This window comes from Coenobita brevimanus, chromosome 23, assembly GCF_032717465.1.
Source record: "Coenobita brevimanus isolate Jiangsu-jjx chromosome 23, ASM3271746v2, whole genome shotgun sequence".
Lineage (NCBI taxonomy): Eukaryota > Metazoa > Arthropoda > Malacostraca > Decapoda > Coenobitidae > Coenobita > Coenobita brevimanus.
The window spans coordinates 3,260,483-3,317,500 of NC_136976.1; the positions used below are offsets into that span (position 1 = coordinate 3,260,483).

At 42.2% G+C, this 57,018-nt stretch overlaps 3 protein-coding genes across 3 annotated transcripts in view; 2 read left to right on the top strand and 1 right to left on the bottom strand.

Annotated features, from left to right (window-relative positions):
- The first annotated feature begins 1,708 nt into the window (after positions 1 to 1,708).
- Positions 1,709 to 15,062, top strand: LOC145392830 (pre-mRNA-splicing factor ISY1 homolog). The gene is made up of 6 exons (XM_080267115.1): positions 1,709 to 1,726; positions 2,430 to 2,593; positions 7,641 to 7,806; positions 8,463 to 8,650; positions 13,630 to 13,760; positions 14,911 to 15,062. Coding segments are annotated over exons 1-6 (795 nt in total). The 5' UTR covers positions 1,709 to 1,724; the 3' UTR covers positions 15,055 to 15,062.
- A 2,924-nt stretch (positions 15,063 to 17,986) lies between these two features.
- LOC145392831 (uncharacterized) lies at positions 17,987 to 38,018 on the bottom strand. Its single transcript, XM_080267116.1, has 12 exons — positions 37,961 to 38,018; positions 33,931 to 34,135; positions 33,273 to 33,365; positions 32,491 to 32,589; positions 31,992 to 32,138; positions 30,283 to 30,379; positions 29,480 to 29,641; positions 23,662 to 23,771; positions 23,237 to 23,335; positions 20,917 to 21,051; positions 20,308 to 20,415; positions 17,987 to 19,244 (listed from the first exon to the last, which is right to left on the bottom strand). The coding sequence occupies exons 2-12, from the start codon at positions 34,114 to 34,116 to the stop codon at positions 18,987 to 18,989; spliced, it is 1,494 nt and encodes a 497-aa protein (XP_080123242.1). The 5' UTR covers positions 34,117 to 34,135; positions 37,961 to 38,018; the 3' UTR covers positions 17,987 to 18,986.
- A 12,349-nt stretch (positions 38,019 to 50,367) lies between these two features.
- Positions 50,368 to 57,018, top strand: part of LOC145393071 (uncharacterized) — a 27,262-nt gene continuing 20,611 nt past the window's right edge. The window contains exon 1 of the mRNA XM_080267409.1: positions 50,368 to 50,406. Coding sequence (XP_080123535.1) covers positions 50,368 to 50,406 — 39 coding nt within the window. The remainder of the gene's footprint in view (positions 50,407 to 57,018) is intronic.

Genomic DNA, 57,018 nt, shown 5'->3' on the forward strand with positions numbered 1-57,018 from the left:
ACTGCCCTGCTCCCAACTCACACCACCCTCTCATATACCTCTCCACCCCATCCTTCCATCTCATCCTCGGCCTCCCCCTCCCTCTTCCCCCCTCCACCTCACTCACATACACTCTCTTCGTCAGTCTGATTTTAAAATGAAGATGCGAGGGGATATATGTCTGATTCAGCCATGTGTTGAAATTGTTCTGTTTATTAATGAAACCATGCCACAAAAACTTAAAGATCATTACTCAGAATGAATGGTAAATTAAGAAATAAATTCCTTTACATTGGTGGTAGGTGGTGCCGACCATCATCCACTCACTTGATGTAGTGCTGCCTACTTCTTCCTTAGCCTTTATCATTCTTTTCCTGTGCCTGCCCTCCTCTCTTCCTATATCTCCCATCTTTCCTGTCACTTCTTATTGGTCTTCTTGCCTTTACAGGTGGCTTTTCATTCAGTGACAAGCCAAATGGTTTCCTGTTAGCCAAGAAACCATTTACAACGCTGGGTGGTAACCATATAACCAACCCATACGTGCTCCCTATGTGTCAACAAGTGGGTTGGTGGAGGGTTAGAGCCCCTCCCCGTAAAACAAATAACTCAAAGGCAAATGGCCACCCCTTACGGGATTATGGCGTCTGGCAATAGAGAGATAGAGATAGGTAGAATTCTTTTACATGTACGTGGTGTAAGGGTTGTATAATATGGGAATCAAATAATGACTGCTGTTGGTTATGTGATTTTTGGTTGATTTTCAGTAGTTCGCCTCACGATTAAAAAAAAAAAAAAAAATCTGGTTGATTTTAGCATAATTTGATTGAATTTGAGTTTCACTTTTTTCGGAAATCACTCGTTTTGGAGATTAGGTCTACCCAAGGTAAAATATACCTATTTTTGGTTAGTCACTGCTCCTCTGAATTGTCTGCTTGCTTCCCTCCACCTCTGCAATGGGTGCATAGCACCCATTTAGCAACAAACTCTAATCCCTTTTCTGTCCAACTCTCATGCAAGAATTAACCGTTACTTCCAGTCCTTCATTTATGCAACAGGTCAGCTCTGGATTTGTCTCCCTCTGTCTGTATTTCCTACTTCCTATGAACTCCAGTCTTTCAAACGGAGTGTGTCCAGGCATCTCGAAATGATCAGATCTTGAATTTGGCTCTTTGTTGTATTGTTTTTGTTTTTTTTCTTGGAAGGAACATTGTGTGAGCTCAGCCTTTGGTTCCTTCTTCCTCGCATAAAAAAAAAGGTAAGGAAGCAGCCAGGTCTCCTGTGGTAGTGTGTACTGACGGTCTCTCTGACTGGCCGCATTGTTTACCAACCATCGCTTTGACTGGACGCATTGGTGTATCTCATGTCAAAACGTTAGGAAACTTAATGATTTATCCAAACCTAACCAAACCAAACCTAACCTAATCCAACCTAACTTCACTTGCATGTGACAGCCTGCCTTCAAATGTAAAAAAACGCTTGTTAGGAACTAGCAAACGTCAGGGGAGATCCGAGGTAATTAAATATAGGACTTTCACATTAAACATATATTTCCATAAACAAATTTATAGTGGAATAGATTCAAAATAACGTGGTCTACGATGTGGTTGTATCAAATTTCGTGAATCGAGTGATGTGAATTACCGAAAATTGACCTAACTTTTTATTTGTTAGTGTGAGAGTTACATTGTGCAGCCCATAATTAATACACCTACTTTTATTTTCAGGCGAGAAATGCAGAGAAAGCCATGTAAGTATGACTGCAATTTCATAAAGTTTTAATAGACCCCTGAGTAATTTTTAATGTTCAATAGACAGACCAGAAAACATAAAACAAACTGCTATGCTAAAAATTGTAACTGATAAATTAATTGCAAATAGTATAGAATGACTTTTTTTTTTTTCTCCACCCCATTTGTAACTCTGCTGCCAGTGGAATTATCTGTGGTCTTACTCAGCTAGTATTATAAGAGTGACTTAATCATGTGATACAGTGTATATATATACTCAGTTTTTGGAAAATACATGTCTGTTGGAGAGAGAGAGAGATAGAGTTCATAACAAGATGGTGGTGCAGTATAGGAAAAATAATCAGAGAGAATTTCTTTCATAAGATAGTGGTATAATACAGTAAAAAAATTAATTAGAGGGTTAGAGAGAGAGAGAGCTTTCGTAAGACAGTGGTGCAGTACCGGTATACCATAATAAAAATAATCACAGAGTTAACGTTCTCCCTACGTGTCAAGTGGGTTTGGTGGAAGATTAGTGCCCCTCCCTGTAAAACAATTAACTCTAAGCCCTTGGCCACCCCGTTTGGGATACATGGTGTCTGGCAATGAATGAAAAAATAATGAATGGTACAAAACAATAAAAAAAATTAATCAGAGAGAGAGAGAGATAATAACAGCAGCAATCCATTCTATTCACCACCAACATAAAACATACTACTGCAGGACAACTCTAGCAAGGTGGAGGGCGGCGCAGGAGGGTGGCACACAGCAGCAGAGAACCCGACGACCGTACCTAGCATCGGAGTGTGAGGATTTGAGGGAGGCGGAGAAGTGGAGGAACCAAGTTATATCGGAAATTGCACGGAAGGTTTCACAAATTCAGAATGGTATGAGGGATGATTTGTCTTTCCATTTATCCGTCTCTCTACCCATGTAAATCTTTCTGTCCATTTGTTTGCTACTATGTCGTATGTGACACCTACCAAGTATCTGTCTGTCTGTTTCTTTGTGTGTACTTCTTGAGCTTTCTGTTTACCTGTCTGCCCATATAAAAATGTCTGTTCAGTTGATTGTATGTCAGTCATCCACCAGATGTCTGTTCGTCTATTTCTTTATACGTAACTTATGTTTCTGTATATATGGTATCACTCAGTCTGCCTGACTACCTGTCTATCCACCTAAATGCCACTGCATATCTTGCCTGTCAGTGTGTATGTATGTGTTTGTGTTTATCTGTCTCAGTCTACATACCTGCTGGTGTCTGTCTAGTTGTCTTTATCTCTCTCTATATGCAGTATCTACAGTATTTATTTCAGTTCATGTATCTAGTGCTTAATGCTGTTACTGTATATTAACCTCACTGTACCCTAGGTGAAAGAATACCAACCACATATTCCATGTATATAGTGTTTAAAAAGTGGGGGGGGGGAGTCTAGCAGCCCCCCATTGTATTCATTAGAGGATGTAGGAACTCCACCTCCCAGCACTTGTGTTATATGCAACCCCATACCTCCCACAGCACAGGATGGGAGAATTAAACTGGGTGGTCATTATACAATAGTTACCATATCAAATAATGCTTCTCTGCCACTCCACTTGACAGTTTTTCATGTGTTGCAAGGATGGTTCAGTCATCATTAACAGAGTCTACCCTGTATCATTTATTCATTTCCTACGGCCAAACCCATGCCCACACCAGCAGACTGAGCCATGACCACAGCAAACAAGACACCATCAGGCGAGTTTCTAGTGGGGCACCATGTATGGAACACCCTGAACTTACTGCTTCCTTTCACCTTTGAGTCATGTACCTAATTAAATCTGGGTAACTGAATCAAGAGGAGGAGATGATTATTGTGCTGTATTGTATTACAGAATATAGTATAGTGTAGAGTGCTGGTATATCAGTGTGTAATAATAATTTTTTCAAGCTGTTTAACTCATTCAGTACAGATGTCTTATATAAATATACTCTTGTTCATCATCATCATTATCATCATCATCCGGACCTCCTTTTCCACGTTAGGGCAGGGTGAGGAGTAGCAATGTCCAGACAGCCTAAATTTGCCCAGTCCAGTGGGCCATGCTTCCATTCACTCACCATTCAAGCCCCCTGAATCCTGGCCCTATCTGATTCACCAAAAACATTCACCACGTTCTGTAGCTTCACATAAACGTATCCTATAGACTCATGTTACCACCAGATTATCAATCTATTGCCAGACGCCTAAATCCTGTAAGAGGTGGCCACAAACAAATCGCCTTCATATCGCCCCGTCCCCTGCCATTTCACTGCCCTGCTTCCAGCTCACACCTTCCTCTCTCATATACCTCTGCATTCCATCCCTCCATCTCATTGTTGGCCTTCACCTCACTCACATGCACTCACCTCATCAGTGTCTTGCTCTCCACATGGCCAAACCACCTCAATGTATCTCTTTTAATGCTTTCCATCATGTCCACATCCATACCACAATGATCCTTCACTTCTACATTTGTCAGTCTGTCTCTCCATGTAACTCCACATGCTTCTCTCAAATGACTCACTTCCACTGCTCCCACTCTTGACTTGTGTCCCTCCAACAAGGTCCAAGCTTCACTTCCATATGTTAGAGTTGGTACACTATTACAATACTATCATGCAGCAATTTTTTTTACTTCCATGCTCACTTCCCAATTTCTTATCACTGCTTTCAAAGAACCAGCAACCTCTCGTCCTTGTACCCTTCCAAGCACTTCACACTCCAAACTTCCATCCATACTCATCACACTACCAGAGTATTTAAATGCACTCGCATTTTCCATTTCCTCATCATCCAACCTCACTGTACATTCAGTGACTTCATTTCTCATGAAGACCATAACTTTACTCTTCCCTACATTCACCTTCAGATTCTGCTGCTTACACACTCTCTCAGACTAATTCACCAAGCTTTGCAGCTCCTCTTCGTCTTCACTTAACAATACAGCATCTGCAGACAACAGTACAGAGAGTTTCCAAACGCTACCCTCTCTCATTTAAGGCCGCTTCAGCATCCACAGCCCTACCTTGTATGTCTTTAATAACCCCATCCATATACAGATTGAAAAACCATGGAGACATGACACATCCCTCTTTCAATCCAGCATTCTGATAGAAATATTCACTCAGTTCACTATCCACACACATTGCAGCCTTAGCACCCTCATACATGCCCTTCACAGCATTTAACAACTTCCCATTTATGCCATATATTCTTAATATTTTCCACATTCCTTGTGTATCCACTCTATCATATGCTTTCTCCAAATGCATGAAGGCTGCATATAATTTCCTTCCCATCTCTAGAAACTTTTCCACTAACGACATTAGAATTACTATATATCTGATTACACAACCAGTTCCTTTCCTAAAACCTCCCTGTTCTTCAACTAATTTCTCTGTTATTTCCCTAACTCTGTCAGTGAGTATCCTACCATATACTTTTCCTATTACACTCAGAAGACAAATGCCTCTGTGATTACCACAACATTTTTTTTTTCCCTTTTTCCTTCCACTCACTCGATGTAGTGCTGCTCCTGGGTAACTGCCCTTTCCTCTCTTCCTTCCTTCCTCCTCTGTCTTTCTTTCCTTTTTTCATTCTTCATTCTTCTGTCTATGGGTGACTACACTGAATGACAAGCCAGATGGTTTCCTGTATACCAGGAAACCATTTACTACACTGGGTGGTAATCATATAACCAAACTATGGCACTTGGTAGTTTAGTGGGTAAGTATGGCACTCCAACTGGATTAAGCCTTTGTAGGTTTATATCCAAGGGATGGTAAGGATTTGTTGCTCATGTAATGCCACTCAGGGATGAGTGAGGCTTGTCACTGTCATCTTAAATGTCAGAACCAACTTGCCTAGCCCTGGGCTTCCGCGGCCCTCATGAGACAGCACAGAATTAGACGATGGATGGATGGAATAATTATACCTGATGTCCAGTCCTCTGGGACCTACCTTCCTCTCAGGTCAATCTGCACACCTTCCATATCCATCCTACTGTCAATCTGCACATCCTCCATATCCATCCTACTACTGTACTATCTTTCCCCCAAGCTTCAGCATTTCACCACACACCCCATCATTTCCCAGGGCTTTCCCCATTTTGACTTTCTTCATTGCTTCCACTACTACTGATCTCTTCCTCCCATCTCACCTCCCTCCTTCTCTCAGCCATTCCCCTGCCACTTAAACTCGCATTAGTTTCATTCTCTATGTTCAACAGTTCCTTAAAGTGTTCTCTACATCTACTCACTTTTTTTCCCTTTCTCCACTAGCAGTTTACCATTTTTATCTTTCACTCCCCAACTAACTTCTCTATCACCCTGTCTAACTCTACCTTTTTCCAGAACATTTTCTTACATTCCCTCCACATTACCCTCAAAGTCCTTCCAAATTCCCCATCCACTCTCTAATTACCCTCTCTTACTAATCATTTCACCTTTCTCTTCCTCTCTACATATAACTGTCTCTTCTGTCTCTCAGCTTCATCCATGTCCCTACTTCCCATCCACTCACTATATACCCTCTTCTTTTGCACCACAGTTTGTCACACTTCATTCCACCATGCTGTTCCTTGCACCCCCTTTCATCTTCTCTTCACCCCACATCACCTCACATGCAGCACAGATTTCTTTCATGAATATCTTGCACACACCTTCCACCTCACTCATCTGCTCCAAATCATATTTACCCAGTTGCTCCTCCAATTCTCTCTTATATTCTGCCTTCTTTTCATCCTCTTGCATCCTTTCTACCCTCCTTATAAGGACTATTTCCCCATATCCATTCCTCCTTCTATTTCTCCATTGCATTTGAACCTTGACTTTCACCATCACCAAATGGTCAGGAAGTCCACTCGTCCAACCTCTGTATGCTTGTGCATCCATTACATGCCTTCTCATTCTCTCATCCAGTCACATATAATCAGTCAGTGCCTTCAGTTCATTCAGTTCACCACCCACCCTTCTCATCACTCACTACCTATGCATGTGTATCATTTTGTGCCTAAAGACCAACCCCCTCCTGATACAAATGTCCATCAGAGTCCTGCCATTCTCATCCACTTCTGCAGGCACACCCCACTCACCAACTATTCCGTCCACCTTCACATTCCCATACTTTTCCATTCATATCTCCAATCAGAAACACTCTCTCATTCCTTTTAAACTTTTTCATGCATGGTTCCACATTTGCCCAGAATTCTTCTTTCATTGCGTGCACGATCTTGCACCAGCTCGTACACACGCACGCATGCACACACGCACATTTGTAATCCTACTTTCAGTCTTACCCGCACAATCCTTGAACCAACTTATTCATACCCTACTTTTTCATTTTCTCCTTCCAGCTCTTGCACACAACAATACTTACTCCTTCTTTTGTCCTCTCATTCTCACCTACTCCAGCACATATACCCAATCCATACTCCCACTCTCTCACACTTGCCCCTCCATTTAGCCTCAGTGAAACCACTTATGTCCACTTTTTCACCCTCAAGCACCTGGACAAGCTTTCTCTTTCACCTCAACATTTGCACCTCGTACATTCCACTTCACAGTCCATACCATGTCTGTTCAGTCCTTAGTCATCACCTGTTGGTCAGTCATGGTCCAAGGCTTCTTGTTTGTATTTTTAGTTACAGTAGTTGTTTTCTGGGGAGGGGCTTCACCAACCCACATGTTGACAGATAGGGAACACATGTTGGTTGGTTATAAGGTTACATCCTTATATTACAGAATGTAGTACAGTATTGTATATATATTTATATACCTGGTATATCAGTGTGTAACAGCCATTGTTTCAAGCTGCTTAACTCATTCAGGGGAGTTGTTGTATATAAATGTACTCTTGTAAACTCACGTATATGAACACAACCCACCTCACTTATCTTTTCCCCCACAATCAGCCGGTCTGGGAGAGTTTCGAATCCGTGACCTTAATGATGAGATAAACAAACTTCTGCGTGAGAAGGGCCACTGGGAGGTTCGAATAAAGGAGCTTGGAGGGCCGGATTATGTGAGAGTCGGGCCCAAGATGACAGATATGGATGGGCAGGAGGCACCGGGTAACAGGTATGGAGGATGAGGGAGAGAGAGAGAGACTACAGTTCCATAATAAATACCGTACCCTGTGCAGTTCACAAACATGAGTAATGAATAATATGTAGAGAAAAGTGGTACATTAAGAGCAAATAATAATAGTGTTGAAGTTATTGTTCATATCATTTATAAAGACTTTAACATGCTTGCATGCATCAGCCTTCGTCATTAATGGCGACTCTTCACACTGCTTGATCTCTGGCAGCCTTCCTGTTGAGTCCCTTATCCCTGAGGTCACACTCTGTGACCTTGTCCCAGGTTTTTTCAGTCTGCCTCTTGCAGCTCTACCCTTAATGTTCACACTTCTCACCATCCTCACCCAGTTGCCATCCTCATCCTCCATCCGCTTGACATGCCCAAAACACCACATCTCAATCAACCCCTCCTTATCACAACACCAATACATTCTGGTCCCATCCTTCATCTCAGCTCTTCTTGTAGTGAGGAAAAGTAAAAAATACTACTGACTGTATTAGTTCACCTTCCACAGACACTATCATCGTAAGGATTTGGTTGAGGTAAAAGAGCTGTTGCATTTGAACAGAGAGAGAGAGAGAGAGGGAGATGGTTTAGTGATTGATACAGTGTTTAAAACTGAAAATAAACTCTAATAATTTTATCATCCTCAGAGGCTACATGTACTTTGGAGCGGCTAAGGACCTGCCGGGGGTAAAGGAACTGTTTGAGCAGGAGCCGCCAGCACCGCCACGCAAAACCCGAGGGGAGTTGATGAAGGACATAGACGCAGATTACTACGGTTACCGCGATGACGACGATGGGGTTCTGGTTCCGCTGGAGAGGATAGCAGAACGGAAAGGTGAGGATGTGGAAGGTGGAAGGTGGGAGTAGAGGGAATGAAGGAATATGTGTACAGGTGAATCAGGATTATTTTACATTTAAATGTTATGGAAGGGTACAGTGGGATGGAATGAAGGCCTTCAGCAGAGTCAGAATATTATTTTATTTATTTATTTAAGGATCTTTTTCCTATTTCTGAATCTTACCCTCCCCATATTTAGTGGGAAATGAAGTGTTGATGATCAATCTATCAATCTGTCTATAGCCAGATGCCATAAGCCCATAAGAGGTGGCCATTTGCCTTTGCATAAGTTTTACATTAAGGGGCATTAACCCTCCACCAACCCACTTGATGTGTAGGGAACACATATGGGTTGGTTATATGCTTACCTCCAGCATTGTACGATATATGGTTTTGATGTGCTATATATATGTACTGCATTGGTGGACACAAGGGGTGCTGTGGTTGAACCAGTGTCGCTTACTGTAAAGTATGCTTGCACCCAGTTGGCTTGCACGGGCCTGTTACACTTGGTTCACAGACTATACACACATCCAAAGCCACTCCAACACTACAATTACACTTACAAGCACTTCTCTCCCTACATACAATCTCTACCAGACAGCCGAAGCCACTTGGTAGAGATACATTGGCTGTATCGTCCCGACTTCAGTTGGGATATATATATATATATATATATATATATATATACACCGCTTCCCGTCCGATCAGCGAAGTTAAGCAACGTTGGGTCTGGTTAGTACTTGGATGGGTGACCGCCTGGGAACACCAGATGCTGTTGGCATCCCTACGTGTCAAGTGGGGTTGGTGGAGGATTAGTGCCCCTCCCTGTAAAACAATTAACTCTAAGCCCTCGGCCACCCCATTTGGGATACATGGCGTCTGGCAATGAATGAATGAATGAATATATATATATATATATATATATATATATAATGTTGTTCTCAAGAACTGTGCCTCTGTGCTTACACCCTGCCTAGGCAAACTCTTTCGCCTTTGTCTGTCAACTTGTACCTTTCCTTCTTGCTGGAAGTTTGCTCTCATTCAGCCAATCCCAAAGAAGGGTGACCATTCCCACCCATCCAACTATCGTCCAATTGCTTTAACGTCATGTATTTCAAAAGTTTTCGAGTCAATTCTCAATAGAAAAATTTAAAGGCATCTTTCCTATCACAACCTTCTTTCCGATCGTCAGTACGGGTTCCGTCAGGGACGCTCCACTGGCAATCTTCTCACCTACCTTTCAGACTCCTGGTCATCCTCCTTTCGGGACTTTGGCGAAAGCTTTGCCATTGCACTTGACATCTCAAAGGCTTTCGATCGAGTCTGGCATAAATCTTTAATTTCCAAACTGCCCTCCTACGGTTTCTATCCTTCTATCTGTGCCTTCATCGCTAGTTTCCTATCTGATCGTTCTGTAGCCGCTGTTGTAGACGGCCATTGTTCTTCTCCTAGATCTATCAACAGTGGTGTTCCTCAGGGCTCTGTCCTATCACCAATTCTCTTCCTTTTATTCATCAATGACCGTCTATGCTGTACATGTAACCCTGTCCACTCATACGCTGATGACTCCACCCTTCACCTTTCCATTCGGATCCCGCAACGCCCATCTCAACAGTTACCTCAACAAACAAGGGATGAGGCTATGGCACACCTAATGTCTGACTTGGCTCGTATCTCTGACTGGGGTAAAAATAATATGGTTGTTTTTAATGCATCTAAGACTCAGTTCTTACACCTATCAACCCGACAAAATCTTCCACAGGTATACCCACTAATGTTTAATAATATTCAGCTTAATCCTGCATCATCCTTGAACATGCTTGGGGTTTCATTTACTCGGGACTTGTCTTGGAAAGATCATATTACGTCTCTTGTAAAATCTGCTTCCAAGAGATTGGGTGTGCTAAGCTGACTCCGTTCTTTCTTTACCCCTGCACAATTGTTGACTCAATACAGGGGTTTTGTCCGCCCCTGTGTGGAGTACAACTCTCATGTGTGGGGAGGCTCCCCACATACAGCTCTTCTCAATAGGGTGGAGTCAAAGGCTTTTCGTTTCATTAACTCTCCTCCTCTTACTGACTCCCTTCAACCTCTGTCTCTTCGCCGCATTGTTGCATCTTTATCTCTTTTCTATCGCTACTTTAATGGTCACTGCTCCTCTGAACTGTCTGCTTGCATTCCTTCACCTCTACGACAGGTGCGTAGCACCCGCCTGGCAGCAAACTCTCATCCCTTTTCTGTCCAACTCTCTAATGCAAGAGTTAACCGTTACTCCCAATCTTTCATTTATGCAACAGGTCAGCTCTTGAACTGTCTCCCTCTGTCTGTATTTCCTGCTGCCTATGATCTCCAGTCTTTCAAACGCAGTGTGTCCAGGCATCTCAAAATGATCGGATCTTGAATTTGGCTCTCTATGGTATTTTGTTTTTCTCTTGGAGGGAACTGTTACTGCGGGCTCATGGCCTTTGGTTCCTTCTTCCTCACATAAAAAAAAAAAATATATATATATATACAGTGTACAATATGCAGGAGGATGGGGTGGGATGGGATGAAGGCCTGCAGTTGAATTCCAGCATGCCTGGGATGGAATGAAGGGTTGGTGATTATTCCATCAAAGTTGGTGATAATTATTGTAGTAATGATCCTAAATTAACAACAGCTACAGCAAATTGACATAGGACCTCCCCTCCACAAGGTATTAAAAAACACAGAAATCATAGTATATCGCAATGTTTGTTCATGAAATGCCATTCATTAATATGAAATCGTGTTTCCCTTGTTTTTCAGGATGAGTTGGATGCGTTTTGGCATGGAATCACGTAGATCTCTAAAATAATCTAAGGACATTTCGTTGCACCAAACATTTGTCAGTTCAGTCTTGAGGTTGTCGAGATTGGGTGTCTTCTTCTCTGCCATGATTTTCTTCGTCTTTGCCCAGCAGTTTTCTATCGGATTTAGATCCGGACTGTTGCCAGGCCAGTTGAGGACCTCAGTCCAATTATCCTGAAGCCATTTTGTCACCTTTCTTGACTTGTGACATGGAGCTGAATCGTGCATGAAAAAGTCGCACCCATGAATAGCAAGTTTAACAAACGATCATTCAGAATTTAAATGTACTGGCCACCATTCATCATCAAGTTCTTAGGAAGAAAGTAGAGGCCTCCCTTTCCCATTTCACCTGAGAAACACCCCCATACCATTACTGATTGTGGGTGCTTAACAGTCGGCACCGTGTAAGCAGGGTCATATCGACTACGGGAGGCAGGGCGACGAATCTTGGCAGAACGCACATGGAACACTCGAAATGTGCTTTCATCGGAAAACATAACTTTTCTCCATTCCTCCGATGTACAGTGTGCATACTTCTTGGCAAACTGAATGCGCTTCTTCTTCATGCGGTTAGTGAGAAGCGGTTTCTTGGCTGCAGTGTGGCTTGGCAAACCCAGCTCCTTCTGCAAGCGGTGTTGGATAGCTCGAATTGAGACATCTTGTAACAGCTAGGGATGCATTTTCTTCAATTCTGTTGCTGTCAGTTGAGGATTGTTGATTACTTCTCTCGTCAGAAGCATATCTGTACCTCTGGAAGTCATCCTCTTCTTTCCACCGCCATGCTTATGCTCTGGTACGATATCACGTGGCAGGCCGCACACTGCAGCAATAATCTTCATGAAGGTCGACTTTGCGTGTCGAGTACATTCACAAATCGTATTGATAGGGACATTATCCTGCCTCCTTGCAATGATACGGACCCTCTCATCCCTTGAGCAGTGCTTTCCAGGCATGACAACTTGACTCTAGGAAAATAACAGGGCAAACAGTAATGCATACGAAAAAAGAGGGAGGTGCAAGCTCGGAGCAGCGGGAACATACTCCCACTCTCACTTCTGGTTAAGCACTGACGTGCTGAGTGTTTCACCACCTCCCACCAACACCAGAGGAGTTGCCAGTTACTTCTTGCCCAAAAAATTCACTTGGTAGAGGTGGAAACACAAAGCAAAAACAGACAACTCTTCCATAGCAATTTTGTGTGTAGGTCCTAAGTCAATTTGCAGTGGGTGTACTGTACATGATTCCAGTGATATAATCTTTATTTTTTTCTTGCTGTTCCAACAGTACGTATTTTATTAAGACCTAGAGATATTTGAAACTGGAGGAGCTCAGATATACAGTACTGGTAGTCTTTATTAACCCCTTCACTACGTGACAACTCTTCTTATGTGGAATAAAATAGATTGAAGGGGTTAATTGTGCTGATAGCAATGATGATGATGATAATAATAATTCATTGATTCATCATCTGATTCATTGTTACCCCATGAGGAGCATAGGAGCCCAGGACTAGGCAAGTTGGCCCTGACATTTAAGATGAGAGTGACAAGCTTCATTCATCCCTGAGTGGCAGTACATGAGCAACAGACTCCAACCACTCCTTGGATGTAAACCTGCACAGGCTTAATCCAATTGGAGCGCCTTAATTACCTACTATACCAGCAGGTGCCATAATTTGGTTATATGGTTACCACCCAGCATAGTTAATAGTTTCCTGGTGTATAGGACATAATAATCCATCCATCCATCCATCATCCAATCCTACGTCGCCCCATGAGGAGCATAGGAACCTGGGGCTAGGCAAGTTGGTCCTGTTATTTAAGATGAGAGTGACCAGCCTCACTCATCCCTAGTGGCATTATGTGAGCAATAAACCCCAACCACCCCTTGAATATTCCTGGTGTACAGGAAACCATTTGCTTGTCACTCAGTATAGAGTCACCCATAGGCAGAAGGAAGAGGAAAGAATGAAGGAAAGAAAGACAAGAGGAAGGATAGAAGAGAGGAAAGGGCAGACACCCAAAGCAGCACTATCTCGAGTGAGTGAATGGTGAGCGTCCTCACCTACCACAATAATAATAATAATAATAAATACATAATATTGTAATACAGTATTAATGAAACCCCCCTGTCCCCTTCTGCAGCAATCAAATCAGCCCTTAAAGAATTCACAAGGAAGAAACTGGCTAGCATGGCAGAGACGGAAGATGGAGAAGCAGAGATACATAGAACGGAGATAGAAGAGGAGGAGGACCTAGATAGTGAGGATGATGAGGTAGGTCATTATTAACCTTTCTTCACCTTTGACAATTAGGACAGCCCTTGTATTCTACAATATTCCAGTGGATGCCAGATGATTGTATTCAGCTGAGAGTCATAGGGGCCTGTTATTATTATCACTATTAAATGCTGATAAAACAAAGGTGATGGTATCTAGGGCTGGTGGCAGTACCTTCAAAGAAGAGGGAGAGTGGCCATGTGTGGTTTGCCACAAGGGCATGAGAAGTAATTCCATCTTGTGCAGTGTTTGTGATAAGTGAGTGCATAAGAGAGATAGTGGCATTGGAGGTAGACTGCAAGATAATGCTGATTTGATGTGTGCATTGTGTGAGGGAGAGCTTGAGGTGTTGTCAGGCATGAAAGAATTGAACGTGCTGGTGAGTCTTTCGAGTGTCTGGAAGAGTTTTATTATTTGGGAGACATGTTATTTGTTGGAGGTGGGGCTGGACCTAGTTCTGTGGTTAGAGTGAGGAGTGGTTGGAAGAAGTTCAGGGATCTGTTGCCCATCCTGACATTGAGAGGGCTCTCCCTCCGAGCTAAAGGATCTTTGTATGAGGCATGTGTTAGGAGTGAAATGCTGTATGGTAGTGAGACCTGGGGAGTAAAGGAAGAGGGTATTTGCAGGCTCATATGTACAGAAATGACAGTGATTAGGTGGATGTGTAGTGTCTCCTTGAGGGCAAGGCCTGGGAGGGTTAGGTATACAATGGAAGAGTTCAGGGTGGGATGGGACTGGAGTGTATTGGTGATGTTATAAAGGGAGGTAGATTGAGATGGTTTGGGGATGTGGAGTGGATGGGGGATGAAAGTTGGGTGCAGAAAGTGAGAAGTGTTAATATTACAGGTAGGGTTGTGAGAGGTAGACCAAAAAAAGACCTGGGATGAGACCACTGAGTGTGACCTCAGAGAAAAAGGAGTGAATAGGGAGGCTGCCGGAAATCGAGCAGCGTGGAGAGTTGCCACTAGGCAACCAAAGCCAATGCATGGAAGCATGTTTGAGTCTTTAAAAAAAAGGCAAAACAAAAAACGAAACAAACCCATTTGATCAAGAAATTTCTGTATTATATTCCAGTCAGTGCCATAAGTATATTCAGGTAAGTGAGTCATAGGAGTCTGAGGGTTAACAGTGTCTGCCTGTCACACAGATCTCCCTGGATGAAACTGATGAGCGTTCTGAGGTCCAGCGGTTCATGGCCCATGTACCAAACATCCCCACACAGGCAGACATTGAGGCGGCACTTGTGGAGAGGAAGAAGCGAGAACTGTTGGAGACTTTCCTCGGAGACTGAAACTTCACGCATACACACAAGCATCTGAGTCAAGAAGTACAATTTAGCTCACTGAGCCCGGTGATGTGTTTTTCATATTATACCTGCAGTCTCCTGATTATTTTATTCAGCCCAGGATAATTTTTTTTTTTTTTTACTGGAGGGATTTGATACCAGTATAGTCCTTATAGACCCTTCCAATATGAGGCCCTTCCTGAATTGAATAATATAATAAGGCAGTACGAGTATTATACACTAAGGAGGCCACACAGAGTCAAGTGGCTATGCACAAAAATGTTTCATTCACTTGAAAAATCATTTTAACTTGGGATCATGATCATCATATCATTCCAGCCTTCATCCCTATCAAAAACAACAAGGACAAAAGTAGAATTACCAGCAGTATACCCAGTGAAATGGGCCACAATCATTCACACATCACATAGTCCATCAAAATAATGGCTGATCCACCTCACAAGGGATTATTCCCCCAAGCTAGACCTAGATAGATCATACAGTATAGCCCTGCTAGGTTTACAGGATAGTGCCACTCCTTCCAGCAAAGGAAGCTACTTGGGCGGGGCACCAACTCTCAACCCTGCGATCTCGAGTCCAGCGGTCTACCATTGAGCCCCTGCTCCATTCCACCTCACAAACAAAATCATTTGCATTTTTTTTTTTCCTTCATTGCTCTTCGTATGGGCATGTCACATTCCACATATTTGTGGGAATAACTCTGCTTGACTTTGTTATGTGCTTCTTTGTACACAGTTTATCATTCTGAGCCATCATTTCACCTGAAACACAAAAGTACTACCTTAAAAAAAAAGACATGTCCTGTCTGGCTGTCTGGTGCTCAGTCTACCTTGGTGTGTGACAGTATCATATTATATGACTTGAGAAGCCTGTACAGTGCTGTACAGGAAAAATCATCCACTGTATTACCATCATTCTGGTTTGCCGTAAGTGCTTGGGATAGATTAAAAGCATCTACTGTACCTGCCCGAGTGCCAGAGGGTTATCTCACCCTCTTCAGGTCCACAGTGGGGCCAGAGGGACATTGGCTACAAGACTGTGACAATGTGAAGTATTGCTACCCAAGCATCCCAGGTAATGAGTTAATGTGTCTGTTGCTACTTGTGTGGATAGCTGTGGTTAGTTTGTTTTCACCTAACACAGCTGAACTACTCCCACAACTTGAATATGGTTGCATTAAATTCAGAGAACATCAGTTGTGAGGTGGGAATGAGTCCTTTTGGGTACTAGTCCAGTCAGCACCCAGTCTGATTACACTTAGCCATTAACTGAGTTGGAAGGGGTTAGGAATCTTTGTCATGTTACGACAAACACTTGCTGTAGGTACCTGGATAAAGAAGCACATAGGTAGTCATACTCAAGTTTAATTAGGTGTCTTGAAAATCAGACACTTATTGAATATAATTACTGCCACAATATTATCATAGACTCAGTGACAAGGTACAGTATAACAACATTACACCTTTCACTGTGAGGATTTGTTTATACAATGTTTTGTCAGTGCCACCATATTTCATCCATCTCTGGGGAGTCTCAGTGAAGGGGTTATGAATGCTGGGCTGAATGTTTTAATAAATAACAAATTGTGAGTCACATGTATTAATGTCCATTGTTACATACATCCCCTCTCCATTTACTACAGTACTAGGTAGTCTCTCTATTATGCAACAGGCTGTCTTATTACTAAATCATGCTTACCTTCCTGACTGCTACAAAAAACCCTAACCATCTTTCTCTAGAGTTAAAAAAAATAATAATAATAATAATAAAAATGAAGTCCATATTCTCAGTGGCCAAAAGGGCTCTCTTGTAGATCTTCTTACAACTTTACTTTTGCATCTGTTCATTAATTTCTTCATGGGGATATCAAAGATATAAAGCACATACAGGAGTATATTAAAGTATACAATGAAAAATAAATCATTAAGGAACAAGTGCTACAATGCCTCCTAAGCCAACAAGCATATGGCCCCAGAAAGCAGTCTGATTTTCATGGTCATTCTCTCATGGTCTTTGTAAACTACTTCCCCTCCTTTTCAGTAGCAGTTTATTTTTCATATTAACCCTTATCGCCTCCAACATAGTAATTTGTTGCTACTACCAGAATTTTACTCGGCCTAGGATATTGCCCTAGTAGTAAAGGGATTAATGCACACTATTTATCCTTCTATCTCTCTATCTTACAGTTCAAAAATTCTCCCAAACTTAATAAAATAACCTGCAGATAACATGCATACAAAAGATTACAAGCGAGCACGAAGCCCTCACGAGTCCCTCATCAAGTAGTGGCATATTCTCACATACGGGCAGCCCAACCTTAATGCTTTTGAGATGCTTATATCTCAGCAACCACAGGGCCGATCACTGCATGGTTTGCACCGTATGAGAGCCCCATTCTTTAAGATTTGTTTTTGACAGGTTTCATCACACCCCAGCAGTGCATGTGGCACACGACACATGCTAAGTGCAGCATGTCGAAAATCTTCAAAAGAGGGCCACAGGCCAGACAATTTGTCATAAAGGCATGAAACTTGGTAGGTAGTTTGCAGTCAATATACTCTAGGCATACTAGGGGTGTAAGGCAATATTTCAATGCTTTCGGATTTAAATGGCCTTGCTCCTACCTCATCGACAAAGGCATTTTACTGGTATCACTGTACTATAGGCGTTAACAATGTATTCCATGTTAATACTATCCTTTCATTATGAACATAACTTTGCATTATTTACAAAACAATATTAACCATCTCAAATGCCATATAAGGAGTCAATTAATTTCACTCCAAACAACCCCACCAGAACACAGCCACAAGCATCACTGAATTCAATGTATATTTCTTAAGAAGGACAATTTTTGAGAGCTTTAATCCCATGGTCCCTTTTTATTAGTTAGTTGAAAGAAAGGGAGGGGAGAAAACAGAGTGGGAATGGAGGAAAAAGAAAGGAACAAGGTAAAGCTGTGGTCCCACAGAGACATTTTGTCAAGCAAAGTTTAAAAAGAATTGTGCAAGTATTTCAATTAAGATGATTGTGTTAGACTTAACTTGCCGGATTCTGGCAAGATTGTGGGGTCAAACAATGCCAATACAGTATTTAAGTACACAATGTATATTACACACTTATATCCAAAAATATACTTTAATAACACTTCTACATACAATACACTAGCAGTTTTAAATGTACATGTTCATTATATTTTGGCTGTTGGTGTGAAAAGTTTTGTGTACAAACACATGATCTCATCACCATTCAGTCAAACCAATACCAAACTTGTCCATCTAATACCACAGCACAATGCAAAAGATGAAGGAAGAAGAGAAGCTACCCTGGCCCCGGGATACTGAGATTCCTTTACTGGAAATGAAAAAAGATGGAAAGGTACTCTGAGATCCAATATTTCCAACTTGTGCATGAAACATCCTAAGCTCAGTGGAAAAGTAGAAGTTCATCCATCTTCCATTCACTTGCACCGAGGCTTTGTCTTTTTTTTTATTGCTGGCAGATACGAGTAAGCATGTGTGCAAGAAATACAGTAGATAGAAATTTCTTGCTCAGTAGGATTTGCCTGACTAAAGCTTGCACAGAGATATCATCATGCAATCCTAACTTAAGAGAAGGAATGGAGGAGAGAGAGAAGAAAGAGGAGTGGAAGAAGGTAGGAAGGGATAAGAGAGGAGGAGGTAAAGAGGAGGGAACGGATGGGAGGGAGAGGATGAGCAAGAGAAAGATGAAGGGAGAGGAGGGAGGGAGGGAAGGAAGAAGGGAGGGAAGAAGAGATGAGAGAAGGAGGGAGTTGTGGAAGAAGTGACAGGAGAGAAAGAAGGAGGGAGGGAACAAGGAATGGGAGAAACGAGAGCAATAATACTGCAGTATGGAAAGAAGACAAACAAAATCAGTCCTCCAAGCCACTCCATCCTCTACACATCTGGTTGGGGCTCCTGTTTCGTGACGACTTGCAAAGTAACATCCTCCACGATATGATGCACAGCGGTGTCTGGAGGTCCATGTACAACATGCGTATCCACATCACCCTCGAACCCTTCGCCCTCGGTAAACGCACCCTCACCCTCAGTAAACGCTGCCCCGTCACCCTCTGTCTCAAGGCCCTCTGCAGTGACACATTCCTGGGCATCTGTGTCATCATCGCAAAGGTCCGAGTCTGCCAGAACTGCAACCTGAAGAGAGAGATTAGTTTTTTTTTTTTTTTTGTCAGAAATATTGTTATATTCGGTTATATTCGGCTTGTTTTTACCAGATGGAACTATGCCACTCCAACAACTCAAATACTAAGCAGTGCAATGTGGGAAGTGGGGTATAAATAGTAAGGCTTACTGTGGAGAATCAGAGATCATTATTATTATTATCAAACCCAACTTATCATACTCAAAAAATGGTTGGATGATCTACTTTACAGGATAGTTTTTTCATCATACTACAGGTATGTGAGTACAATCAAAGAAGTAAGTTGTCTGTCATACAATCTCACCTCTTCTATTATACAAGTTACATGGCAGCAACTCTATAAGGCAATTACCTTATAATCTAACTCATAAAGACATGCATACTGCTCCAAACTAATCACATATACTCCCTCCCTCTCTGTCTACCTCACAATTGCAAAAGTTAAAATGGTATGCTCAGTCTTTCAAGCAGCCAGTACAAATGGTCAACTATGAGGGTCTTCTGCTCTGCCTTCCCCCCCCCCTCCCCCTCCTAATTCATGATATACCAGTATTGTGAATAACACAGCCTAGGGATATCAAATATGATTTTCAAAGTACAGGTATCAATAAATCAACCGTTTTCATTTCTTTGGTACACCCACTTCCCTATCAACCTACCTTGACCTACCTACACCTATCATCATCTTCTTTCTTTACGTTCTTCTTATTTTATTTTTTTCCTTCCCACCTTCCTTGTTGCATATTACCATATTATCTTAAAAACAGCAAATTTATAAATCACTTCCCTATCTGTCTGTCTACCACCATCCATGGCCTCCTCCATGCCACCATCTTTCATGCATAGTCAGGGACAAAAGTTTGCATGATATTTCATGTCTTCTGATTCCCACATTCCTGTTGGCTTCTACTCCTACCTTGAGAAAGGCTTGGTATGTTTCTCTGCCCACAGACAAATGTCTCTGAATTACCTTGTCTGGTAGAAAAATGACAAACATACTGTAAGTGTAAAGGAGAAGCAATGGAATATTGAGCAAACTTTTGTTCCTGACTGTACCTGAGCGAGAATGTCTGCCGGGGCCGCCTCTCCATCCACCAGCCGACCATCAGCTCTCAACCGCTCTTCTGCTCGCATCTGGTACCACTCTCGGCGTATATCCTCCTCCTGGTAACACACAAATAAATATGCCTATGAGATGAAGCCAAGAATTCAGGAAGCTTGAAAGTTTATGACACTAGGAACTTACAAGGGATCAAGATGGCTGGATGAACATGGGGAGTACTGATACCCATCAAAGGACTGGTACTGTACTCCATTTTTAACTTCATGGTTGATGGACTGACTATTGGACAGGGTATATGTGCTGTGGAGAGAGAGAGAAAAAAAAGGGGGGGGGGTATTCAATCAATCATTTCCTATATTTTAACATTATATTACACTTAACTTATGCCCATACTCACATCAGCTTCAGAGATCTCCTGAAATTAATATATTTTGCATACAGTAAGTAATATGCTCTTGCCTGTCATGTATGGCTTTAATATCAACACAAATTGCAAAGATAGCACAAAAGAGAATATCAGCATGCTATATAGAAAGAAACTGGTAAGGAAGAGGTGCCAGGGAGAAACCTCAAACAAAGACAATGTGGGTCTTCACCATTACCTTATTAAAGATGTCCTCAATGTCGGGTAACAATTTCTCACAGGCAGTGGCAACCTCTGAGGGTTTGCGTGAGCTGCTTCGACCAACGGACTCCTTGTACAGTCTAACCTCACGACGCAAGTTCTTCATCTTAACCTGGAGCAACAGAGAGAAAAAATAATTGGGGTATGATAGCTACAATTGGTTAAATCGGTAGAGAGGTGGCCTGCAGTCCTACTGGACCCAGGTTCAAATCCCCCCCGGGGCAGGGAACAGTTTAAGGAACTGAATTTCACAAACTCAGACTTTACTGATCTACCAGAAACCTGTCAATATGTTGTAAATATACCCCACTAATACCAATACACCAGTCCCGTATGAGACAGTCTTAGCATGTATTCAATATGGACGGTGGGCGCTAGCACTAAGTCGTGACGTGTAGAGGTGTATGTTATGTAGGACGACTACTGCACCTTGGGTGCAGGCTGTGAAGCCTATGCCCAGAGTCGGACACATTAAAAAAAACCTAGCCTGAAACAGATGCAAGATATAGGTGCCATACTCTAACCATGTTAACTTAACCTAACTGATATAAGACACAAATATTATACAATACTCTGTCCACTTACCTTAGCCTTAAATTGAAACAAGACAGAGATGCTAGTTCATCCACGTTAACTTGGTCTAAACTGATATAAGATACAGGTACTATACTCTACGTTAACCTGGCCTGAAAATGATGCAAGATTAATGGTGCTACACTCTGTCCAAAACAAATTACTCTAAAGGCCACCTCTCCATCCTGGGTGCTGAACCACAGATTAACACTAGAATATGGTGCTAGTCCAAAGGTGTGTTATGGAAACGAAGTACAGCCATAGTACAGTATGCAATTTGCTCAGCAGGTCTGTCCCTCCAGCCGCAAAACAGGGTAGATTTTTCGACTTTCACCAAGGTAAAAATTTTTCTTCCACATTTCAAGAGACTGAATTTACACACCTGAAAATGTATGTTTCAGCCAGACTGACCAAATAGTTATCACACAATCACCTGTCAAAGATGCAAAAAAGTTACCAGTCCCCAATGGGCGAAAATAGAAAATGTACAGAAAATGCATTATTTCATCCATCCATCCATCATCCAATCCTACGTTGCCCCATGAGGAGCGTAGGAGCCCGGGGCTAGGCAGTTGGTCCTGACATTTAAGATGAGAGTGACCAACCTCACTCATCCCTGAGTGGCATTACATGAGCAATAAACCCCAACCACCCCTTGGATATAAACCTTCACCGGCTCAATCCGATTGGAGCACAATAATTACCCACTAAACCACCAGGCGCCAAAATTTGGTTATATGGTTATGCCGGGACCAACTGCCTAGCCCCGGGCTCCTACGCTCCTCATGGGGCACTGTAGGATTGGTTGATGGATGGATGGTTACCACCCAGTGTTGTAAATGGTTTCCTGGTGTATAGGAAACCATTTGGCTTGTCACTCGGTGTAGAGTCACCCACAGGCAGAAGGAAGAGGAAAGAATGAAGGAATGAAAGACAGAAGAGGGAGTGTAAAGTCACCTGTGGGCAGAAGGACGAGAAAAGAATGATGGAAAGAAAGACAGAAGATGGAAGGAAAGAAGGATGGAGGAGAGGACAGGGCAGACACCCGAGAGCAGCACTATATTGAGTGAGTGGATGGTGAGCGCCCCCACCTACCACAAAAAATGCATTATTTACGGTAAATAATTACATATACATAACTAATGTCAAGTGTTCCCTAGGCATGAAATGTCAGTCTGGCATATGCCCATACCAACAAAACAAGCCAGGCGAAAAGTGGAGGTGGAGTGTGTGTGGCTGGAGGGGGAAGGAGGATGGAGGGAGAGGGGAGGAGGGAGAGGGGAGGAGGGATAGGGGAGGTGGGAGGGGGGACAAGGGTTGGTATGCACACACCACTGTAGGGGGTATGTTGGGGTATGGTTGGTTGGGAGGGGACAATGTGGAGATGATGCAATGGGGCTGAGGGAGGTAAAGTGACAGTGGTGGTGGTGGTGGGGGGGGGGGTTCCTTCTCCCCCACCTTAGGGGGCCAATCACGCCATACCACCCCAGACACTCTAGCTCTCATTGGTCTGATCCCATATACATCACCAAAGGGGCAGAGTTACCCTTCCCCAGTTTTTTGTCTTTATCGATCGTGCGGGATAGGCTGGCATGTCAAATTACACAAAAGCACAATTGTGCAGCATAGGACTTTGGGGGTTCACACTATGATCCAAGTCATATGGAAAAGATGTACAGATGTAGCATAGTACTAGTACTGTCTTAGTCTGCCCCTGAGCTCACCTGACACTGCCGCCAACTCTTCTGTATGCCCCGGCCTTGCAATCGCCGCGCCACTCTCTTGCACAGTGCCATCGAACGAATGAAGTATGATGGTGGAACCTGCAGATATGACAATTTTATCACAAATTCTAAAAAATTATGGATGTGAACAGGTTAATAAACATTTTATTTTCATCACACAGAACTGGACCATTCCTAAACCTAAATCACTTATCCCTGGTTGCACAAAATCCAGTAAGCCTTAGTAACGAGGTGAAAATGAATCTCCATAATTGGTTCTCAAACAGACCTTCCAATCAAACGACCATGAACCTGACCCTCCAATTTGCCTCTACATGGCCAAGAACTGAGCACCAAGGGGTTGGGGTCTCTGTCAGAAGAAATGAGAGCTATAACAGAGAAAGACAGACTGAGCCAAACCCTACCTGTGTCAGAGTCTCACGCCAGACCTTGAGCAGAGCCTCAGTGTCACGTACAGACCAGATCTTACGAGAGGTGCATGTACAGATGTCCAGGTCATCATCGTGGAAGTGGCCTGAGGTGGAGCAGAGATGGTGTTAATAATATATATTCACATTACTCAAACTGAGGACAGAATACTCAGTGCACAATTAACAGGTCATCTGATTACTTAGTGTGCAAATAAGGTAATATATATATACTGTATGGGGTAAGCTGATATTGCTGACACATGGAGAAAATGTGTGTAGGCTAACTGGATGATGTGCCAGACATGAATAGGGATGGGAAAGCCTCTGTAGGCAGACCAAGGAATATAAGGGATACGGCCCATCAGTGATGGGTGAACGAATACTCTTTTGGGGCTTGGACCAACCTTTTTCCTTGACAAACCCTTCTCTGACTAACACTGTGATCATTTAAACCAAACAAATAGGAACGTTCAGAGACTCCCCCTAATTGCCAATCTTCACCTGATAATTGAAAAATAAAAACACAGTCAACTAAACTATTATTTTGTGTTCCCTTTATCACTTCATTAATAAGTATAATTTTATGAACATATTTACTCAATAAAATGAGGAAAAGAAGCTTAAAACTAATTACTCACATTCCAGTTACGTCTTTTAATATAGTTTTATTCAAATAACTCTATCAGACATGTATGTGTGAAGCTACAGAATGTGATGACAGTTTTTTGGCCAATCTGATGGAGCCAGGATTCCGTGGACTTGAATGATGAGTGAATGAAAGAGTGGCCCACTGAATTGAGCAAACTTAGGATGTCTGGACATTGCTACTCCTCACCCTGCCCTAGGGTAGGAAAGGAGGTTTGGATGATGATGATGATGATGATGATGAAGAAGAATTAGTCAAATAAAACTTTCAGACATACCCAGTGTTATGTCTATATATGAAACTAACAAGAAGTCATTTGACTGCAAAATATTTATGGGAATAAGATGAAGACTGCATGCACATGCCTGCATCAATTTTGCTGTCATCTTCCTGGAAACACTGATACCTGCGAGTTTGGTCAGGGGTATTGTCTTCGCATGATTTCACATTCATAAATTGTGCCTTTTTTATACCGTATAGTTGGTACATTCTCTTTAGCATTTGCCAGATTAAACATTAATCTCTTTAATAACTAAATGATAAGAGTTTAAAACTAAACATGCACTGAGACTTTTAATAATATGTGATGAATGCTAACGAACCATTTGTTGTTTTATGCATTCTAGTAACTGTTCTGCAGTATTTTACTTAAATCATATATAGAAATCTGGTATCATAAGCAATGACTGCAGTACAGTGCTCCCTTAACATCCAGAGGGGTTAGGTAACAGAGACACCCGCGTATGTTAAAACTCTGCGGATATCTGCTGTCCCCCATAACCCTTTAACCGCGGGGTGTCACTTCTGTGATGCTCGGACACAGTGGATCATACCGCGGGGCGTCGCTTTTGTGATTCTGTGTTATTTCGAATTTGTCTGGGCTTTTAAGTGGTGACTTGTATCATCTGTCAGTACTGCCGTGTCCAGCTATAGTCAGCACTGCTAATGTCATCTGTACTTCCATTCCATTGTTGACAATTTAGCCATTTTTCCCTGTCCTTGACTCCCCTTCCTTACCTCCCCTCCTGCCTGCCCAGCCGCGCAGCGCTAGGCAAATCCTGCCCGGATTTTTCCACTGATTTCATCCATTGAAATGTGCCCTATGCCCTATTCTTATATAAAATAATATATATAAAAAAGAAAAAAGGTAATTGATAGTGCCATACACCTGGAACTGGCTAATTATCACCTGGCAACGTGTACTCGTTCACTAATTTTCCCCGCTCACTTCCCCTTGAAATATGCTGTATGACCTATTCTCGTAATAAAAATATATACGAGAAAGGAAGGGAGAAGCCTAAGTGGAACTACCAAATTTATTATGTATTGTCTAGATTTCCTGCCAATCATTTCACAGCATATAAATTAGCAGCTGTCACCACACTGACATTCTCAACCCTTCCCCTCCCAATATACGCCACATCATTCAGTTTAATGTCGTCTTTTGAGGTGAAACCATGTCTGATTTGCGCCCGTCCACTTCCGGTGCTTCTGAGGCCAATGCAAAAGGGCCCTGTGACCTCTACCCCTACTAAAGCTCGTGTGGGAAAGAGTAAAGAATGTGTAAATAGCAAGTGAAAGCAATGAATGTAAATATAACTGTACAGTGGAAAATAGTTTTATAGGTTACTGCAAGTGACAGTCCATAACATAGTGTAAATAAAAGAAATGTAAATAACATAAATAAAATAGAAAATGTAAAAAGAAATGTAAATAATTAGTAACATAAGAATATGAGTACAAATACCTGGAGTAATGACAAAGAAAGTGAAAGCTTCGCTCTCTACGTTAGTTTACTGAACGAGAAAGTGATTGCCTAGAGAGGAGCATGTGGAGTGACATGGAGGGACAGGTTGACGAATGAAGAAGTGAAGGAACGTTGTGGGGTAGATGTGGATGTGGTTGAAAAGATTAGGAGAAATACACTGAGGTGGTTTGGACATGTGGAGAGGATGGAGAATGAAAGACTGACTAAGAGGGTGTATGTAGGTGAGGTGGAGGGAGGGAGAGGGAGGGGTAGACCGAGGATGAGGTGGAGGGATGGAGTTGAGAGGTATATGAGGGAGGGGGGGGTGAGTTGGGGGGAGGGGAGTCAAATGGTGGGTGACAGAGTGACTTGGAGGCGTTTTGTCTGCGGCCACCCTTTGCGGGATTAGGGCGTCGGGCTATAGATAGATAGAAAATAAACAACTAGTACTGAAGGAAACTTATGGATAATTACTGTACTGTATATATAAATAAGTGTATAAAGTATTAGGAATATAAAGTGTGAGTGTGTTTATGAACAATAAATGGCAGGTCCGCCTCAGAATACCAGTGGGGAACGAGCGCAGGTGGAAAGCTCGTACGTGCTCGTAATTTACATTGCTTTCAGTTTTTTTGGGGGGAATATGGATTTTAAACTACTTGAAATTCATAGAATAGTGTTTATACTGATAATATCAGGCAGTGGTAACCATATTACGGGGTATCGGGAAATATAGAGTGGAGACTTTGTTACCCAAATTCAAAAGTCTCCACAAGTCCTACGGTAGTTGATGAAGGCTCAACAAACATCCCAGGAGAAAGTTGAAGGTATGTGCCATATGCATATGTAATTATAATATTCTAAGACAACTAATAACTGATTTTTGGCAAATATTTTTAAAAAGTCAGTCGGAGCACGATTATCCCCACGGAAGGGGCATGGTGTGCTACAGACATCCCCGCGATTAAGGGGTTAAAAACATCCATGGACCCCCGTTAACAGTTTGGCTGCTGCGGCTGTGATGACAACGTACCATACTGACTATGCTCTTTGCGGAGAAATAGGAAAAAAGAAAAATTGTGCATTTTCAATTTGTATTTAACCCACTTATTGTTAATCTTGACAGCTAAAATTTTTTTCAGACAAATGTCAATCATTCTACTATCGTTTGCAACAAACTGCATGTCCGTACACACTCCAAGCATGGAGAACAATTAGAGAGAATACAAGCTGCGTTTTGACTGCTTGATGCAGGAAATATCCCAGGGAGGTGGAAATTTCCACAAAACCACAAGATTTTTTCCATACAAAATAGGATTACAGCCACGTCACCTCATCACAGTAACTGCAATAATAATACAAATGAAACACTTCTAGCCAGTCTCCTGTGATTTTTGTTACAATATTCCAGTGTTTATGTCAGACTTTAGCGAAACAGTAACGATGTGAGGAAAATCATTACAAACTTTATCAAACTTCATGAATGACTTCATTGATGCACTGTTTGCAACTGCAAAAATGTTCGCCAGCTAATGCACTGAGCATCATGACTTCTCTATCACAAAAATATCACTAAATAACTTGTATTTTATCACAGTACAGTACAATCCCAGTTAACCGGGTGGCTTGGGGAATTTACCTTCCCGGTTACAGATTTTTCCCGTATTTCTGATTTTCAAGTCAAATCTATACAAAGGCTATCACAGCAGTAAATACAGTTCAGGTACTCACCAGTCACATTAGGGGTTACAAGAGATTCCGCCTGAAAAACTGCCTTGTAAACACACACCATGGTCATAACGGACGTGCGTGCAGTGTCTAGCAATTTAATTGCACCAGTCCATTGTTTACTGAATTACTGTATTCATTATATGTACTGTACTCATAAAAATTGAAAAATAAAATAAAGAAATTAAAGCTTGAACATTTATTAGTGAACTGATGATGTGTTAAGACTGCACTGTAGAATTATCACGACACCTGTGCCCCCACGTGAGTTTGTTTACGTTTCCGACTGTTCTTCTTCTTCCCCACCTGACCTCCATCACTCCACCCCTCACCCGCCACTCAGCTGTTTTGCAGAAAATAAAATAAATGATGTACGTATGAAATGCAGGCATATTATTTATTTATTTTTCTTCCAACAAAGTAAACTTTCATTCCTATTAACATTTATATTCAGCCATTAGTGTTTTATAATGTTCGCCTTTTTCAAGTTTGTTGCATATGTCCAGCTTCTGTTTCAAGGTAAGCACGATACGCTTACGTTTAGTTTGCACTTTAGGCATTTTGGAGTGTACAACTTACCGTCTCTCAGAGGAACACAATAGCAAGAGAGCTTGTTTACTGTCTGGTGGCAAAACGCAGACTGGTGATTTTTGGAGGGTGTGGAGGATGACTGAATTCAAGTAGGAGAAAGAAGGGGAGAGGAGGGGTGGTTAAGAGGATTTGCTAGGGATTTACATTAGCCAGAAATGCCTTCACCTCGCTTTGTCTGACTTCACCCAGCCTCGCGTGACACAATCAAACAGCGGTTTGGTGGTCCATTCAAATTGGCGCACAGTTATAACTTACTGACATTTTTACCAGCCCTTGAATTTTCCCGTTGTTCTGAGTATTCCGTTTGTCTGGATACCGGATACCTGGGATTGTACTGTAATTCACAATATAAAATAACACTTTCAGCCACTCTCATATGATTTCAGTAAGATTTGGGTGCGTACTGGTTCGTATTGCTTACGAGGGGGGGGGGGCAGCAAACTGGTTTAAACTAGCTTATCAAGAGGTATGAGAGAAAGAGAGAGAGAGAGAGAGGAGGGGGGGGGCAGCAAACCAGTTTAGACCAGTTCATCAAGGGTACACAGAAGAAAAGAAATACCCCCAGCCTGTCCTAACTTTTCCCCTGATGAATTAATGGCATAAATAAATGAAGTCGCCAAAAGGAAGAGTGTTATAATTGATTCACTGGATAAAGCCCTCACTAAAACAGCCATGACCTGTGCCTGGGATAATGTTACATTTGCAGTGAACAGTGTCAGCAAAGTTCAACAATATAAAATGCTTTAGTAAATCCAGCCCCTGTACTGTATCCACCTGAGGATATTTGAAACCGTTCATCTTATATCCACCCGCGTATATTTAAAACAGTGCATGTTAAAAATGTGGATGTTAAGGGATGACTGTGCTGAGGTATTTATATACGGTATGGTACTCATCATCACTTAATGTCATGGAAGAGATTTCACAAAATACTGTATATGGCTGTGGGAGCCAGAAGTAGTTGACTGAGTTCCTAATCAAATTACCCAGCAATCACTGGCAACTCCTGAATTTAAGCACACTCCAATTAAAATGCAAGGATGAGAGTCTGCTTGTTTTCCTATCTACATCACCCAACTCGAACTACTTAAATTACTTACCAGGCGATCCAAGGCGTCTGATCTTGTTAATTGGCTCATTGCGTTCGTGTGTGCCATCTGATCCATCAGTGCGTTGTTCATAGCAGACAATGTTGTTGCTCAGATGCATCGCTCGTTTACGCAAGGCTGAACGTGCTCTGCGGCGACGACGTACTCCAGATCCTGATGTAAAGAGCCATATCAAAATTTCACTCAATTCCAGTGTATACTCTCCCTTTCACTCCCTTTTCTCTTCTTCATAATACAGACAAGTCCTCATTCACTATGTCACTATTTCATGTTCTTCTTTGCTACCAGTCCACAGGAAAAAAAGAAAGAAAGAAAAAAAAAAAGCTTATCTACCTTACACTATTGCCTATAAAACTGATTTCCCATTTACCCTCAGTTTACATTACCATTTGTAAAAATATATATATATATATATATATATATATATATATATATATATATATATATATATATATATACATATATATATATATATACAGTATATATATATATACTGTATATATATATATATATATATATATATATATATATATATATATATATATATATATATATATATATATATATATACAGTATATATATATATATATACATATACAGTATATATATATATATATACATATATATATATATATACATATATATATATATATATATATATATATATATACATATACAGTATATATATATATATATATATATATATATATATATATATATATATATATATATATATATATATATATATATATATATATATGAAAACCAATAAAACAGGTGCATTAATGACTTACCAGGTGGAGGTGGAGGCTGAGAGCGTGGAAGGATTACTGGTTTGCGTTCCACCACCTCCCATTTCTCACGGTTATCATCAGAATCACCAAGATCTACCTGTGGAACCATCAAACTATGTGAGATTATGCACAATACAGTAATCCCTCGATTATCCGACGTAACAGACCCAAAGGCATGTGCGGGTAATGGCTCCATCCGGATAATGGACTTCTCCCCTGGTCCCCCTTCGTAAATAACTTAAATTGAAAGCCTGTGTAAAATGCCACTACAGGACACTGTACAACACTTGTTCCTGTTGTTTAACACTACTGTATCAGGTCAAGCAGACCTATAAACCACAGCCAAGCACTTACCATGGTCAAGCAGATCCATCAACCATAGACAAGTGTTCACCACTGTAGAGCCATAACCTGCAGTGACACACACACACACACAAAGCTACACAAGAAAAATGCAGTAGGCACACAAAACATAATGGTAAAATGGAATAAAATCACAGCAAAGTAGAATAAAAATCATGGTGCAGTAGAGTAAGCTGGAATAAAATCAGTGTCAACACTCATGATTTGACCATCTTGCATCAATCTTACCCAGGATCTGCCGCTTCTCCAGAGTCAGCACTACTCTCTTCCTTTTCCCTGGTGAAAGGGTCATCATCACACACCCTAGGAGAGGCATGCAAGGAATAGCGAGACCTGAAGCAGGTAGGGAACAACCACAAAAGCCACCATGTACGCTACCATAACAACTATCCAAGAGAAGCTGTTAACTACACTGTCGCTGCACAGGAACTAAGAACAACCGAAGCGGTCTCTAACAGATGCTGGGTGAACTACCCAGCCAGACAGGGCAGTGCCACGGGGCTATTCCCGTCCAGCCGGGCGTGAAAATGTTTGGGAGGCCATAATTTCCACCTAGACACGTGCATTTTGTCCAGATAAAATGGAATAATGTACGAATAATGGTTTTGAACAGCCAGATCACAGCATCCGGGTAATGGATTGTCTGGGTAATGGACGTCTGGATAACAGAGGGATTACTGTATTCGCACGGGTTTGGAAGACTCGTTAGTGCCTCTTCCTTTGTGATGTATTTTTGCACATTACAATACTTATATACAGTACTGGTAGCTATTCAAATATGGGCATGCAACAATCGACACATGCAACATACACTAGAATATTCTGCACATGCCAAAATGAAATACAGTAGTTCAGAAGAGGTGCAAACCTAACCTAACATCCACTCTCTTCACAAAACCATACTATCTAAGCACACTCTGACTCTTGGTCCACAGTCTTGCTTTTTCAACATCTTTCACAAATCACACTATTCTCCGCACTCCACACAAATTCATCAACAGCCCACTTCCACTGCTGTTATAGTAATCATGACTTTTTTTATTTCATGCCATCTGTATGTTAATGTTGGCACTAAAACTCCACCACAAAGGCTCTCACTGTCACCACAATCGCGCCTTGTTTCATACCAAGGACTTCAAAGCATCAGCCACTTTTCTTGCCTGTGCTAGTCTACTTCTGCTTAATTTGCATATTTCCCTTCAATGAACTCATGTACCTGAACTCCATCACTTCTAGTCTCTCTCCGTTCACCATCACATCACACTGTCATCATCTTTCTCCAAAACAAGTAATCTCTCTCACCACAACCATCACTTTGCAACCATTATTATTTACAAGGGCATCACCTGCTGAGTGTATCGGTGATCCTTAACCCGTCGACCTTTCACAGTGGTGGTTGGTGCAGCAGTGTCCCCAGCTGGGCCAGAACCACTACCCCCTCCACCACCACCTCCCACACCACCCTTCTCGTTCTCCAACTCAGGCGCCAGGTCCTGTCCAGTTAAAGAATACATCATTGTCACCATTCTCATCATTATCACCATCCACCTTTTTTTTTTTTTTTTTTTGCTTACATTAAAGGCTGGGGTAAGGTAAGACCCCAACAAAGAAAGACAGTGCAAAAGGGGGAAGAGGGATTACTGTATTGGCTTTATTTTCTTTTTCCATATCATCACATATTTTGGAAAGGAATTTACTCTGGTGCTAAGTACTTTGGAAAATATTAAGGGTGGTGTTTGATGTGCTTACTCTCACTTCCATCCCCTCTCCAATGCTGGCACTATATTCTATGAGTAACTTAGCACCACTACTGAATAGGCTAAGTGTGCGCCATCCAGCACTAACCTCAATATCACTGTCATCGGCATTGTCTTCCAGGCCTTTAATGCGCAGGTACCGTGCCCCTCGGATGAAGGATTGTAGACGCTCTTGATTCACACATACCTGTAACAGACACAAAGGATGAGTCACATAAATTAATCAAAGACACTGCTCACTCAAGGATAAAAGGATGCAAAAGCAACAGCTTATCTGATACTATTCAGAGTTCTTCATTTCATCAACAAAACTATTGTACAATGTACTGGGATTGGCAATGGTAAAGCTGAAAATTTTCCATGAACTGGACGCTTAACCAAGTGTTAAAATAAATGGACGCAAACGTACCAGCTTAACTGATACCATTCTGAGCTCTTCATTTTATCATCAAACTATGCCATACTGGGACTGGCAATGGAAAAGGTGAAGGTTGTCCATGAGCTGGAAGCTTAGCCAAGAGTTATAAAGTTAGTTTTCAATTTGTATATAAATGTGCATAGAAATGACTAGCCTATACAGAATATACAGGTATGTGTGTGTACACAGTATGTACAGTCAATTAAAAAAGTATTAGTGCACACTTAGTGCAAAGTGCTCCCAACACAATATATACAGACAGCAATATAAGTAAACAGTATTTCCAAAGGTTGACAAATACCTGTACAAAGACAAAAAATTGAACCATCTCAAACACACAAGAGTAAACGATAGTTTCACTATTTTGGCATCTGTAACTTTTTTTCAAACAGAACTTGGAAGGTAATTATTTCTTTGATTACATGTGTGTGTGTGTATATAACCATACTAACCTGTCCTGTATACATAAAGTCCACCATTGCCTTTAGCTCAGGGTAGCGAATCTCCATTGGCAGCAAAACAATTGGATGCTTTGATGGATTGTCCTGGGAAAAAACAAAATAAATAAGATTTACATTTACAAGTGGCATGGGAGGTGGAGGAAAACCTAGAGTAACTGGATAATAATAAACAGTACAGCTATACATAAGTGTCAGGAAAGTCTCTGTACAGTGTGTGTGTGTGTGTGTGTGTGTGTGTGTGTGTGTGTGTGTGTGTGTGTGACAGTGAAATGTGTGTGTTGTAGTCTATGGTAGTGTGAAGTGTGTGTGTGGTGAGGTAGTGTGTTGTATGGTAGTCTGGGATGTGTGTGTGGTGTGGTAGTGTGTGGGGTGGGAATGTGTGTAGTGTAGTAGTATGCAGGGTGGCACTCTGTAGGGTGTGGTAGTACAGTACATGTGTGGTGTAGAAGTAATGCACATTATGTACTATAAAATTCTTTAACATAAATATCATTTTTTTCATGCTCTCTCTAACAATCCAGTGTACCTTGTCTAAAAATGTGATGTACAGTGTAGGTTAGTGTACTATAAACTTTTGTTTTGATTTCATCACAACATTCAAGAACTGAAATTCACACTACTGAATCCAGCCCATTCATTAAGCACTGACCCTAAGGAAGTCCCTGAAGTACGTGGAGCATGCAGCCAGGACCAGCTGGTGGGCACGGACCTTGTTGCCATCCCCACACACCACCGTCACATCTACTAGGTCACCCTCACGGCGCAGACCACTCAGGGTGTTGACAAGAGACCCGTGGTAGTTGTTCCACAGGATGCAGTATTGGCTGCCATCCATCCTCACCTACGTGCCACGCCTGCACACAGTTACAAAATGATTACCGGTAGCCAACTATAACTAGTTAGCTTACTATTTCAAAGGTATTACTGTATTTTTGTTTCAGTCCATAACTGCTCTGGTTATTTTGTGGGTGTACTATCTGAATGTTGGACTGAAACAGGGATCTGTCATTTCTCCAAGGTTGTTCAATCAATATATGGATGGGGTTATAAAAAAGATAGTGTAGGGCAGTGGATGTTGGAGTGGCCCTAATGAGAGAGGGAAAGGTTTGGAAACTTCCAGTTCTGTTGTTTGCAGATGATACTGTATTGTTAAGTGAAGACAAAGGGGAACTGCAAGGCTTGATGAATGAGTTTGGGAGAGAGTGTAAGAAATGGAATCTAAAGGTAAATGTAGGGAAGAGTAAAGTTATGGTCTTCATAAGAAATGGAGTCTCAGACTTCATGTGAGGCTGGATGATGAGGAAATGGTAAATACAAGTGCATTTAAGTACAGTACTTGTGTAGTGTGATGAGTATGGATGGAAGTTTGAAGGATGAAGTGCTTGAAAGGATACAACAGGGAAAAAAGGTTGCTGGTTCTTTGAAAGCTGTGATATGAAATAGGGAAGTGAGAATGGAAGTAAAAAAGTCGTTGCATGACAGCACTGTGAGTCTCATTGGAAGGACACAAGTCAAGAGTGAAGGAAGTGAAAATGAATTATCTGAGAGGAGCACGTGGAGTTCCATGGAGAGACAGACTGACAAATGAGGAAGAGAAGGAGTGTTGTAGTGTGGATGTAGATGTGACAGAAAGTGTTAGGAGAAATACAGGTGGTTTGGTCATGTGGCGAGGATGGAGAATGACAGACTAACAAGGAGAGTGTACAGTATTTGAGTGAGGTGAAGGGAGGGAGGAGGAGGGGGAGGCCAAGGATGAGGTGGAAGGATGGAGTGGCAAGGTACATGAGCATAGAGGAGGGCGGCGAAATGGTGGGGAGCAGGGCAACACAGAGGCAATTTGTTTGTAGCCCCTCTTTACGGGATTAAGGTGTCTGGCAATAAACAGACAGACTATAGTTAGATCCCATTTGTGCAAATACCTTTTCTTCCGTGACTTTTCCATCAGAAATCAACAGTGGAACCTTAAAATTACCTGATCTAGCTAGCTGGTGGTCAGGACAAGAGTCTCATCTTGTACCTAACCAAACACTGGCTGAGTTGCTGCCTAGCAACTCAGTTTTGCTTCAGCCTACATGAGTAAAGGGCACTCTTTCTTTCCTGCTCTTGTTTTTTCAGGAATATGAGGACAATAAATAAGGTAAAGTTGGGATTTACTTTAGCTGGGACTGAACTCCTTGGCATCTAGGATGGGTTAAGTGGCATTAGGATAAATTAAAGCCTAAACTGGCTTGTAGGCTAAATCACTCACTTCGGGGCAGGGGGTCATATATCAAAAACTGGTCATTTCCAATGGAAATGAAGGTAAAAATTACATAACTCACATAAAAACTAAGGGGGAAAAAAATTGGTCAATTTTCGGTACAGTAGTTCACATCATTCAACTTCGAACAAAAACTATATCTTCTGGTTGATATTAATGGTGTACAGGAAACCATTTGACTTGTCACTCAGGGTGACTCTACACTGAGTGACAAGCCAAATGGTTTCCTGTACACCAAGAAACCATTTACCACACTGGGTGGTAACCATATAACCAAATTATGGCCCCTGGTGGTTTAGTGGGAAATTAAGGTGCTCCAATCAGATTGAGCCTGTGCAGGTCTATATCTAAGTGGTGGTAGTGGTTTATTGCTCACGTAGCTAATGCCACTCAGGGATGAGTGATGCTGGTCACTCTCATCTTAAATATCAAGACCAACTTGCCTAGCCCCGGGCTCCAACGCTCCTCATGGGACAGCATAGGATTGGATGATGGATGGATGATTTTAGTGCGACTGAATGAATTTGAGCTTCACTTTTGTCAGAAATCACTCATTTTGGAGACAGGCCTACCCTAGGCTATCTCCAAAACAAGTGAATTAAAAAAAATAAAAAATAAAAAAAAAAATAAATAAATAATAAATCACAAAAACAATCAGAAAATCACATTTCTAACCTAACCTATCCTGGATTGAATGATGTGAAACAAAAATTGACTCTGGTCCTATCTGAAGTGTTGGTCGCTTCCACACTTGTTACCCCTCAGGGATGAAGGAAGAACACGGTGATGGCTTAAGAAGGTCACAGTTTCTTTACTATTATTTATAAAAAAAAAAAAAAAAAAAAAAAAAAAAGAGAGAGAGATGGCCTTGTATTCCATCAGGGTACAGCCACTAGAGAAGGAAGCCATCATGCAACTGACTGAAGTACAGGATAGCCTATTTGAAATCTGAAGATGTGCAAACAGTGTCAGCGATTTGACAAGCCTGCCTTTTGGCCGATTTTAATCTCATTGACCATGAGGTCCAAGTGTGTGCAGTAGACACGTGAAGTCATGCCTGGGAGTGGCCCTTGGCAGGAGGAAAGAGCTCCACATACATTAGAAATTTAGGGGAGATCCAAGATAATTAAATAGGATATAGAAGTTTCACGTTAAATATACATTTTCAAAAACAAGTTTACTGTGCAACAGATTCAAAATTACGTGGTCTACAACGTAGCTGTGTCAGATTTCCTGGACTGACTGATGTGAACTACTGAAAACTGACCAAAAAATTACATGTAATTCTATACCAATTGGGCACAGTGATTCCACCTATATTATATACTATATAACAAACTCATGATCTCAAGGTGAGTAATTTTGGTACATAGGCAACACAGTTAACTGTTCCACTGTGACTGCAAGAAGTGATTGGAAAAAGACAAAATACACCTATTTTGGGGTATTTAAGGAGGCGGCCAGGTTGCCCGCGGCAATGTTTACCGATGATTTCCCCAACTGCCCGCGTTGTTTACCATCCATCGCTCCTACTGGACACATCAATGTATCCCATGTCAAAGCAATGGGAAACTTAATGATCTGATCAAACCTACGGTAACCTAACCAAACCAAACCTAGTCCAACCTAATCTCACTTCCATTTGACAACCAGCTTTAAAAAAATTTAGAAATGCACTTTAGGAACATTAAATATAGATGGCTACTGGCAGACAACAGTGGAATATTTATGCATTCTAAATCCTCGTTTATAGCTTTCAGAGGTAAGTTCATAAAAATCCCCTGTAGCTGTGGTATGGTAATCCAGGAATAACAATTAACCTGTGAAACTCACTTCAACTGGGGAAACGTGCCCATTTGGTATAGAATTAGTAAATTACATTCATTGCCATGTCAAGAACTGTCACAAACATGAGTGAAGATAATGGTACAGGTGGAGTAAGCATATTATTTTTGCCTTGAATATATTCTTTAACCCTCCTAATGCTGCTGAACCTGTGGTGACATACTGTCTACTGTATGAATTTTTAAATGAACAATAATACTTAAAACTGTGCTACTGATTGCAAAATATAAGGAAAATTAAGCAAAAACAGTCTTTCGTACGTGGCAAATTTTTGCATTGGTACTGGTCATTTCGAAAAGCTTCATTCAATAATATACTAACAAAACATGAGGCACAATACATGTCATCCACTAAATACTCCTCCTACTGTAAAATACACTCATTCGCTACCGTTAACTTAACACTGTCGACATATTGATGCATCTTCCGCCCAAGACGCCATTTTCTCTTGACATCTTCATTGTCCCCCATACACCGCCAATCTGACCCCATCATGACATCCACAGCCTTAGCAGCACCAGGGGAAATAAAATGTGAGGGGCAGGGATTAGGCTGACATCAAAATCCCACTTACTGACGTTAATGAAAGTAACAGGATCCGATCACCTTCCCCTCGACAGCTGACGGCACAGTGTTGGAACAAAACAATGGCGCGAGGGAAAGAGGATATTTCTTATGTAAGCCTCATTATCATTGAAAAGTACATTTTACCGTTTTGTATGTAATGAAAGATAACTATAATTCCATTTTTTTTTCTTAAACAGACGAAATGTGATCTTTTAACGGAAATCAATACGCTATTCAAGAGTCAACTTGATGTTGGCGAATACGATTTGTCTTTGTATTAAAATCACTAGCATTTCACAGTGTAAGAGCTCTAGTATTCAGTCAGCCAAAGAGGTTATGTTTTTGCCTGCGTTGGTTTGTTTGCCTGTGTGTCTGTTTGTCCGTTGGCAGGATTACTCAAAAAGTTATGACCGGATTTTCCTGAAAAATTTTGGAGGGGTAGGGTATGGTCCAAGGAACAATCCATTAGATTATGGTGGTGATCCGGATCATCATCCTGATCCAGGATTTTTGTTTGTTTGTCCACACGCTATCTACAAATGTTTTCAACAAATTTCAAAAAAATTTTGTGGAAGAAAGAACTGATTCAATTGGGGGGCGGATCCGGATCCTGCAATGGCATTGGCGGAGGTATGCACTCACAGCGTGCTTTCTAGTTAAATAGAGGATTTATTATGACATCAAATAGTAAATGGGCGCCCTCATCTACCTCTCTATTGCCAGACGCCTCAATCCCTTGTACGGGGTGACCACAAACAAATCGCCTACACGTCACCCTGTCCCCCGCCACTTCACTGCCCCGCTCCCAATTCACACCCCCCTCTCTCACATACCTCTCCACTCCATCTCTCCATCTCATCCTTGGACTTCCCCTCCCTCTCTCCCCCTCCACCTCACTCACATACACTCCTCGGCAGTCTCTCACTCTCCATTTTCTCCACATGGCCAAACCATCTCTGTGTGTTTCTCCTGATGCTTCCTATTACGTCCACATCCACACCACAACGCTCCTTCACATCCTCATTTGTCAGTCTGTCTCTCCATATGACTCCACAGGCTCCTCTCAATTAACTCATTTCCACTGCTCTCACTCTTGATTTGTGTCCCTCGAACAACGTCCAAGCTTCACTTCCATACGTTAGAGGTGGTATCACAATACTGTCATGTAATAACTTTTTCACTTCCATGCTCATTTCCCTGCTTCTTATCACTGCCTTCAAGAACCAGCAACCTTTCTTCCTTGTTGTACCCTTTCAAGCACTTCACCTTTCAAACTTCCATCCTTACTCATCACACTACCCAAGTGTTTAAACATACTCACATTTTCCGTTCCTCACCATCCAACCTCACTGTGCATTCACTAACTTCACCTCTTTCGAAGACCATAACTTTACTCTTCCCTACAATCACCTTTAGATTCTGTTTCATACACACTCTCCCAAACTCATCCACCAAGCCTTGCAGCTCCCCTTCGTCTTCACTTAACAGAGCAGATCATCTGCAAACAACAGTACAGGTAGTTTCCAAACACTGCCCTCGCTCATTAAGGCCGCTCCAACATCCACTACCTTACCTTGTATCTGTTTCATAACCCCATCCGTATACAGACTGAACAACCATGGAGACATGACACATCCCTGTTTCAACCCATTAACCTGCAAATAGAAAAACTCAGTTCATTATCCACACGCACTGCAGCCTTAGCGCCCTCATACATATACTCTTCTCAGAATTCAACAACTTCCCATCTACTCCATATATTCTTGATAATTTCCACAATCCTCGTCTATCCATCCTGTCATATCCTTTCTCCAAATCCATGAAAGCCGCATACAACTTCATTCCCTTCTCTAGAAACTTTTCCACTAAAGATCTAAGAATGAATATCTGATCTACACAACCTCTTCCCTTCATGAAGCCTCCCTGTTCTTCTCCAACTAATTCCTCTGTTATTTCCCTAATTCTGTAAATAAGTATCCTACCGTATACTTTTCCTATTACACTAAGAAGACAAATGCCCCTATGATTACCACACACTTTTTTTCCCCTTTCCCTTTGTACAAGAGAATAATTATACCTGAATTCCAATCCTCCAGGACTCTACCTTCCTCCCAGGCCAATCTGCACATCGTCCACATCCATTCTACTACTATCTCTTCCCCATGCTTCAGCATATCACCACACACTCCATCAATTCCTGGGTTTTTTCCCATTTTGACTTTCTTCATTGCTTCCACAACTTCCACCCTACTGATTTCTTCCTGTCTTCTCATCTCCCTCCTTCTCCCAGCCATTCCCCAGCCACTTATACTCGCATTACTTTCATTCTCTATGTTCAACAATTCATTAAAGTGTTCTCTCCTTCTGCTCATTTTTTCTCCCTTCTCAACTAGTAATCGACCATTTTTATCTTTCACTCCCCTACTAACTTCATTGCCACCCTGTCTGACTCTCTTTACCTCTTTCCAAAACATTTTCTTACATTCCCTCGACTTGACACTCAAATTCCTTCCAAATTCCTCATCCACTCTCTTCTTACTTTCTCTTACTAATCTTTTCATCTCTCTCCCTTTCTACATATAACTCTTTCTTTCGTCTCTCAACTTCTTCCACGCCCCTATTCTCATCCATTCATTATATGCTTTTTTTCTTTTGTGCCACAGCCTGTCTCACCTCTTCATTCCACCATGCTGTTTCTTGTACCCCCTTTCGTCTTCTCGTCACCCCCACACACCACCTCACATGCTGCACATATTTCTTCTGTGAATATCTTGCACACACCTTCTACGTCCCCCATCTGCTCCAGTTCATATTTACCCAATCGGTCCTCCACTTCTCTATTATATTCTGCCTTTTCACATCCTCTTGTAACCTTTCCACTCTCCTTGCATCTACTCCTTCCTCCCGTCCTTCCATTCTTCTATTTCTTAATTTTACTTGGACTTTGATTCTGACCACCACCAAGTGGTGGTGGTCAGAATCATACTGTACAATATCATACTGTACAATATTACGTAACCTATACATGTAGGCAACTCCATTTACTCAAATTTGGCCTAAGATTGCTCTCTTTATCATGGTAGAGGACGATGTTAGTCACGAAGAAGTGTTATGGAGATGTAGACCCCTGGCATCACAGTGTAGAGACTCCATAACGTGGCATCATCTCTTTCTGTCATTTGGGGGCAGGGTGGCTTAGTGGTAGAGCGTCGGACCCAGGACCCGGGGTCGTGAGTTCGAGCCACGCCCGATAGCTGCCATGCCGGGAGGGGTAGCGCCCTCCTGTCACCTAGCAGGTTATGATCAAATAAAGTATCTCGGGGAACTTTTTTTTTTTTTTTTTTTTTGTCAGTAGCCTAACCTACATGCAAAATGATGAAATTCCGGACCAAGTTAAGGTGAAAAGAGTCTAGTCCTGCAGATTTTATAAATCAAGGCATGAACGTTCTTACATAACAATAATTACAGCTTGTTACTGTGTTTGGAGACACTTGGTGTGACTATGACTCAAAGAACCTCTCCGAAATTACCTTTATAAATGATCAGTTCATGTTATGGTTCTCCTTACCTTTTCATTTTACTGTGTGTAAACAAAATACTGACTGTATAATTATAACAATCGGATGGAAGTTGAGGGAATGTTAAGCCTTTGCAACAGCTTCCCTCAGTTTTGTTCTTACACTGCTTTTTCGTTCTCGACAAGTTGTGTTATCTTTGTGAATAGTTCCATTTGTGACTTCTATATTTTCTCTTTCAAACAACATTTCCTATCAGTTGCATAGAATTTTTTTATATATGGTTGCTGCACTTTTCCCACTCCACTTTCATTCGTGTACCCAGGGCAAAATACTGTAAAATAAAGTGTTAAAAAAGTTTCTTCTTTTTCACATGCAAGACATGAGCATTTCCCCCCCCCCCCTTGATTTATGTATATGAATCATTATCTCTCCACTTGGAATGCCAAGTTAAGAATTAGCAATAAAGTATGGTGTTAGTCACGAACATGTGCTACAGAGCCGTACGGTAGTGTTGTTATGTCTTTGAGCTACGGGAAATAAACTGCCAAAGGATGAAAATCTCCGCCATGTTAAGTGAGTGAATGAAATGCAAGTGCCAGATAGCAAAGATCATAATCAGTATGTTATTTTTTGAAGGTATAGTAAGGGGTAAAGAGGACACGGCGAAGGATTATTAGAAACTAAAAGGGGGATTTTAGATTAGGTGAAGGAAATGGATTGTTTGTAGATGAAAGGAAGGAATAATGAAGAACTAGCACCAAGCCATAAAATAGTTATATGGCACTAATGTTGCTGTTGAAGTGCATGGTCTTGGCGGGAAAGTGGTGTAGGGATGAAAAGATCAACGTCAATGGGAAGTCCTTTAACTATTCATGTCCCGAAGCCAAATGTCTAACCTGATAGGAGTAGAGGGAAAATGAAGGCCGGGAGAAACACGTAGATACCGAGAAGAGAAGCAGGGCAGAAGAAAAGATGACAGTAAGGAAGGAAAGATGGGAGATAGAAAGGCCTCTAACGACAAGCAGGGATACTTGGTGAGGCATTCTTTCCCGACCTCTTCTGGGAGTCCTGTGAAGTTAAAATGAACGAACTACCGTCAAGTCAACCGTCCAGTTTGACTACACTTGGGCATCAACTGAGCTGAAGGGAGTTAGGGAATCTTTTCAAGTTAGGGTGATTCTCGGCAAGTTTTAAGTAGCGTAGCTGTTCTCAACCTTTTTCGGGTTGTGCCCCCTTTAGCCTTTGTTTACATTCATTTTCTCCCCCTCTAGCCTTGGTTCACAGATTCACACCTCCTTTCCATCTCCCTGATATCATCTGACTCTGAAAACTTATTACAGAATTATTACTATTTTTGCCGCAGGTTCAAGTGGACGTTAATCCACGTGAATACAGACTGCATTAAGTCTTTTTCCTGTAATCCACTATCGTCCCTTTTCGAGCGACAGAGAGGAAAGTGAGGGACGTTTATATTTTTACTGGGGTGCGGTCCATCTTGCTTCATGGTATCTTTAATTTTCTCTCGGAACGACCCGATTAGAGAGAGGGGGGAAAATATAGCAAGGTGATCAGGCGACAGGCAAAAAGAAAAAAAAAAAAAAGCTAAATGCACGTGCACAAAGAAGAACGTGCTTTGAAGGCTAGAGAGAATGTGAATCCATATGAATCAATAGTTCATCGTGACACACACACACACACACACACACACACACACACACACTTGTTCAAGCCACTCACTGTTTTTCTCTAATTCACGTCCACCTTGGAAATTGTTCACGCCCCCTTGGGTGGTCGCCCCCCCATGTTAAGAACCGATGATGTAGATATTTACTTTCGGACACTGTACCTAAACATTCTCTTGAAGGTTATTTATAGCGTTTTAATTTAGACGCAGTTTACATCGATAAGAGGGCAATTAAGTGTAATAGGAAGAATAAATAGCCAAGGAAGGGGTTTTATGAGCGATCCTGAAGCCACTTAGGATACGATAATAGCTTACACGCGCTACACTAAGCATACGGCCACTTGAAACTAACATATCGAAAATTGTGGACATGTTGGCCTAAAATTGCAGTCTCCGTCTTGAATGCTGAGTTGACACAGAAGGTTAACACTAGAATACGATGCCAGTCACGAAGAAGTGCTTTGTAAAGGACGTAGAACCGTACCGTCGTCATCTCAACCATTAAACTACATGAAATAAGCTGCAAATTGGACCTTGGAACAGTCTCATCATCGGGACAGCTCTGGTATTTTTCCAGTTCACACGATTTTTTTTTTTTTTTTTTCTGAGGGAGTAATAGGAGCTGAGTGTTGAATATGCACCAAAGGAAATTATTTAGTGTTTATCAGTGTATGCCCTGTTACCACCTCACAGTCATGCAATTTTCGCAGTCATTATCACTATGCTATTATTATTATTATCACTACGACTACCATCACCACTATCACCGCCACTATTATCACTACCTTTGTCACTGCCACTACCATCACTACAATCATCATCACTACCTTTATCACTAGCCTACCACTACCATCACTACAATCATCATCACTACCTTTATCACTAGCCTACCACTACCATCACTACCATCACTACCTCTATCACTATCATTATCACCACTACCTATCACTACCACTTCCATCACTACCTCTGTCAGTACCACTAATCACTACCTCTATCACTACTACTACCATCACTACCACTATCACTACAACCTCTATCACTACCACTACCATCATTATATATGTCACTACCACTACCATCACTACCTCTATCACTACCACTACCATCACTACCTCTATCACTACGACTACCATCACTACCACTATCACCACAACCTCTGTCACTACCACTACCATCACTACCACTATCACCACAACCTCTATCACTACCACTACCATCACTACCTCTATCACTACCACTACCATCACTACCTCTATCACTACCACTACCATCACTACCTCTATCACTACCACTACCATCACTACCACTATCACCACAACCTTTGTCACTACCACTATCATCATTACCTCTATCACTATCACTATCATCACTACCATCACTGCCTCTATCACTATCATTATCACCACTACCTATCACTACCACTTCCATCACTACCTCTGTCACTACCACTAATATCACTACCACTAATCACTACCTCTATCACTACCACTACCATCACTATCTATATCTATCACTACCACTACCATCACTACGTCTATCACTACCACTACCATCACTATCTATATCTATCACTACCACTACCATCACTATCTATATCTATCACTACCACTACCATCACTATCTCTATCACTACCGCTATCATCACTACCTCTTTCACTACCACTACCATCACTACCTCTATCACAACCACTACCTCTATCACTACTATTATCATCACCATAATCTGTTCATTGTCACTACCACCGTCACTACAACTATTGCTACCAGCCTACCACTATCACCATAAGTGTTCTATCATTACAATTACCACAATCATCACTACCACTATCACCATTACCATCACTACTACTGCCACTATCATCACTATCACTATCACCATCACTACCACGATCATCACTTTATCACCATTACTATCACTACCACACTCACTATCACTGCCACTATCACTGTCACTACCACAATCACCCTCACCAGCAGTATTACTATGTATGTGTGGTGTGGTAGTGTGGTAGTGTGGTGGGTGTAGAGGTTTGGTAATATGGTGTGTGCTGAGGCATTATAGTGTGGTAGTGTGGCGGGTGCAGAGGTGTGGTAGTGTGGTGGGTGCAGAGGTGTGATACTGTGGCAGGTGTAAAGGTTTGGTAGTGTGGTAGGTGTGGTGTGGTAGTGTGGTTGGTGTGGTGTGGTAGTGTGGTGGGTGCAGAGGTGTGGTAGTATGGCAGGTGTAGAGGTGTGGTAGTGTGGCAGGTGAAGAGGTGTGGTAGGTGTGGTGTGGTAGTGTGGTTGGTGTGGTGTGGTATTGTGGTAGGTGATGTGGTGGTGTGGTGTGGTAGTGTGGTAGGTGTGATGTGGTAATGTGGTAGGTAAAGAGTTATGGTATGTAGCATGTATGAAGGTGTGGTGTGGTGGTGTGGTAAATGTCGTGACAGTGTGGTGGGTAGGTGTGGTAATGTGATAGGTGTGGAAATGATATAGGCAGGTGTGAAGTGTGGTAATGTGGGGTGTGAAGTGTGGTAATGTGGTGTGGAAATGTGGTAGATAGGCGTGGAGGTGCAGTAGAGTGGCAGGTGTGGCAAGTGTGGAAATGTGGTAGGAAGGTGTGGAGTGTGGTGGTGTGGAAGCCTTCATCAATACTATATAAACATCCACGCTATCCGCAACAAGAATCAGTATGCCTTTGACTGCGGTGGGGGGTGCATGGCGTTCAGGTTCCCTCCGCCTCCTCCCCTATTTTCACCACCAGCGGTCTAATTTAGCTTCCTGGAGTTAGCTGTGGTGGAAAGGAAGCTAAAAGTTGGAGGAAGTGAGCCAGGTAGGTCGTTAGCTGCCTTTGGATTTGATTTTTAAGGAGTTTTAAATGAAGTTTGCATGAGTCAAATGAGAGTCGGAAGAAGACGACGATGAAATGTGGTACCGTATCTTTTTTTTCTTCTTTTTTACTTGGTTTTCCAGTCCGATTTCCCGTTGTGTAATTCTATCAGTCATTCAAAACTTAAACCAATTCTGTATGGGTATTCTTTGGTGTATGGATAACGTATATAAATTTTTGTATGGAAAATGAGAGTGGGATGGAAGAGAACGGTTATATAAATGGAGAATCAGTTTTGTGAATGGAGAAGCTAATTGGCGTTCAGTATGTAAGCTGAAGGATAATTTTAGCCATTTTTCTTTAACATAGTCCAGATTTTCCTCTTTCTGAAGCTGATTTAATTCATTTCAGCGGCAGAATAAGAAAATACAACGCCTTACCTTCCCAAAGCAATTCTTCGTGACTAGCATCGTATTCTAGTGCTAATCTCCCTAACAGTTCAAGATGGAGGTATGGCAATTTTAAGCCAGGTTAGAGTGAAGAGAGTATATTTAAGGAATAATCAGTTTTGTATAAAAAGACTTCCACATTAAGGCCCATTTTTCATTGGGTAAGGAAGCTCCCTAACACCTCTTCTTTAGCGAATTACTTTAGGATATAGGTGGTTAACGTTTCTTTATTTATAGAAGTATAGCGATGCTGGAAGGATTTTTGTAACGCGGAAGAGGACAGTAAGGCGTAGTTAGCAAAATAAATCGCTTAGGAAAAGGTGTTGTGGAGCTTCCTTACCCTAATACGAGCCGAACACCAAATGATGAAGTTAGTTTGGGTGAGAAACGTGGATTATTATTATTATTATTATTTTCTTTTTATTATTATTATTATTATTATTATTATTATTATTATTATTTTCGATTTTCAAGTCTAAATCAGAATTCCTTGGACAATCGGAATGCTCCTGTATGTGAATGATCAAGGTTGTGTGTGTGTGTGTGTGTGTGTGTGTGTGTGTGTGTGTGTGTGTGTAAATTTCTTGAAGGTATCTGTGAGAGAGACTGCTCTGTATACATGGGTGTGTGTGTGTGTGTGTGTGAGAGAGAGAGAGAGAGAGAGAGAGAGACAGACAGACAGACAGACAGACAGACAGACAGAAATAGTTTGTATCTGTAAATGTCATGTGTGTAGGCTGTGTGTGTAGAAGCGTCGTGTGTGTGCGTGTGTGTGTGTGTGTTTGTGCATTTACGTGTGCATTGTACTGTAGTGTTGTATCGTGTGTGTGTGTGTGTGTGTGTGTGTAAATGTCATGTATGTATAAGTGGGTTACAGAGAAAGTGATGTGTGCGCATGTGTACACGTGTGTATTGAATATGTTGCTGCGAGACACACACAGGTAAGTTTCTCTCTCTCTCTCTCTCAATTTCAACCAACAACTCGTTCAGTAAGTTTTTAAGCCTCAGTTTTCATTCTAACATTATATTGATTGATTGATTGATTGATTGTGTGTGTGTGTGTGTGTGTGTGTGTGTGTGTGTGTAGTTATTTTTGGAATACTTTCATAAAAGCATACATCCAAATTTTTAAACATTTTTTCTAATTGTTATGCTAGGTGTGTATGGGTCGGCTTTCCGTCCCTAGAACGCCTAGAGTGTAGCTGGGTTCCCTTTCCAGACCGGAGCCTAGACAAACCAGAGAGATCCAGGGCATAAAAACACAGGCCAACAACCTTACACGTATATTGACGAATTCAACTGCCGTGGGACAGGTAGACAGAGTGAGTTTTACGCCAGGTACCCCTTTTTTGGATAAGGGCTATGGCGTTGCCCCTGGGTAGAGGACCTTGGTTTGGAGCGTGTAGCATTTTATGGCCGGATGCCCTTACACAATCTCCTAGGCTAAAATCAATACATAGGCTGGCATTAGTGGGTATAGTATCACGCAGGATGCTAGATGTACAGGAGTCTAAGGCTGGTTCAGGAGGGCAAAGGCATTATTACACTGTCCGTGGTGGAGAGGCACTGTCGTGAGATGTTCACTGTTCTGACACTAAGTTTATAGGCTGAGCCCAGGGGGGGGGGGAGGGTGTCACTGAACTCTGCACAAGGGAGAGGCGCCGTTACAGGGGGCGAGGGCAGTATCACTGTTTGTAACATTCACTGCCTGGGTTTGTGTATTTTAAGGTCTTACGTGCTTACTTGGCCCCACTGTACACTTGTAGCTGGATTTCACTAGGGCGCCTGTTCTTTTACACTCACTGGTCTCGGTCTTTTCTGAACATCACTGTATTCTGGTGTCACGGTAAACTCACTCTCGTGCCTTAAGTGCCGGCCTCCATGTTCACTGTAAATTCACTGTCTTTAGGTCCACTTTGTTTCACTGGGGGAAAGGGGGGGGGGGCCAGGGCTTACAACTCTCGGCCAGGGGTGGGCGGAGGCCCTTTGGGAGTCCCTTCTTCCCGCGGCCACGGGACCACTCTCAGGGGCATCGTCTCTCGGCTGGGGCTTGGGCTGTGTGTGGCGAAGGGCCCCTCACCGTCAGGGCTGGGGACTGGGGTCTGGCCCTCGGGACTGGGGGCAAACAGGCGTTGGAGGCGCTCACTCAGGAGCCTGGTGGAGGACGGGCGTTGCCTTCATCAGGGTGGGGCGTGGGCCCACCCGGGGGTCCGGGGGACGTCCTCAGAGGGGCGTAGGCTGCTGTCTTCTGCTGGGGGCGCTGCCGTCAGGGCTGGACTGCGGCGTCGTTCTCGGCCAGAGTCCGTCAGGTAGGCGTCTTCCTCCACCGGACAGAGGGAGAACAACCCCGGAGACAGTATGGGGCCACTCCACCAATCCTCCAGGCAGTGGCCCTCCTCCTGGAGAGTAATCTGTGCTCCTTGCCGAGGGCAGGACTGAGCACAGCTCACCATCTCGTTGCAGAGTCACAGGGGACGAAAGACTTTGGTGACTCTCCCCGGCAAGGCTACAGGTTATCGCTTGGTTCCCTTGGGCAACAGACAGAGGGCGGCTACAGGCCATCCCTTCGCTGTCGGCGCGGCTACAGGCCGTTGCCGGGGTCCAACTCCGTAACTGGAACACAGGCGAGGTGTGACTACTGGCTTTCACCTGCCTTCCGGTGTGGCTACCGGCCATCACCCAGGTCCCGCAAGGAGAGCAATGTGCTGGAGAGAAGCGCCTACAAGCCGTCTCCTCCCTACGGGCGCGGCTACAGGCTGTCGCCGTGTTGTGCCCTCCGAGGCAACTACGGAAAAAGAGAGGATGTATCGGTCTCTCTCCAACTCGGCTACAGGCCATTGCTGGTTTCTGTAGGGGGTGTGAGCAGCACTGGGTGGAGCTGCTACAGACCGTCTCTGGTGCCCGGCTACAGGCCGTGGCCCTTTTTTGTGGTGAGCAGCTACAGGCCGTCTCAGATGCCCGGCTACAGGCCGTGGCTGGGGTGCTGCTTAGAACTGTTAGGCCAGTTCCACCCAAATCCTGTCGGTGGTCAGCTCGCCCGGAAGGTACTTTGACTATGGTGGTCGCGGCGGACAAGTTCCGGGGAATAGGGGCGCGCGGCCCGGGTGAACTTATGACCCTGTTGCCCGGGCGCGTTCCGGTCGCTGTCTAGCCCTCCGTGTCCTCTTCCTAGGGGTGTGGTGGAGGCTTGCGTTGTCACAGCCGGCATTTTACTAATTATATCGTCCTTTAACATATTTGAAACTTATGTGTTTTGAAGTATTAGTAAACATTAAAAAATTTTCCCTCAATTTTCAAGCATAAATAGTACGTTACATTGGGTTCCTCGATCAATGTGAAGTATCGATTGCGCTATTTGCACTACATTCCTCCTCTGTGCACCGCAGACTCTTGTTTACGTTCGCTCTGCTCTCATCATTGCCTTTTATCAGTCTTTAGATAGGGAATAGCCTTTGACCTGCCCCTCTGACCTTTTGACCTGCCCTGTGACCTTAAATTTTGAGTTGGTTCTATGGTCTTAATCACTGACCCCCCCCCAAAAAAAAAAAAAAAAAAAAAAAAACAGTATGTTGACTCATGCCGGCCGTCACCTTTTAAGTTTGGTTAAGTTATTTTGTTCACACACACACAACACACACACACACGTCGAGTGAAACCCAACACCGACTCTCATTTCGCGAGTGCTGATGTAATTAAAAAAAAAAAATCCTCACCTAACAAAACAGATTAAGGAAGGTTTCTAAGAAAGGCTTTACAATATACATATTCCTTCATTCGAGAAATTCTCTTTAAGTTGAAGATTAGAGAGTGAGTTATCCTGTATTGCATTTGGTGATATTCCAGTGTAGATATCGTTGCAATGAGAATATTGTTTTACGACGACATTACTGTGTGGCGAATTGACACTCTTATCGTCGGAAAACTCTGGCATTTAACTCTAGTCAACGCCGGATGATTCTATTACGATCAGAGTTTCTGAAGAACTTGAAGGTACTATCACCGTCACCAGTGCCCGGGACAACTCTGACATTTTATTCCATTGAGGGAGGAATATACAGTATATATATATATATATATATATATATATATATATATATATATATATATATATATATATATATATATATATATATATATATATATATATATATATATATATATATATATATATATATATATATATATATATATAGACACACACACACACACACACACACACACAGTATATACACGTCTTGATACCGTGATCGTGAAAATCGTGTTAAAGGAAGTTTACCATTTATTTCAAAGTAAATATATTGCCTGGCCAAGACCCCCTCAAGTCTAAGGGTGTTTCCTAATGGGAGTAAATAGTGTGGTATTACTGGCCATAACACGTATAGCATGGCCTTGAGAGAGAGACAGACAGACAGACAGACAGAGACCCTTTGCAATCCTGTCAGAATTATACCCGTCCATCAGTCTGTCTGTCCATCTGTTTGTTGCCAGACGCCTTAATCCCGTGAGGTGTCCACAAACAAATCGTCTCCCCGTTGTCTTGTTTTTCTCCATTTGGCTGCCCTCCCTCCAACTCACACAACCTTCTCTAAATCTCAGTGCCATCCGTCCATCTCGTCCTTGGTCTTCCCCTCCAAGTCACTCACATGCACTCCTCTAGTCACGTGCACTTGTCCACCTCAGTCTTGCCCACCTGAACATCAGCTAACCCTCAACCCTCCCACCAAGTTTGACTAAAATCGCATCAAAACTGTTATGGTTACTTTGTTAACACCCGTAACAAGTTTAACTTTGACCTTGTCCTCTGACCTTGACCCCTAATTGTTCTCAAGACAGTCACTTCAATCTTGCCTTATCCTCAAACCTTCCCGCCAATTTAATCGACGTTGAAGAAAATAGTTAAAAAAGAAAAATGTGTGACCTAGCATTGTTACCTTGACCTTTGAGCTGTTCTGAAAAAAATATATTGGGTTTCGTGAGCTGAAGAGTGAAAAAAAAAAAAAAATGTACAACCGTGGCTAGAGATCGAGAAATATCCGGTGCTGGGCTGGATATCGATTACCGTAGCTCATGACTCTCACTGACTCACCCATTTAGTTGGTTCGTAATGCCGTCAGACGATTTTAGTCAGCTGGGGAAAAGGGACACCAAATTGTGGCTAGAGATCGAGAAGTATTTTGCCTTGAGATGTTATTAATTACCGTAACTGATAATTTTGTTATTCTCATTTTTTGTTCTCTTGTTACCGTCAGATGATTAGAGAGAGAGAGAGAGAGAGAGAGAGAGAGACAGACAGACAGACAGACAGACAGACAGACAGATTCGTAACTAGTGCATTGGAAATATCAAGGAGAGAGAGAGAGAGAGAGAGAGAGAGGGAGAGACAGACAGACAGACACAGATAGACAAAGAGACAGACGGACAGGCAGATAGACAGACGGACAGGCAGACAGAGAGATTCGTGACTGCTGCGCTAGAAATATCAAGGAGAGAGAGAGAGACAGAGACAGACAGACAGACAGACAGACAGACAGATTCGTGACTGCTGCGCTAGAAATATCAAGGAGAGAGAGAGAGAGAGAGAGAGAGACAGAGACAGACAGACAGACAGACAGATTCGTGACTGCTGCGCTAGAAATATCAAGGAGAGGGAGAGAGAGAGAGAGAGAGACAGAGACAGAAAGACAGACAGACAGACGGACAGACAGACAGGCAGGCAGACAGATTCGTGACTGCTGCGCTAGAAATATCAAGGAGAGAGAGAGACAAAGACAGAGACAGACAGACAGACAGATTCGTGACTGCTGCGCTAGAAATATCAAGGCGAGGAGGAGAGAGAGAGACAGAGAGACAGAGAGAGAGAGACAGAGACAGAAAGACAGACAGACAGACGGACAGACAGAGAGGTAGGCAGACAGATTCGTGGCTACTGCGTGAGAAATATCAAGGAGAGAGAGAGAGAGAGAGATCCGTGACTATTGCGTGAGAAATTTCCGGGAGAGTGAGAGGGGGTTAGGGAAAGGGAACTTGGCTACGAGATTCATGACTACTGCGTGAGAAATATCGAGAGAGAGAGAGAGAGAGAGAGACAGAGAGAGAGATTCTTGACTACTGAATGAGAAATATTAAGGTCTGAGGAAGTATGGATTTTTTGTAACGTTATTTTAACCGAGTTCCTTTTTTTATTTTTATTTTTTTGTATTATTATCACTACGATTTTTATTCAGCTGAGAGAGAGAGAGAGAGAGAGAGAGAGCGAGAGACCTATACTTCTTTCACCTCAACTTGGCCCAGATTTTCGTCCTTTTGCTGCAGCTTCCTTCACGTAGCTCTAATCTCTAGTGCACTTCTTCGTGACTAACACCGTATTCAAGTGTACGTCTTTTGTTATAGCTCGGCATTCCAGGGGGAGAGACGGCAGGTTTAAGCCAATTTAGAGTGAAAAGAGTATAGTAGGAAATATCCAGTGTTGAGACTTGGCAGTATTGATTGGCGTTGTTCATAATTCTCTCTCTCTCTCTCTCTCTCTCTCAACGGAAGCACCCTATTAACGTGCTGTGCGAGTATTGATGTGTTTGTGTTCGTTAGCGTCCGTTGGGGGTTTGAATTTAAATGCACTTCCTGAATTTAAATGGACTGCCTGACCTATGCGGGGTGACTTTTGGGAGGTAAGTGAGGAAATGTCAGAGAGAGAGAGAGACAGAGAATATATATATAGCTTGTGCATGAGAACTGTGTGTGTGTGTGTGTGTGTGTGTGTGTGTGTGTGTGTGTGTGTGTGTGTGTGCTACCACTCACGAAAGGCGCAAGTTATACATGAACGTATTACTAGGTCGATTCAAAATGAGAGAGAGAGAGAGAGAGAGAGAGAGAGAGAGAGAGAGAGAGAGAGAGAGAGAGAGAGAGAGTTATTGGTGTGTCTGATAAGTGAGATAACTTTCATTCATAGAAATAGTTAATGGATTATAGACTTATGAATTATTGCATCCAGGGCCGCCGTGGTCAGGGAGATTGGTTTTGAAGGGATTTGAATGTAAAGATGAGTCAGGAAGGCCAGTAGCTACCCTTGATGCCCCCCCCCCTCCCTCTCTCTCTCTCTCTCTCTCTCGTGTTTCAAGCAAGCTAAGGGAGGTGACGGCGGCAGCTAGGCATCTTTCACATTAACTTGGCCCAGATTTTCGTCTTTTGCTGCTTCTTTCACATACCTCATTAGAGGAAAGAGGCAATGCTGTGGCACTATCTTCATCCCGTAGCACTTCTTCATGACTAGCCTCTCCTTATTAATCTGGTATTACGACTTAGCATTCACGATGGAGATGTGACATTTATAGGCCAAGTTAGAGTGAAATGAGTATAGTTGGTCAAGCCATGTCTTGCTATGCATTGCCATCTCTTGGATCCATATTCTCGTGGGTTGAGGAGGCTCCCTAGCATCTCTTCCTTAGCGATTTATTTATTTATTTATTGGATGTGGCCACTTAACATCCATTTGTGCGCTAATTATGCAGAGTATGGCAGTGTTAGAAGGATTTTATGTAACGCAGAAGAGGACACTAAGGTGTAATAACCAAATAAATCTCTAAGGAAAAGGTGTTAGGGAGTTTGCCCGACGAATATACGGACCATTGCTAGTCACACAGTTCTAGTTTTTATGCTGTCTTTTTACTGGTGTGTGTGTGTGTGTGTGTGTGTGTGTGTGTGTGTGTGTGTGTGTGTGTGTGTGTGTGTGTGTGTGTTTTATGTATAATTTTATGGGGTGTCCTTGGCGAAGAATATGAACTTTATAGGTTAGATGGCTGTTTTGTGCTCTCTCTCTCTGTTTTAGTTGTTATTCTGCTTTTACTCCTGTTATTCTGCGGCAGTGACCTCTTTTGTTAAGCTGCCACGATATTTGCAATCAGTCAATTTTACCTTCACAGTCTACGCGTTACTGTATTATTATTATTATTATTATTATTATTATTATTATTATTATTATTATTATTTCTATTATTATTATTATTATTTCTATTATTATTATTATTATTATTGTTGTTATTGTTATTTCTATTATTATTATTATTGTTATTATTATTATTATCATCAGGTTTATATCACTCCATCCCTTTCCCCGCTCCCCTTAACACCTTCAGTCTGTTTTTCCTTTCCCTTCCTAACCTAACATTTTTTTCTTTTCAGTTCAGGATTAAATTTCAGAACTACCGGAATTATAATATAGTACATTACCCGCTTTATTTCCAGGGACACTCCTAAGCTGAGAAAAATAATGTAAAATGGCACGACTAAATTAAATTATATAATCCTCGTCTGATTCAAAATATTCGACTTTGTCCCTCTCTGTAGTAGAAATATATATCTTTCTAACCTAACCTTAATCGAGTAACTTTGCATCTCTCTCTCTCTCTCTCTCTCTCTCTCTCTCTCTCTCTCTCTCTCTATCTATCTATCTATCTATCTATCTATCTCTCTCATCAGACCGTCCTGTTCGTATCATGCATATGACACACACACACACACACACACACACACACACACACACACACACACACACACATTTGGGATCGACCTTGATAGCCTATAGACCTTCGTGTGTAGATTCGTGTGGTACTGTACACGCACATAACACACGTACATGACGGTACGGACATAAATACTTACATACTGTACAATCACGGTTACATAAGCACGTTGTACTTATTACATATTTACCTGCGTACACAATCCTCATAAGGCTATACACACACACACGCGCGCACACACACACACACACACACACACACACACACACACACACACACACACACACACACACACACACACACACACACACACACGTCATGAAGAATGATTGAGAGAGAGAGAGAGAGAGAGAGAGAGGAGAGGTATCTTTTTTTGCCTTCTCGGTCTTCCTCTCCTTCGTCCCCCACCATAATACCATAATATCCATCCCTTGGCGTGACTAGGTAATGATAGAGAGAGAGAGAGAGAGAGAGAGAGAGAGAGAGAGGTGGACTGATACATGAATAAATGAGGAAGGAAGTTAGGTAGGTAGGTGTGTAGGTAGATTGGTAAGTAGACGGATCGATAGCAAGTAGGTAGGTAGGTAGGTAGGTGGGTCGATAGGTAGGTAGGTAGGTAAGTAGGTAGGCAGGTCAGTAGGTCGGCAGGCACGTCGGTAGGTATACGTAAGGAGGTGAATCGATAGGTAGGTAGATCAGTAGGTAGGTAAATAAGGAAGTAGGTCTAGGGAGGCAAGTAAGTACAGCAGGTAGATCGGAAGGTAAGAAAGTAACCCTGTAAGTAGGCAGGTAATTAGGTAGGCCTGTAGGTAGGTAGGTAAGGAAATAACTCTGTAGGCAAGTAAGTAGGTGAGTAGGCAGAGGTGAGTGGGTTTGATAGGTAAGTAAGTAGATGTTGTGGTAGGTGGCTAGGTAAGTAAGTCGGTAAGCCGGCAAGTAAGTCGGTAGGTAGGTAGGAGTGACGCGGAGCCACAGTTAAATATTTCCAGGTTACGTTTGGGGTTCATGCTTCCACAAACTTCCTTGTGTGTGTGTGTGTGTGTGTGTGTGTGTGTGTGTGTGTGTGAACAAAGGAGTAGTACAAGGAGCACAAAGGAAAGCAAACAGCAACAGACCTTATGGTCCTTTCGAGGCTGTTTGTTACAAAGTAGACTATGACTACGAGATCTAATTCTACATGCTGAAGGATAAGGATAGTAAAGCAAGGAGGCTTCCCCCGCCTCCAAACCCCCCAGTTAAAACCGGCAGGAAAAAGTGAGAAAAAGCACCATGCAGCATTGAAAAACTGACATGGAAATTTTATAGGAAAGACTGAAAAGGAAAATTACATTCTGTAATACTTTATCTGTAAGCTACCAGTCTGAATAACCTGAAAGAATAAGTAGAGAAATAAAATGAATATTCAAATAAATAAATAACTAAGGCATGACATTATGTACGGGTAAGTTGAGTTCAAGGGGCGTCTGTAGGTAGCGTGGAATTTGCGCAGTGCACAGTGTGGATGTTCAGGGGTGGTACCTTGCATGACGCTTTTAAGGTAGGCAGCAGTCAATCAGGCCCCAGCTCCGTTCACTCCACTGAGACAAGGAACTTTCCCATGCGGGACAAGCACACACGTTACCGTCCGATGGTGGTCACTTAACTAACAGGGACCTCCAGTGATCCACAGCCCATCACAGGTCGCAAGTGTGTGTGTGTGTGTGTGTGTGTGTGTGTGTGTGTGTGTTTTATGCGTCTCGGGTATGTTTTTCTTTAACTTCCGTGTGTGTGTGTGTGTGTGTGTGTGTGTGTGTGTGTGTGTGTGTGTGTGTGTGTGTGTGTGTGTGTGTTTTATGCATTTCGGGTATGTTTTTCTGTAAACTTCCGTGTGTGTGTGTGTTTGTGTGTGTGTGTGTGTGTACTCCACCTCAGACGAACCAGTCTATCTTAAACAGTCTGTTCAACACACACACACACACACACACACACACACACACACACACACACACCTCCCTAAGCCTTGATTTTTATAAGTATATATACATTTTTTCGACTTTCGGTGCCGATGCCCTTTCAGTTATTTTGTATTATTGTTATTTTTCTGTTT

Excerpts from the sequence above, each read along its gene's own strand:
- LOC145392830 (XM_080267115.1), top strand. Across the intron at positions 2,594-7,640 it reads GGTTTCACAAATTCAGAATG|CCGGTCTGGGAGAGTTTCGA; the intron begins GTATGAGGGATG and ends CCCCACAATCAG. Across the intron at positions 13,761-14,910 it reads TAGATAGTGAGGATGATGAG|ATCTCCCTGGATGAAACTGA; the intron begins GTAGGTCATTAT and ends CCTGTCACACAG.
- LOC145392831 (XM_080267116.1), bottom strand. The coding sequence starts at position 34,116 with ATGGATGGCAGCCAATACTGCATCCTGTGGAACAACTACCACGGGTCT. Across the intron at positions 33,366-33,930 it reads ACTTCAGGGACTTCCTTAGG|GACAATCCATCAAAGCATCC; the intron begins GTCAGTGCTTAA and ends GTTTTTTCCCAG. Across the intron at positions 23,336-23,661 it reads GGCGTGAGACTCTGACACAG|GTTCCACCATCATACTTCAT; the intron begins GTAGGGTTTGGC and ends TCATATCTGCAG.